This window comes from Zeus faber (genome assembly GCF_960531495.2).
Source record: "Zeus faber genome assembly, chromosome: 4".
Taxonomy (NCBI): Eukaryota; Metazoa; Chordata; class Actinopteri; order Zeiformes; family Zeidae; genus Zeus; species Zeus faber.
Window position 1 is genome coordinate 19,160,639 of NC_137191.1, and position 69,309 is coordinate 19,229,947.

The 69,309-nt window shown below is 45.7% G+C and overlaps 3 protein-coding genes and 1 long non-coding RNA gene across 4 annotated transcripts; 1 reads left to right on the top strand and 3 right to left on the bottom strand.

The window, feature by feature from the left end:
* Positions 1-2,723: 2,723 nt before the first annotated feature.
* Positions 2,724-45,969, top strand: lef1 (lymphoid enhancer-binding factor 1; the record flags this gene model as incomplete). Its single annotated transcript, XM_079998845.1, has 10 exons — positions 2,724-2,933; positions 4,586-4,652; positions 5,952-6,079; positions 28,708-28,840; positions 33,206-33,296; positions 34,284-34,403; positions 35,172-35,334; positions 36,220-36,327; positions 38,144-38,192; positions 45,887-45,969. 10 exons carry the CDS (start codon positions 2,724-2,726, stop codon positions 45,967-45,969), a joined length of 1,152 nt encoding a protein of 383 aa, XP_079854971.1.
* Positions 45,970-48,446: 2,477 nt separating this feature from the next.
* Positions 48,447-52,695, bottom strand: hadh (hydroxyacyl-CoA dehydrogenase). The gene is made up of 8 exons (XM_079998846.1): positions 52,538-52,695; positions 51,525-51,653; positions 51,279-51,436; positions 50,068-50,194; positions 49,419-49,508; positions 49,256-49,328; positions 49,055-49,171; positions 48,447-48,936 (listed from the first exon to the last, which is right to left on the bottom strand). Exons 1-8 carry the CDS (start codon positions 52,652-52,654, stop codon positions 48,818-48,820), a joined length of 930 nt encoding a protein of 309 aa, XP_079854972.1. The 5' UTR covers positions 52,655-52,695; the 3' UTR covers positions 48,447-48,817.
* A 2,738-nt stretch (positions 52,696-55,433) lies between these two features.
* cyp2u1 (cytochrome P450, family 2, subfamily U, polypeptide 1) lies at positions 55,434-60,533 on the bottom strand. The gene is made up of 5 exons (XM_079998843.1): positions 60,064-60,533; positions 58,857-59,507; positions 58,600-58,761; positions 57,575-57,742; positions 55,434-57,346 (listed from the first exon to the last, which is right to left on the bottom strand). Exons 1-5 carry the CDS (start codon positions 60,449-60,451, stop codon positions 57,168-57,170), a joined length of 1,548 nt encoding a protein of 515 aa, XP_079854969.1. The 5' UTR covers positions 60,452-60,533; the 3' UTR covers positions 55,434-57,167.
* Positions 60,534-63,401: 2,868 nt separating this feature from the next.
* On the bottom strand, positions 63,402-66,564 carry LOC307228983. The gene is made up of 5 exons (XR_013844108.1): positions 66,275-66,564; positions 65,913-66,042; positions 65,763-65,810; positions 65,495-65,581; positions 63,402-64,417 (listed from the first exon to the last, which is right to left on the bottom strand). It is a non-coding gene; the product is annotated as an uncharacterized lncRNA (long non-coding RNA).
* Positions 66,565-69,309: the final 2,745 nt, after the last annotated feature.

Consider the following 69,309-nt stretch of genomic DNA (forward strand, 5'->3'; position numbering starts at 1 on the left):
GTCTGTGTGAAATCTTTCTAATTAACTCTCTCTCCGGCGTGTGTGCGGGAGCGCGCGCGCGCGTCCGTGGGCCCGTGCGTGCGTGCATGCGTGCGTGCGTGCGTGCATGCATGCGTGTGCGTGCGTGCGTGCGTGTGTGTGCGTGCGTGTGTGTGTGTGTGTGTGTGTGTGTTTGCCGCTCCACTCTGGAATGCAGCCAGTCTCGGCTCTTTTGAATCCACACTCGGTTCCAAATCCGAAGCCTTTGATCTTTTCCGCTGTCTCCTTACCCGGAAGAGAACCCCACCCCCGCCCCCGCCCCCGCCCCCACCCGCTCCCTCTACCCCCACCCGCTCCCTCTCTCAGCTGGGATGAACGCACACGTGGAAGTGTTGGCCTCGCGCCACACTCCTACCAAATTTAGTCATACAAAGGCGAAGTAGGAGTGAGGGAAAAGGGGTGGGGGTGGGGGGGGTGGGTGGAGGGGGCGGGCGGGGAGGGAGCCGGGGATGAAAGAGCCAGCCGCCAAAAGATCAAAGGCAGCCGCGGCTCCGCCCGCTAACCCCACCTCCGTGCTTTATAAAGATCTGCCCCGCAACCCCCCCCCCCCCCACACACACACACACACCACCCCCACCCCCCGAGTTATTCTCACGCAATCTCCCGCCGCAAACGATCCGCGGACGCGCACGACTCCTCCGTGGATCCAGTCCGCCGCTTTTATTTTTTTGTTTTTGTTTTTGTTTTTGTTTTTGTTTGCCCCCCACTCTCGCGAAAACACTTCCGATTTGGCTCGTTTGCCTGCCTGGCCAATCAGAGGCCGCGGTTGAAAAAGGCGCCAGAATAAAAAAAACAACGACAACAACAACAACAACAACAGAAGATTCAAGATTCAAGATTTTTTATTTGTCACATACATATACATACTTCCATACATATATGCAGTGAAATGTAATCAAACGAAAAAAAAAAAGTAAGAAGGAATGTAAGTAAAAAAAAAATGTAAGAAGGAACGCGTTGTAAAAAAAAACAAACAAAAAACGAACAAAACAAAAAAAAAAAAACGCCACTTCGCCCTTTCTTGTGTTCATTGGCTTATTTCGTCGCACCGCGCTGCTTCTTAATGGCGTCACGGGGCTCTTCCGTAACGCCGCAATTCCCCTCCGCGATGGTGAAGAGAAAGTGTTTCATAACCCGCACCCTTCATGCGCTCGGGGATGCCCCCCCCCCCCCACCCCCACCCCCACCCCCACCCCCACCTCCCCCCACGCCCCTCAAAGCCAAATCACCGAATACAATGATTTCGGTTTTAATTATTGAGTAATGTGGCAGGAATATGCGTGAGCGACGGAGGCTGACCAAAGTGCGACAACGCAGATTGTCACGAATATTTTAACGGGGGGAGGGGGGGGGGGGGAACAAAAAACAAAAACAACAACAACAAAAACAAAATAAAGTAAAATAAAGCCCCCTACACAGTGCACTAATAGGTTTTCATATCGGGTTAGGGTGGCTCGCGTCGGCCACTTTTATTCGTAGCCTAGAGACGCGGGGCCTGCGTTGTTCGCGGAGCGGGCGAAGACCATTTCCACGCGGAATTTGGGTTTTCAGCTGTTGGACCGTGGAGCATGGATGCGATACTTTTTATTTATTCATTTGTTTGTTTGTTTGTTTGTTTATTTATTATTATTATTTTTTTTTTTTTGAGCCACCCAAACTTAATCAGTGAGTTGTTTTCTTTTCACATCACGGCCAAGTCTGAGCGCGTCTCGTCTCTCTCTCTCTGTCTGTCTCTCTCTCTGTCTGTCTGCCTCTCTCTCTCTCTCTCTCTCTCTCTCTGGAGCGTCAATCAGAGCGGCGGCTCGCCTTTCATCTCTCCTCCAGCACGAGAGACGAAGCGAAAGGGAGAGAGAGAGAGAGAGAGAGAGAGAGAGAGAGAGAGAGAGAGAGAGAGAGAGGGAGAGAGAGAGAGAGAGAGGGAGAGAGGGAGGGAGGGGAGAGCTACATTACCAACGCGCACACACACACTCGCCAGGTTATTGGCGTCGGAGCAGCTCTCCGGTGAGGAAGTCGGTGCCGCCTTCCGATCGAGGGGCTTTTTTTTTTCTCCCCCCCCCCCCCCCCTCTCCCATTTCGATCCGTCGCGGGATGCGTCTCGCTTCCTCCGCGGACTCCCGGTCCCGTGTCACCTCCCAGGACCACCCGAACGAGGAACTATCGTGATTTTTTTTTTTCGTTGTTGTTGTTGTTGCTGTTGCTGCTGCTGCTGCGGTTGTTGTTGTTGTTGTTTTTGTCACTTCTCTGAAAACTTTTTGTCTTTTTTTTTTGTTTTTTGTTTTTATTCCGCTGGACCGACGCCGTAGTGATGATATTTTAAGCGCGTGCTGCTCTTCAAAGTGCCGCTGTCCCGGCGTGCACCGGGCGCGCACACACACACGCACACACACGCACACGCACGCACACACGCTTCTTCTTCTTCTTCGTCTTCTTTTTTTTCGTTTGGTTTTATTTATTTTGTTTTAGAATTTTCTGCAAGGTTTACAATTCGTCGTAATTCGACTCCTTGTGGAAACCACGCCAGAGGACAACAACAAACAACAAACAAAACAAAAAGAAAAAATATATATATATCCAACAACAACAACAACAACACACAACCACGTGTGTGAGTGACTGTTTTGGGGGGTATTTCAGGAGTCACGGGACAGTCAGGGGTTGTCGTCGGCGCTACCAGGTCCGACAAAATGCCGCAGTTATCCGGCGGCGGGGGAGGCGGCGGGGACCCGGAGCTCTGCGCCACGGACGAGATGATTCCCTTCAAGGACGAGGGGGACCCGCAGAAGGAGCAGATCTTCGCCGAGCTGAGCCACTCGGAGGAGGAGGGCGATCTGGCCGACATCAAGTCCTCCCTGGTGAACGAGTCGGAGAGCAGCCCCAACAGCAACGGCCACGACGTGAGTGGAGAGGACTACTTGGTGGAGGACCTGAGGGTAAGTTTTTATTTGAGATAAAATATGACAGTGTCAATCCATTGAAAGTGGAGTTCTGAATGTGAGTGGTCATACCACCATAGGTCATTTATGGCGTAGGTGGTATTTGATCTTTTTTCTTTTCTGGCTGTTATTGGAATATTAATTTCGATTATTTGCGGTGAAATACAATAAGCACATTAAATGTCTTAATACTCAAAGCCTTGTGAGTAGAATAGGAGCGATATTTGCTGCTGTTTAGAATAAACATTATCGAATAAATCTAGTGTACAGGCCTAGGTGGCTTAACACGTTTAAAACATGGTGATGCATTTATTTGAAAGGCCCAGAGTCCATTAAATACAAAGTGCACAGGCAGATAATTTATTTTTTTGACTATAATTTGCTGTTCGCATTGGATTATCCACATAATAATTATCAAACAATTTTGATTGTGTGTGTGTGTGTAAAGAATAGGAATTACAATTTTCCCATTTTAAGAATTGAATAATTACAATTTACCTAAAATCAAGGTGAATGTCTTTTCAGAGACACTGTAGAAAAATTGTTTAAATTAATTATTTCAATTTGCAATTTAATCACAATATAAATGTGAATATCTCTAGATCAGATACACTGTTTAAATAGTGATGAATTTATTTGTTTGAATGTCTTTTCAGAAACAGGTTATGAAATGAATTTTCAATTAGCAATATCAAGATACACTGAGAAAGTGTTGTAATAATTCGTTTGGTAATTGCTCATAATAATTTTGATGGAATGAGAATGAGTTGTTTTTTTAGTTTTTTTTTATTTAATTATTAATTCAGTGCCACATCCCCTGTTAAACATCTGCATCTAGAAAGCCAGAATGTCTGAATGTAGGACACACTCCCCCTAAGCGTGCACAATTTATAATATAAAATAATAAAAGCAATTTGATTTAGTAAAATCCATATTTATTTTCTGTCCTGACAGCCTCCACCTATGGAGCGCTGAAGATGTTTATGAGCCGTCACTTTCTACCTTGAGTTTGGTACTTTGTCATTAACCAATGTTAATGGAATTTGGGTGCCTCCTGACTGAGACTGTACACAAACGCTAACAAATGTCATACAGACGTAGGAGACAGCGGCTGAATGTTAATTGGGAATCCAGGGAAGTTCCCAGTCTCAGCTTGAAGCCACCCTGAGGGCTTTCAACTACAAAAGAAGGTCCTCTTACCAATTCTGATTTAAGACCAGAGTGGAAATGGATGTGCAGCATCCAGGAGATGTTTTTTTTTTGGGAGGGGGGGGGGCATTGATTTTTTTCTTCTAAAAGTGGACATGAAAATGAGTGACATTGAATATGCTAATTCACAAGCTACCTAAGGGTGTGTGTGTGTGTGTGTGTGTGTGTGTGTGTGTGTGTGTGTGTGTGTGTGTGTGTGTGTGTGTGTGTGTGTGTGTGTGTGTGTGTGTGTGTGTGTGTGTGTGTGTGTGTGTGTGTGTGTGTCAACTTGTGTGACAGGCAAAGTGATGACATTGCTCCGAGCTGTGTTTGTGGCTGACTGAGACGACAACAATGATTTAAAGTACACAGCTGTAATGTTTAACCCAAAAAATGAATAACCATATATTTTTGTTTTTCCACAGGCAGCTAGACAATCCCAAATGCAGCAAGACTCGTATCATGAAAAACACAGAGAACATCCGGACGACGGTGGGTAGAATTTGAATCTTCCTGCTTCACAAGTACTGCATTAAAAGACAACACAGACACACCAACACCAACACCATCGACTACCTTAGATTTTCGGTGTTAATTTCCAGTGCAGAGTGTGGTGTGGAGAGCCTGACACCCGCCTGTTGCCCCTGCAGAAGTGATCAGTCACACCGATGGCCCCTTTTCCTTATCACACTCCCTGTTTTAGCGGCTCAGACAGATAATCTCCCAAACCCTCGTGTAAGGACATGCCATAACCCTTATTGAGACTGCTTCCTGTTACCTACCTCAAAGCTCCGGGCGCCTGTTAAGGAATCATAAAAAAAAACAAAAAAAAACTTTGGAGATGAAAATATATATATTATAATTAAAGTTGATATTTTGTCTTTATTTTATGCCCCATACCACAGAAATGATATTAATTCAACACAACGTATTTTACTATGGATTGGCAATGATTATTATAACAACATTACATGAATGGTGATTTGACAGGATTTTTGTTGACGTTGGTGTTGTCCAATGCAACACATTGCTGTCGTTCCGGTCTCGCTGGACCCAGTTGGGCTCAGCTGCTCCCAGTTGGGCAGTGTGACCCCGCTGCCGCAGGTCATGATTGAAGCCATGAGTAGAAGTGTGCCTGTTCTTTGTTCCCCATTCAGTCCTACGAAAGACCCCACCCCCCACCCGACCCTTTCCCCAACCACATACAGGCCTGCTCCACACCAGGCTTCGAGCTCCATGTTGCCATCAGGCTACTGTATCTCGTAAACACCCCCACCCCCCCAACACATACACACACACAAGGTCGTATTAACCCGTATACAGCGAGACTGGGGATCGCCGTTGCATTGGGGCCCCCTCTCCGAATAGTTGGGGCGTGTCCTGTTTTGACACAGTCTGTATGTTCTTCTAATTGGTGCTAATTGGCACAGAGGGGCTCCATTGTTCCTCTGCATAATACGACCCTCCTCTCGCGGGTGAGAAGAAAAGGCCACAAACAAAAGGCTGCGGCGACTCGGGCCACAGGTCAAAGCGATCGACAGCGATATCATTGTGGCATCGAGAAACCGGCAGGAGAACTTTTTGTGTCGAGGGGGCCGGCTTTGCTGTGACAAATCTGAAATGAATCACTAAACGAACAATGTCCCACGCCCGTCGCAACTCCCGAAATGCGTCATTATGATCCAGGGGGAAAAAGGCCGTAGTTAATTTTATTTATGGCCCTAATAATATTGAGCACTATAGAAACGAAACAGTGACGTGACACTTTCTTTTTTTCTCGGCTCTTTGCAGGAAAGCATCAGGACATGTACGGGAAAGGCCATCCGTACTCGGGCTACCCAGGCTACATTATGATGACCAACATGAGCAACGACTCCTACATGAACAACGGCTCGTTGTCGCCGCCCATGCCCAGAACGGTCAGTAGAAACTCTCTTTATCTGCTCCATCTACTCTTCTCTATACTAAACCCTGTGTATCACTTTGCCTCTCAACCACAACCCCAAGGAAGTGTTTTGTTTTTGTTGTTTATTAAATTAGTCATTTTATTATCAACATCTACAATAAAGAAATAGGACATGAATAGTTCAAGATGTGGCGTTCTTCAAGGCTTTATTAAATGGGAATTTTATTTTTCCCTGTTGTTTAGCAACAAAGTTTCTAATCTGCCCATTTTTTAATTTTTTAATTTTTTAAATAAAGCTTAGACGCCTGTTGTTGATTTATATTCACATTAATTTCTTAATGAAAACGGCAGAAAGTGTTTGAAAAATGTGTGTTTTTGATTTGTGTATCATGATCTTTAGCAATTAGTTTTTATTACAAAAAAGGAAAAATAACAAACAAGTGAAACAAAGAAACACGTACAATTTGCCCCGGTCAATTTTTTATTTATAAATTTTTTTTTATTTTGTTGATTCGGCATATTCTCTAGGAATTGGCGGTAGAAAGTCATCAAATGTATTTTTTAATTTTTGATTTTTTTAAAGACATTTTCTTCAAAAGTTAAAATCATTATGCTGGTTTTATTTGTGTTTCATCATTACCCAGTCCCAGTTTTAATCTGCCAACTGACAACCAAATTTTGACTTTTGGCAACAGGAAACCTGATTTGATATCATCCATATATATCGTTTGTTCTTGTTGTTTATTGTATTATTTGTTATATCTAAAAGTTCTGCATGTCAACATGCTCGGAGCAAGCCTCCGAAATACAGTAGTACCGCATCCCTGTGCCCTAAAAGCAGCAGAGGACGGTACCAGGCCATCCAGGGTTGCTTTGCGTTGTTGGACTGATGTCCTTGTGACGGTATTAATTTTGGGCGGACTGCAGGTCCCTCACTGGCGGCTTCCTGTGTCTGTTCTGTTTGCAAATTTCCCCCAGCAAGACACACACAAAACGCAGGGTACGCTCGCAGCTGTCCACCCTAATCCTATTGTGTGTGTGTGTGTGTGTGTGTGTGTGTGTGTGTGTGTGTGTGTGTGTGTGTGTGTGTGTGTGTGTGTGTGTGTGTGTGTGTGTGTGTGTGTGTGTGTGTGTGTCACATGGAAGACAGCAGCTTCAGATTGGCTATGGTTCAATGGCTTTAAACGACTGTCCACAAACCTGTGTGTTGTCGGCGTGTGGATGTTCACTCACACTCATTTTGTTGAATAATCAAGAACTGGGCCCGTGTGTGTGTGTGTTGCCGCCGCCGTTCTTCAGGTTGGTTTCATGCGAATAAACCTGTCAAAGTTTTGGGTTTGAGTCTTATGAGAATGAGCGCTTCGGAAACAGATGCCTGATTGTTGGGTGCACAGGCCACATGCTGTGTGCAAAGGATCTTCTTGTACACGCAACTCTATCCCTGAATGATGTTAAAATTGCATTGGTTCCTCTTTGCTGTTCTAGGGGATGAAATGTGACTTTGTGAGGTGGGGAAAAAAACAACTTTGACTGATGGCCCTGTGAGTCACACCCCCCCCGCCACCCTTAACAAATTAATATAATGCTTTATGAAATGTGGGCTCAGATGCTTGTCATACAAATTTTTTTTTATGGCCACTTTCTTTGTGTTTTTATTTTATTTTTTATATAGTCTATCGTATGCAATTTTAAAGCTTTTTAAAGTTAAAGATCTATATGGAAGCAGGGAACTTGAATGAATTAGAGCAGGCAGTTCACTGGCTGCCAGAGCCTCTTAGGGACGCACTTTAATTTCATCCACTATGGCACCCCCCCCTCCTGTTTTCAATAAAACGGTAGTCATTTTTTATACGTCTCTCTCACTGATCTAATAAAAAGAGCTCAGTGAATACGAGTCTCCCCAGCTTTCCTCACTGGATGTCATCCTGCCACCTCCATCGCCGGCCATCGGTGGGGCTCGGTTTTCAAACCAGATCAAAGGCACGTCCTCTTTTATTCGGCTCCATCCCCACCCACTGTTTGCGGAGTCCAAGCAGTTTAGATTGATTCCTATTGACCATGGCGTTTCTGTACATGGTGCTCAGCCATGACTGAGCCGTAAATTGTCAATATGTTTTTTTGCCAGGATTGAAAAGTTACTACGGACAAAGGCCGTTTGTGTAAAGGTCAACAGTTCAATGGCTATTTAACACCGGTACTGCGTACTGGAAATAACCACAGGTGTGTCATGGTTTCAGTGTGCGGACTCTTTTCAGTTCTTGTTTGGAGATAAAAGCATCTGCACGGTTTGGGTTAGGTCTATAGGGTGTCTGGTTAGTTTTCATTTACTTACAATGGTACTGTTTAGTAATTGGGAGCAGTTGAGACTTAACATTATTCCGTCTTTGGCTGGTGTGGTTTCTTCTTTTAAAAAGAACCACATGAAAGGAATCACGCTCGCCTGCTATTGCCTAAGAAGCCAATTGGCTTTTAAAGGGCTTATGGTATTTGTTCAGTTTGGACAAACCTTTTTTTTAATGATTATTGTCCTTTTCACCTGCTTGATTTAGGTCTGTGTGTCGTTGCTGTAGGGAACTGTAAAAACAGCACTTCCGTACCATTACTTTAATGGCCTTAAATTGCTCGTGTGTCTTGCTGTCAATGCCTGAGCGTTGGTGTATAAGGCGCCGCTGGAACATTGGTTTTGATTGAATATTGCATTCACAGTGATTGTCAGAATCATATGAATGGCTCCCTTTTAGTATTAAAATTCGATCTTTAAAACAAACCTACTAGTTTTGATGTAACGATGGGGGGGGAGTGGCTTTTCTTGAATCATGCAAAATAGACATTCATTCACTCATTCTCCCTAACCGCCAAGCGGAGTTCAACACACATGGTGACACACACTTATTTTAACACGATGGTAACATAAAATTAATTCTCAAATCCAAGGGGCTAATTGTATATCTCAGGGTCTGGAGCAACAGCATATGAGCGGCGAGATGGATGGCAGTGCTGTTGTGGTTCGGGGCAGCTCGGAGCAGTCCTTCTCCCCGTGGACCCTTGGCTGCAGATCCCCGAACAAGGAGGCTGCAGTGCAGCGCTTTCCTTTGAAGTAGTGAGAACGTGACGGATCTGCTAGCCAGCGTCTCACAGCGTGGAATCACTAACCCAGGCTTACCTAACGGGATTTGCTGAGACCGCTCCCGTGTCCCCCAGTGCCATGTGTGTCCTCAGCCAATGCCCCCAGCCCTAGCGTGGAAGATCCTTATTAAAGAGAACACTACATTTCCCAGCAGCCTTCCATGTCCACACACCATCTTCCAGATGGCAACTTATTGCACATTGTGCAGATATATTGATCTCTGGCTCTATAGTGGACATGCTGAGTTTCAGTAGAACCATCTAACAAAAGATGTTTTAGGAAGGGAGTAGCAGATGATCGCTCCTCATTTGTTGTTGATGATGATGATGATGATGATGATGGGGAGGAGGCTCCCGCTGCCTCCTGGGGTGACATTTGATGGTGAACCCATGACTGTTCAGCTGTGACTCGCAGAAAATCCGCAACAAAGCCTGGTCAAGATTGGTCGGATTGACGAGGGCTCGGCTCAAATGGGTTAAACGCACACCTGAGGTCAACAGGTCAGGACTCAGGGACTGATTAGCAGTTGGTCTGTAAGCCCCCGAGCCAAAATTGTGCCCCGCTGTGGTATGATTGTGATAAAATGTTTGTTTTTCCATTTGGGGGGGATTGTTTTTCAGAAGACTGCAAGGGCATTTGGAGAAATGCAACAATGTGCTTAGCATTTCGTTTTGTCACACTTAAAGAACCACACAGTGGAATCCAATACAACATGCAATGCATCCAGTGTAAGTTTCATACAACTCCGACAAAAATGACCCATTTTATTCATTAAAAGCATATCTCCACTCGCTGGTTTTTGGTATAGCAGCAATGAGTGAAAATAATGGAATGAATACTGAATAAATGTCACCAATGAAAAGCAATGTAATCTGTGCATTTGACGTTGTTTCATTATGATTACTGTATTTAAATATGGCACAAATTCCTTTCCATATGCAAAATTAGCTTGAAATGGCAAGAGTCATATTTTGCCGAGAGCTGATGAATGATTTAAAGTGGAACTGCAGTTGCAATCACTTATTTTGAGTCATATTCACAACACTTAAAAGCTGCCAATATAAAATAATAATCATTACTTCAAACTGACGGATCAGCAAAGGGGTCAGGAGGCTGTTCCAGAGCTCTCTGAGGCGCATTCAAACAGAAGTTTGATTGGAGAAATTCCTTGTGTGGTGGCTAATCGATTGTGGTGGATTTGGATTGGGTTCCTAAACCAGAACTGATTCTCAATGCAGATCTGGCTCTTGCATTATTTATGGCATCTCTTGTGCAGGTGTGTGTGTGTGTGTGTGTGTGTGTGTGTGTGTGTGTGTGTGTGTGTGTGTGTGTGTGTGTGTGTGTGTGTGTGTGTGTGTGTGTGTGTGTGTGTGTGTGTGTGTGTCCTCACAAAGGCTCAACACTCTCCTCTTGGGCTGTGTTTGAAGTGCCACTTTATAAACAATACTGTTTACCCCATGTTCTCCTCTGGTTCTTTACTGTTTGATGCCAGTTGACACATTTACTCCATATGTTCCCTTCTAACGACTTCATGTGGTTGCAATTGCGTTATCAGTGTATTTGAACTGGTTAACTTGGAGCTCACCGGAATGACTCACTCCCATGTGAGACCCATGTGTTGCGTAACAATAAAACCAAAAACAACACGATGAATTAGGTATTTGGATTATATTGGCAAGATTGATTTTCTCAATATTGTTTGTCAGTGTTCAGTTGAGAGGATATTTTTTGAGATTTGGTTGGTTGAACTTTGTGTTTTAGCATAAAGGGAATACAGGGAAACGCCTATTTTAATGCAGTGCCACTAATACTGCAATTTGAAATCATGACTTTCCTTTGTGAATATCAGCTATGTTGAGTCAAAGACTTTATTTTGCGAGCCCAAATCGACCGTTTCAGCTGTTAGAAACAGAAGCTTGACCAACACCAGAACAGTGAAATTCTAATTTAATACCATAACTCTGTGTGGCTCGTGGCCAATCCTTTCCGTCTTATTTCAGACAGGGAAGAAAAAAAAAACACTGGCTTGCTCCTTTTATCTTCAATATGCATTCATTCCTTCAATTTAAAAATTGTAGTCTTAGACAGTGTCGAGTCCTTCAAAACGTGGACTGGAATCCGTATTTTAAGTGCTGCAGCTCTGCCTGCAAGTTGGCTATAGACTTGCGTTGTATTAAAAGTACATGTGACCAAATCAATTGAATGAGTTTTTGATGAGCACTGCATGTTTGGAACATGGTTGGTGTATATTCTTATCATTTTTGGGCTATATTCATAGTTTTTGTTCTCTTATTCGCTCAAAACAAAATGCACTTCGATTTCCACAATCTACTTCCACCCACTTTCACAACCCACTCCTTCCGCAACTCACTGAACCCAGCATCCCTGATCTGACCCAGTACTCAGTACTTTGCCGCTATAGCCCGCTCTACAAAATGCAGCTTACAGGTCTCAACACCCGCTGAAGGAGCCTCACTCCTCACCTTCAGCCTGACGCTGATCGCCGGGGGTCAGCAGACGACCGAGCCAGGAGGGAGTGTTGTGTCTGGGTGGGATCTTCCTGCAGCAGTGGACCCACAGCAGCTGGAATGAGGGAATATGAACTTTTAGTTTGTTATTTTCTTTAATTGCACAGTTGGTGTCACTCCATCTTGCTGCCTCACCAATGTGTGCATTGATGGTGACCGGGAGTCAAAGTCATGGACCGTTTCTCAGCATGACTCCTTGCTAAAAGTCTGTCAGAACTTCCCTGAACATAAACTCTACTTCTACTGACTCTACTACAGAAAACAAGATGTATTCCATTGCCAGTTTGGATCGGAGTAGCAAAGCATCATTGTTTATCAAAAGCATTGCTTGTTCCTGAATTGGACACGGCGATATGCTCCCTCGGAAAATAAGCGTTACTTTTCCTGGTCATAACTAAATTCTTGCCTGTGGTCCCTAAAAGCTGAACACCGCACCTAACTGTTCATTGATGGGGGTCAGAGGAAACACACCAAAAAAAAATCCATGTACCATCGACGCCAATTGCGCAAACTTTGTCGCTATCTATGGAGCCGAGGTGTTATTAGCCAGTAAACTGCAATGAGGCAATTAACAGTGCCACATGGGTGCAAATCCTGCTGGCTGTGTCCAGACTTCAGAGAGGCTAAAAACAGCCCTCACGTTGTCTAACATGATCAATAGCAGCTCTGTTGTGTGAGGCTGGTCAGTCACTGTCTCCCTCCTTTACTCCCTCCCTTCATCTCTTGCTTTTTCATATTTTTCAGAAGCTCATTATTTCGTTCTGCTGTGGGTGTGCAAGTTAAAGAAGCTTGCATGCAATGTGTATCTGACAGCGCTGAAATATTAATAGCCCCCGATGTAGGAGGTTGGTGTAGGGCCTGCGTAGCTACGGTACAAGGCGTGTCTTCTCGCCACTGGGCTTTATGAGCCAAGTCGTTAAATAAAAAGATGCATATAGCCAGCGCTATTTGTCGGTGATTTCTTTTTTCCTTATGGCAGTGAACATCAAACTGCGAAAAATCTTCCTCAGACAGTGTCCAATATATACAATGAACTGGAGACCTGAGCAAACACAGCGGTTTTTCTGTTCAGCAGAGAAGGAGGGGTTTGCTATCGAGTCATTTTGTGTGGTCTCGGCCATAAAAAAAAAAAAAAAAAAAGAAACACCCTGTTCTTTGACTGTGAAAAAAGCTGTCTTTAATTTTTGGGGAACCCATAAAAGTTTGTCGCTCCTTTCATATCGGCCGCCGAATTGAAAACAAATGCTGCATTCTCCCCTCCTCTCCTTTGAACTATCCAATTATGGAGTTGTGAAAATAAAAATCAGCCTGTAGATCTCGCTCACGCTCTCTCTCTCTCTCTCTCTCTCTCTCTCTCTCTCTCTCTCTCTCTCTCTCTCTCTCTCTCTCACCCCCCCCCCCCTTGTTTTTGAAGAAACCGAGGGGGGGGGGATCACTGATGTCAAAGTCAAAACCAAGAGCATTAAGGAAACTGGTGAAATGCAATACAGCTGCAATCCGACATGACGCTAGAAAATAGGGCTGAGGAGCAGAAAGCCTCTCCCGTATTCCCAGGGCGCGCAACTGCTCCCGGCCTAGGCTTTGATCTCTTCAAAGCCTCCTGCCTCCTACTAGATGGAGAGTCTTGGCTGCCGCTCGCGAACGCTGGAGAGGGGGAGTGGTGGGTTGGGGCTTGGAGAGAGAGGGAGAGGGGGAGAGAGAGAGAGAGAGGGAAAGAGAGAGAGTCCCCCCCTTCCACGGCTGAAATCAATCACGGGGCAGCGGCAATTATGTGTAATCCAACACCGCCCAGATTAGCGACTCCTGTTACCTGAGCGTCCGGGGCTCCTGTAATCTTTGGAGATACACTGGACGCACCCGCCACCAAAGAGGTATATCAGCCAGGTAGAAGCAAGGGCACCGGGGAGGAAACGGGGAATGCAGGGCTGAGAGAGAGAGAGAGAGAGAGAGAGAGAGGTGCTGAAAAGCAGGCTGCCCTGCTTCCGTCCAGCGGAGCAGAAAATCCAAGTAGACTGGAGTGATTACACTTGCAGATGTAGTGTATTTATGACGATTGGCACGGGCAGAGCAAAAAAAAAAAAAAAAGACTCCTGGTTTTTATGGAGCATGTGAGTCTGGTGCTCACGAGCCAGGCCGCCTTTGTGTTGCAGCGTGTGCAAGATGTCACCTCCGTCGTACCCCCCCACCCCCACCCCCACCGCTGCCGCCATCAAGCGTTCCATATCTCTATCCCTCACGCCCTCCGCAGCCGGCTCCGAAATGCTAGCTTGGCCAAGGCTCCTGCCCCAGGCGCCCAATTTGCCATGGCTGGAGAAAAACTCAGTGGCCCCAAGTCACTGAGGGAAAGCAAGCGCCTCTCTTCCCCGGCAGTGTGAGTCGGCCTGATCATGTAAATTTGCGGTGTCTAACATATTGCAATTATCACTCTTCCGCTGTTGTCTGTGTTTAATCCCAATTCTGTTTGCTAGCTGAAAGCGGCTGAAAAGTGGGAATTTGGTTTCAGCACAAAACGTGGAACGGCTAACCCCATGCCACCAGGTTTCAAATATATTAATTAATTTATTTATTATGATTATTATTATTATTAGTAGTATTTATAGAAATATATATCTTTCTTTTTAGATTAAAGGAGTCTCAGTCTTTAGCGCGAACAGATGTCAAATTGCTGAATCTGGTTATTGGAACATATGACTGCATTTAATTGGAAATATTTCTGTTCCTTTGATTTCCCCCAACCCCCGTCTGTGCTCTGTCTTTAGCGCTGATGTCACAGGGAAGTGAAAAGGGCTTTGTTTATCCTCAGTAGTCACTTGATGTTGGATGATGAAATCCACACAGATATCTAGCAAGAACGTGTTTGTTCGTCTGATGGTCTCGCCTCGCTCGTGCTCCCGGCCTCCTTTGATCATCCGGCTACTTCTGTAATGATGGACGGCAGTTATTTCTCTCTCTGAGATGTACACAATAAGGCAATACAGCGTACCGCCCATGTAAGAAAAAAACCCCCCACAATAAAACAAGAAATAGAATTTGTTGATAACCCCAATGATTCAGCGGTTGTTGTGGGTTAGACTGACATTAAAGGCACCAGTGGCTTTAAAAAATTAAAAGGTCACCTGGAATGGATGTATGTGGCATCCGCAGGGGCCACCGCCCGTCTCAGCGGTAGCACTTCACATCCGCCGAGGGCCGTGACCCGCAGCACGGGGGGGGCCCAGGTGAAAGCTTTTCATGTCCTCCGATGGAAATACATCACAGATGCATTCTTTACTTTGAGCTGCCCGTCATCAAACAATGCATCAAAATATCAAATCAATCCATCCGCCTCCCTCCACCGCCCCCCCCCGCCTCGACCTCGTACTCCTATCTTTTTGAGATGAAAGGTAGTGCAATACGAGTACCCAGGCCTGGACTCCCCCGCGCGCACGCACACACGCACGCACGCCTTCCCCTGGATGGCATTCACCCCCATCAAGCACTGAGTCGAGGACAGTGGCGAGGGGGGGGGGGGGAGAGCAGGTTAGAGAGGACCTCCATCACCCTCACCCCTTCCGCCCACCTCTGCCATCTTGCTTTGATAGTCTTTTGTCTTAACTATTAACGTAATTGTAACTCTGAAGATGATCTGATTTGGTCTTTTGACCATTTAAAAAGACTCCTTCCACACTGTAATGTGTTTTTACAATGGGCATTGATTTGTGAGGTGATACTCAAAAAAAGACATTTAACAACGCACATTTTAAACATCTCATGCAGTGCAAAAATCACCCACTGATTGCTTAAAGGCAATATTTTTCTTAAATGTGATCTGACTGAAATATGACTGAATTCAATTGTATTATTGCAATGGTGTATGTAGCATGTTGCGCTTTTCTCTAGAACAGACAGACGCTTCTCAAGTATAGCATCAGGTGCATTGGAGCATCCTATGCTGTTTACGTGGTCATATAGTCGGGAGCTTAAGTAGCACTTTTGCGTTTCAAAAATTTACCCCAAAATTACGGTTTCACGGTATAATCTGATGCACTCCTTGGCCATGTCTTACACGGTCATTGATTTGTTTGCATTAAGCTTAATAAAACCAAGCACAAAAGTAACCCGTGGGGGCGTGGCGTCCTTGTGATGGTTCAGGTCCTTTGAGAGGTTCTTCAAGTGTTCCCTCCTTCCATTGGGTGGAGAAAGCCATTTGTTCAGAGGGGATACCATTTGAATAGCTTTGAGCTTCCATTCAGAAGTAAGGGGCTATGTGTGTGTGTAGCCTGAGGACACCCTCGGAAAATGTGTGGTTTTAATGACTAATTCCAGGCTGAAAGGCAGTTGTTTGCTGTCTTTACCAGTTAATCCCTTTAAAATGTGGACTCGCACCCAAACATTGGGCCGCAAGTATTATTCCATTGTGCATAATGGTAAATGAAAAGATTTGTAATAAGATCCACACAAATGCTTCTTCATACATGACTATGCAGCATGAGCATAATGCACTGTACTATTCATAATATTTACTAATATCAAAAACCTAAAAAAAATAAACCTGACGCTTCAGTGCACATTTCTATTTGTGTTGGTCCTCTCTCGGTAATATGATACCACAAACTGGGGCTTTCACACAAAGGGTCAGAAGTTCAGCTGTCGTGATACTTTTCTAACAAGGACTGTTTTGGGACATGCCTTCTTTTAAAAGTGGTAATCTGTAAAATTATTGTGTTAAAAAAATAAATGTTTTTTTTAATTAGAAAGATATACACTATATTTTATACACTTATTTTTTTTGGGCTTGCAGTTAAAGAAACAGCCATTCAATGTATTTATATTATGCATGTGTTATGCTCAGTGGCTCAGAACGGATGTGAACCCACAAGCACGAGACCGGTTTGCGGTTTGAGTCGCAAGATGTGGAAGGTGGTATGGATGCGGAGACACCAGGGGAGACGCAGATGAACAGCTGCTGGGTTGACGATCTTGGATACGGGAATGGCCCTACAAAGCATGGAGCCAGCTTTCTGGACTCAACCCAGAGGGGTAAGTCCCACCTAGAGAGCCAGACCCTCTTTCCCAGGGTGTAGGCGGCGGCCGGGGTTCAGCGACGGTTGGCTGATCTCTGATAGCGGTCGGAGGTGTGGAGTAGAGTGGCACAGGCCAGTCAGGTGCATTGACACCACCGGATGAAGGCTTGGACAGATGGAATGCTAGCGTCCCGGTTCTGCTCTGGGAAACAGAGGAGGTTGATAGCCGCACGAACACTGGAATGGCGAGAGGCCAGTAGCAGATCTGGGTGTGGTGTTATGGGCATATTCTACCCATAACAGTTGTCTGGACCATGAGGTAGGATTCTGTGAAACCATGCAGCGCGGTCTCATCTCCTGGTTCGTCCTCTCCGTCTGGCCATTGGACTGGGGATGGAATCCAGACGAGAGGCTGACTGTGGCCCCCAGCAGACTGCAAAACTCAGTTCAGAAATGAGAAATTAATTGAGGGGGCCCCCCCCCATTGGAGACAATGTCTTTAGGGTCACAGCCCTCGCTCTGTTTGTGGGCAATTTAGACATCGGAATAAAGTGAGTAGCCTTGGAGAATCTACCACAGTGAGGATAGTAGTGTAACCTTCCGAAGCGAGGAGCCCATTGGAGCCCATTGACAAAGTCCAGAGAGATGCGGGACCACGGACGATGGGGAATGGGCAGAGGCTGGAGGAGACCAGCTGGGGCTTGACGGGAGTTCTTGTTTTGTTAGCATACTGGACATGCAACCACAAACCCCTGAGTGTCCCGATCCTTGTATTCCCACCGTAAAAATTGTCGGAGAAGTTAGAGTCCTGGCTACCCCAAGATGGCAAGCTAACCAGGAGGAGTGTTCTCACTGCAAGAGCATACCTCTGCTGGCACAAAAAGGTGGTTATCAGGGCAACTGGAGCAATTGCTGGTACAGCCCTTACGCCCAAATCCACCTCCACCAAAAACTGACAGAAGGGGCCAGGCAGGTGAAGAATGGGTGAGAAGGTGAACTGATTCTTTAACTCACTGAAGGCCTTGTCCGCTGCAGGTAACCAGAAGAAAGGTGAACTCGCGGAGGTCAACGCAGTGTGTGGCCAGTACCGGCCAGTCGATGACTGCACAAACCTTGGCTGGGTCCATCTGCAATGTTGACATGGCGGACATGCTCCTGCTCCGATCTGGAGAATATAAGGATATCATCCAGGTAGACAATAATCAAATCTCTGAGAACATCATTCACCATGGCCTTGAAGACTGCAGGAGCCATTTTCCATTAGTCGCCCTCCTTGATACGGACCAGATGAAAGGCATTCCGAAGATCCATCTTGGTGAACATGGTTGCCCCCTGCAGGAGTTTGAAAGCAGAAGATATGAGCGGAAGGGGGTACCCGTTTTACACATTTATATTGTTCATACTACGGTAGTCGATGCAGGGTCGCAGTGACTTGTCCTTCTCCCCCAAAGAAGAAGCCAGCTTCAGCTGGAGATGAAGAGGGTCAAATAATACCCGCCACCAACGACTCCTGGATGTAGGTCTACATGGCCTTCATCTCGGGGATAGACCTCTCGGGTATGGAAGCTCAATACTGCAGTCTAGCGTTGTAACGGATCGAGTTGATCCTGGATCCATACGCATCGCCCCCATGGTTCGGCTTGCCCGTGAACCAGATCAATTGTAAAATTTAACCTTCATAGTGAAATACAGTTTTACTGCTGTTACCTTTTTAAAGCAATAATTCCATAAATCTCAATGCAGAGTTGCAGTGAAAATAAGATAGACAAGACAGATGCGTGCTGTGTTTTACTCTGAAGCGCAACGATTGGTTCACGCTACGACACTGCTACTTCACGACATGTTGAGAATGAGCTGCTGTATGTCACCGCTATGCATCTGACCGCCCGTAATATTGGAGTGGTCAAGATCTGCTAGTAAACAAATACGATGTGTATTGAGAGATGCAGACTTCTCTACAAAATCGACTAACTTGCTTAATTCTGAACCGATTTTCATGAAATTAAGTTTGTTATAAATGTGAGAAATTGAACGTGAGACTGGTTTGTTATTGGAACTCAATTCAGTTACTGGGGGGCGGATCTAATATTTTTTCCATTTACTACCATGTTTAAAGGAAGAAGGTATAGTGTGCCTCATATTGCAGTTTAATTTAACAATTCAGTAATGAATTTTTTATATATTTTAAGAATTTATTTAAACATTGGACATCTGGTATGTTTTGTTTTTTTTCATCTAAGACCATGGGCAAATGTTCCTTGCTTTAAGTGTTTTACACAATAAATGGAAACCAGTTATATTTCAAGTTATATTTGTCTCCTTGTTTTTTTTTTTTTTTTTGCTGATCCTAAAACCCCAGAGGGGTTAGGGAATTCTGCGGGAGGAGGAGAACTAGGGACACAAGACCGAGCAGATCTGAGGCATACTGAGTTTCAATATGAACTCCATTGTAGAGTGGAACCCGTTCCCCAGTTCATCTGTGGATTATGTGTCAGGAGCCAAGGAAAACCCAAGATTGCTGTTAGTTGAGAATGTATCGGATGGAATGTAAGCGTTTCATGGTGTTACCCGATATGCCAAGATGTACAGGAACAGTACGATGAGTGACGTAGCAGAGAAGGTGACCATCGAGAGCTGTGGTGTCAAGTGGTTTCGACAGTGGTCCGCCTGGAATGCCCAGTTGCTCTGGCAGGAGGGAGTCCAAAATATTGGCATCAGCTCCAGAGTCAATGAGAACTGACACCATGTGAGGTGGTTTGGTCGATCCCAGCTGAGCAAGTAGCGGGGGACGCAAGGGGTCTTTCGGAGCGGCTAGCACGGCTCACCAGCGCCTTCTGATTTACTGAGCTCCTCCATTTACCGGACAGTTGGACATGTAATGGAAAAAGTCCACGAGCAGCCTCACGGCCAGGTGTAGCGTGGTTGAAAAGCTTTCCGAGACCGTCGGAAGGCTGTCATGTCACTGAAGAGCAGAGGGGCGACTGCCTCCCACTCAGTGGTACCCTAATCCTGAGCCTGTCTTATGAGCTGGGTGACCATGAAAGCTACTCGTGACCTCTTGGTGGGATACATGAGGGATTGTAGTTCAAAAGATAACGAGCAGAGAGTGAGGAAGGACCGGCAGCTACCTCGAGCTCCGGAGAAGCGTTCCCGAGCGGAGAGGTGAGGTTCCGGATTGGAGACGGCAAGAACAGGAGAACGAGTAGGTGATGTAGCAGCTGTTGTTTGACTGACCAGAGTGAGCTGCTGGATCTTGTCGCAGAGAGCCCCCGAACGTTCATCATGGCATGCAGAGGTTTCCTGGAGAACCCCCCGCAAGGGCCTGAGTTGTTGCTCGTGTTGCTGTCGAGCACTAGCCTGTGCCGCCATCTCTTTAAACCAGGAGAACAGTCAGAAGGCAAACTTATCTGGCAGGGAACAGGCAGAAAATTAGAGTCCAGGAAATTTCCAATCAGGCAGCGGTTCGGACAGTAATCAAGAAGTAGTGTGGGAAAGCTCTGCGTAATGCAAAAGACAATCTGGCAGGGAACAAATGATATTTAACTTGAGCAATTAACGAGGGAATGAGCTGCAGGCATGGGAAACCAAGTGAAGGAAGGGACCGACAGCAAAACAAAGGGAAGTGGGCCGATCTGAAGTTACATGGAGGTTAGTGACATGGCATGTGGAACTGACCAGATGAAAATAAAACATGAAAACAAATATAAATACCGGGTGATCTGGGAGGCTACATGACAGCATGTATATCTCTATATACAGGTTCCATTGTTTGTGGTGGGGGCCGCCTTTCCTCGCAAGAATGCGAAGCTTGGACAAACTGTCGACGTGGATGAACATTCAAAAAAAGGAACAGCACGCTTGGATAAAAAAATATCTCCACCACTTCAAGTGACCAAGAAAAACAAATCAATTGATTAGAAGAACGCATACTTTCAAGAAAATAAAGTGATGTCGGGGAAAAAAACCATTGCAGTTTTGAATGGCATTCTGGGACTTGACTCCACCCAACACAGGCAATCTCACTGATTGCCACCCAAAGTTTGCACCATTTACAAAAATACACAGAGCGTGGATGAGATTTTCAGTGGTGATGTTTAATTTTCATGGGCACACTGTAGCGGACACTGAAATATTGTTACAAAGTCCTCCAACTGACACAATTTTCAGTCCCGTGCGTGCTTTGATTGTGCAGAAGAAATGCATGGTGAAAATCTAGGTCAGCACACTCCACAGCCCAGGCAGAAGCAGCCTCTCGTTCAAATCACCTCCCTGTACGCCTTCCTCTGGCACGTGCCATCGAAAAAACCTCTCCGCTAAACACAGCGGTGCCTCTTCTGCCGTCTACCTCCATCCATCTGCCATCCATCGTGCTCGCTTGCCGCGCTCATATTTCCACCTTTTCCTTCAGCGGAGGCAGTGCGTAAACGTTTGCATCGGATCCACGGTAGTTGGGGCTTAGTATGAGGAGCACTGTCTCTAGCTCTCATCTCTACAGGTAGAGGGACACAAAGACCCCCACCAGACTCTATTTTCCTCCTCAACGCTGAGCTCCCAAATCCAAACTGACAGCCATTCATGCCCAGAATACCTGGGCGAAAGCTCATTGGATGGGTGGGGGGGGAGTTGGGGACACTATCTAGGTGTAGCAGGCAAATCCTCTCTTGTTCGACAGCCTATGAAGCTTCTGCATCAGGCCTCTCCTCAGCACTTTTTCTCCCCTGTTTTTGTGCCTGCTTTTTCTCTTCTCTTCCTCTTCCTCCCAGTTTTCTGTTATTGTGTTTGGGTTTTAGCTCGCAAGCTACGCGCACGTTAGCTTGTGCTGCATCTTTATTTGTGTTAGTCTCCCAGGACCCTCTCCAGTGTTGTTGTAAATACGGCGGTTGGCATGAATGTGGTGCCTGGCATGAATGCAGCTACTCAGCAGTCCAAAGCTGGGTTCTAATGATAAATCATGCAGTGTATTCATGCAGTGGGCTGGCTATTAATAGCTCTGGAGAGGGGATGCCGTTTGAAATCTTCTGCTCGTGGTCAGTTTGAGAGGATGCAAATTTGAGTTGAAGGGTCCTGTCGAAATTAAGGTTGACTTCTGTTGACGGTGTTCGGCGCTCGCAGGTCTGAGATAAAGTCCAAATGAACTGAATACTACTACTCCAGTTGAATACTAGATGCTCAATGTTTTTTTATAAAAGTGTGTGTGTGTGTGTGTGTGTGTGTGTGTGTGTGTGTGTGTGTGTGTGTGTGTGTGTGTGTGTGTGTGTGTGTGTGTGTGTGTGTGTGTGTGTGTGTGTGTGTTCGTTCTTTTCGGGCCTGCTGACAGTGGCTCTTCGGCAGAATGTTTGCCCTTTCCTCGGTCCTTTGATGTGACCATGTCCTGCGGTGATAATGAGCCCTGTGTCCCGCCGTAAGGTGGAGATCCCGCAGTGTGCTGTGGGCTCTGCCAGAGCAAGAGCCCCACGCAGGCTGCCATACGACGCTCACTAGACCTCACCTCCACCAGGCGTTATCCAACTCACTGAGCGCGGGACTAGCAGTCATCTGCCATACAATCAGCATTGAAGCGGGTTGAAAATACCTTGCATGTCCAGCTTTTACGCTAAAATCCCGATGCCGTTCCCACACGGGTCCATAATAAAATGGGCGTAACACTAGCCCTGATCTTGTATCGCATATCTTTGGCTAAATCGGAGTTTCCCGTTAGAAAGAATTGGTGCCGTTAACGTGTCCTGGAAGATTTCAATGTCCCGGACAAATGGGAGACATTCCGGTCAAATATTATCTGTGTTTATTGAGCTTAAAAACAATTAATAGGCAGGTTATATAGAGAATCATCAAGGCATGTAGATGAATAATATATTTTTTTATTGAATATTAAGTTAATGCCATGTTAAAAATAAATAAATGAAAATTACAATTATTACTACTACTTACTTACTACTACTTGAAATCAAATAATTTCCGTTCGTGAACAACAAGTGCAGCCGCTTTAATTAACATCTCACTAAAATTACATTTTGATCAAATCAAAAACAAAATAAACATGGCAAGTAGGTCTAAACAAATAAAATTTGTTGTGTTGTCCGTTTTTGTCGGCACGTGCCGTCGACATATTTTACACAATGAATATTCACCGTCTGCTTTGTGTTGGAGCTTAAAATTAAAACTTAAAAAAAACCCCGCCAAACTATGGATGTTTGTGTCCCAGCGACACATCATCTTTCTGCTTCCGTTCTGTCTCTGCTCCGTGTGTGTGTGTGTGTGTGTGTGTGTGTGTGTGTGTGTGTGTGTGTGTGTGTGTGTGTGTGTGTGTGTGTGTGTGTGTGTGTGTGTGTGTGTGTGTGTGTGTGTGTGTGTGTGTGTTTACAAACACAGCCTGGCCACGGGGGAGGGGGCGGGGCTTAGTTCTATATCGACAAACGGGATTGGTCAGAAGTGAAGCTTTCAGATCAGCTTTAGATCGTCCAAACTGATTGGCTTCCTGTTGCAACTTGCTGAGCGTGGAAATGAACAGATCTGCAGACTTTTTTTTTTATGGAAATGATCCACCCAGCACTTATTCAAATTGTGCTTGGAGAGAATTATTTTCACCAGACATTATGACCGGAGAGATTTAAATATGTCGGACAGATTTTCCCGATCAAAAACTGGCCATTACCGGATAACGGAAACTCTGGGCTAAATATAACCTTTGACATTCTGCATATGACCAGTTCTCATTCAGTTTTCTCTCTCCCTTTCCTCAACCCCAGTTTTACATTATATCTAACATATTGACATTTTGTTCAAAGTGGGTACTTTTGTTCAACAATGGGGTCTTATTTTATCCAGATGAGGCCTATTTCATATGGGTTTCAAATACTAATCTTTCAGTATGAACGCTACCATGTCACTACCATGTTATGCAACTATTCAAATTCAGTGGGGTCACCAGGTCGGGTAACCCACTTCAAGTGCACTGTGGGAATATTTGAACATCTTGAAGCATATCAAAATTATCTTAAAATACAATTTATATGTAGCCGCATTTGGAAGCGCGCCCTTTTTTTCGAGCAACCGTGGTTATTTTGAGCACATGTGTACCATGGTGATTTTGACTTATTATTTTAAGCACATCTGCTCCCGGCTCTTCAGATTAGATGGGTAATGCTTATGCACCACGGTGCCAAAGATTGTTAGTGGTTGGAGATCAGGACTTTTGCTGTGGACTTCCACTGTAGGACATTCACCCTTTTAGTTTTCATCCACTCCTGTGACTTGTGATTTGGAAGTTGTTCTGCCCAAATGTGGACTTTGTTTTAAGGTTCAGGGGGTTTTTTTTATTCAGTGTTGTTTGTTTGTGTGTGTGTGTGTGTGTGTGTGTGTGTGTGTGTGTGTGTGTGTGTGTGTGTGTGTGTGTGTGTGTGTGTGTGTGTGTGTGTGTGTGTGTGTGTGTGTGTGTGAACTCTTGACCATTAACCAGGAACATATTTTAAATTTGTATGTTTTGTGGAAAGTGTGTGTGTGTGTGTGCGGTGCCATGTTATGAGTCATCTGTGAAATGAGGACAACCACCATGATGGTGCCCATGGAAATTTGTGCTGATAAGTAGAAATCGTCACCATAAAGCTGAATATAAGGTACATTTATGTATATTTAAAAAAAAAAAGTCCTGAATAAAACACAGTCCTTGGTGTCATTGGTTTACATCAAGTACCAGACTTTGGTGAGGATACAGGATTTGGGATTGAATTGATAGTGAGTGTGGGGGGGTGAGAGGATGGAGGAGGAGGGCATAGAGGGGATTTGGGAGCTTCATAGATGTAAATTTATCTTCAGGGCAGGCTTTTCCTGCGATCCGGAGCCTCCTCCACTCTTGTCCCCGTGGTTGGCTCTGCTCGTTCCTCTCATTACCCCAGGCTTGTAGCGCTCCTTAGTTTGCTAGCGGCTTGGCTTTCTTCTCCATTAATTGGGTTTCGTTACATTAAACCCCTTGGCCAAGGGGCCATCCTGCCAATAAAACATTCAGTTTTTAGCACTCCGCAGAAAGCTGGTGGGGTTCAACCCACTCTGTGAATGGTAATTGGTTATTTATTTAAGCCTCCCCAGTGAGGGTCTCCACTGGTTTTGGTGAAGAGCAGCAGTCGTGTGTGTGTGTGTGTGTGTGTGTGTGTGTGTGTGTGTGTGTGTGTGTGTGTGTGTGTGTGTGTGTGTGTGTGTGTGTGTGTGTGTGTGTGTGTGTGTGTGTGTGTGTGTGTGTGTGTGTGTGTGTGTGTGTGTGTGACCTTTACCCAACAAAGGTGAACAAACATTTCACCACACACACCTGAGACTGAACACCTGGTCTGACGGTGGCTCTAAAGATTGATCCTACTGGGGCACACCCTATTTTTCTTTCTTTATCCCCCAGAAAGAATGCTAGTAGTGACCAAGTGTTTTTGTTTTTGTAGGACAGAAGGTCAGAACTTTGCAAAATGAAGCAGCACTGCAATCCATATGTAGTTCATGAGCTTCCGCATCCCTGGCTGTTTGTGAAACACCTCACATGGTTTACATACACTTGATTGTAGCTGCAGGCGCGAAGAGTCCTCATTGCATATAATTTCCCGGTTAGCCCTTTTTTTCCCCACTCTGCAGAAGTGGGATAATTGAGTGGAGTACAAAAGCCATGCTGTGAGCAGAGAGGAGGGGGAGAAGTGCTAAAAAGGCAATACGAACAGAGAGCCATCTCATATGCTCCACACGCAACGACATCAACACCCACACATGTAAAACAAGGCATCGTGGGCCAAAACGTAGTCAACTTGGGATCCGGGGAGTACGATTTGTCGATACAATCCCACAGTCATCTTAAAAAAACAACAACAAAAAAAAAAACCATAACCACCCATATGAAATATGTTATTTCCCCCTCTCTGTCCGTTAAGAGACGGTGTGCCAAGGCGCTGGCTGCCTCTGCTAAAATGCACTGGAGTGTCTCCTCGGTGCACGGCTCCCTGCCAGCTCCAGTTCCGCACAATGAATTTCTCTTAAAACCACATCTGAGGGGTTCTTTAAAAGGGCTGGCCAAGCCTGGTTATAAAATTCCAAATGGAACATTTTCCTTTCAATCCGTGCCGCCTCTCCCTCCCTCTCCCTCTCTCTCACTCTGTCCCTCTCTTTCTGTCTCACTCTCTCCCTCTCTGTCTCTCTCTCTTTGGAAAAAAAAAAAATATGAATAGAAATATCCTAAGCCTATTATTTCTCCTTGACAATAAAAGGGACCTCCAATATGGCTGTCCTCCATTGCGATACTTTGGCTGCAGAGAGCTTTTTGAAACAGCAAAGGGATGAAGACTGGATCAAATCGCTGTGACGTTGCATGACCCGCTCTGTACGCGTTGGTCAGTCAAGGCTATCAAATTACTTCCTCCAGAAACTTGGTGTGTTGGGTTGTTATTTGTGTGTGTGTGTGTGTGTGTGTGTGTGTGTGTGTGTGTGTGTGTGTGTGTGTGTGTGTGTGTGTGTGTGTGTGTGTGTGTGTGTGTGTGTGTGTGTGTGTGTGTGTGTGTGTGTGTGTGTGTGTGTGTGTAAAAGAAAATATCCAATAATGATCATTTTTGTTTTGGGGCCATATGAATTCATTCACGGATAACAAACCTTTCACCTTTTTTTTTTTTTTCTCCTGGAAGTGTCCTCTCATAAAGGCTTCCAGAACCAAATTTTCACACATTCTGTGTTTTTTTTTTTTTTTGTTTTTTTTTTCCCTCCAGAGGACGGCAGCTTTTCTTTGGATTTGATCACAATAGTCAGGTTATTCAGTAGCTGGGGAAAAAAAAAAAAAGTCTTTGACAGCTGTAACTGAGTAAGCCCAAAAGCGGCCTCACCAGTAATACAAATCAGAGCATTTGAAAGCCCTTGGCTATCATAGATGCTCTTGGGCTACCACCTTGGCATAATGCCAGATCATATTTTGTTTTTATGTTAAGTATTCGCCATCAACGTTTTCTATTTCCGCCGCCACAAGTTGCAGAGGAAGACAACAGGGTACCTCAATGACAATTTCACTGGTTCTTATCTCATTCCCACAGGGAAACATATATGGGAGTGGACAGGTGTAAAATAATAGGGGCCGTGGATGCTCTCATTTACCCTCCAGTATAGGCATGTCTGGGCTGCATCGGCCCGAGGTTAACTCTTCATTAGGGTTCGCAACCCTGCTATTAAGCAACCCCTGCGAAGGATAATGGTCAGCGTCTCTGGTCCTCAGATTATCCCCCGACCTTTGACTTTGCCTGATCATGGTCAAAAAACCCACGTCACCAGGGCTAGAGTTTAAAGCCTCTTTTGCTGCTTAATTAGTTGATCATTATGGGGTCACTAGGTCTTTCAGGACAGATTTGTCATGTTTTTTTTTTTTTTTTGCCAAAAAAAGAATCACTGGTGCACTTTCCGCAGTCTGCGTTATATTTTCAACTAAATTGTCCGGACGGCGGACTGATCACACTTCAAAGACCATATTTAAGGTCCGCATTTAAAGCAGAAACTGAGGTGAAAAGCCGGCAAAAAGGGATGATATTCTCATTAAGAGCAAAAGTCACATTTAGACAGACTGAGAAATAAGGTCCTGAGCCGTGATGCACATCGTTGTGTAAACACACAGACACCGTCATAACACGAAGGGCGTGCTATGTTCCTGGTAAGGTTGTTCTGCAAAAGGCGGGGTGGGGGTGGGGTGGTGCACAGAAAGACTTAAGTTGATGTTGGTGCCAGTCTGCGAGAGGGCTGGGGAAATACAGACATTCCAGCAACTCATGTCTCAGTGGCGGGGGTTCTTCAAGCCACGAATGACCAATTAGCGCTGCAGGAATGCCTCCCGAGGCTCACCCCTCCCCAGAGAAGGAGAGCTTATTTGGAACAGTCACCTCACTGTATTACCAGTTCATAAATATTCACAATGTATACAATGAAGGAGATCAAGATCACAATCATTAAGAACAATATTGCTTGTTCCGCGTGTTGAGAATTTATTTTCCACTTAGGTCTTTGAATTAACGCCGGTGAAATTCCTTTCCCCGCTAAAGCTGTTTTTTAGAGGTGACTCGACCAACACTGGACTGATGTGTTTCGGATTAGTCATATATCCTTTGGAGGCGATGTTTTGACTCCAGCTGAGTTCTGGGCTTAGATTGAATAGTATATTTAGCATGGCTAAGCAGTACCATGTGTTTGGGGCTGTTGAAGCATGGACGCGCTAGTGACTGGGCGGGTGGGGGCGGGGTCCGGCCAGTTTTCGGGTCCGTCAGGGTCTATTTTGGTGGTGAGGGAGCGGGTCCGCCCGAGCTAGCCCACGGGGAGGGGAGGCCACTGTTGACGTGATGAGCCCTGCATTTGGTGGCACTGCAGACGTCTCTCTCTCGCTCTCTCGCTCTCCCCATAATCACCCTCCCCTGTCCTCCTCCTCCATCCCTCATCCCTCCTTCCCCTGGCTCTGTAATGAACTCCTCTTATTCACCGGCTAATGACTGCCTTTGATCTCCCGCATAAGACCTCTGCTCTAACTACCCTGTGGGTCTCTCCCATGCACTTGCTCTATCGCTCCTGCCTTCTCTCGTTCCTGCTCTGTTGGTGCTTCTCTTTTTCTCTCCCTTATGCTGTCTTAAACACTCTCACACTTTTTCTTTGACTTGTTTTGCTCTTTGCTTCAGGGAACGGGACTCGATCTTGCTGACGTAGACTAAACAAAGTTTTTAAGGTGTTGGATGTGAGGGCTTTTTTTTTTCTTTTCTTTTGCATTTTGGGCCATGCCATTAATCTTCACCCACATCTATCAGGGGGCTCTGTACCGCACGGCGGACCACCCGCATCACATTTTGCTTCACAGACAACCCGTGTCTTGTGACATGGGAGGAGTCACATATAGACCTCAAGTCACTGGAAATAAACCGTATAAATGTGATTGTTTCACTGTTGTTTTTTAAAGATCCTTTTTCTCTCTCTTTTTTTTTTTTTTTTTCTTTTTTCTCTGCAGTCCAACAAAGTTCCCGTGGTGCAGCCTTCCCACGCCGTCCACCCACTCACTCCGCTGATCACTTACAGTGACGAGCACTTTGCTCCGGGGCCGCACTCGGGACATCACCCCCAGGATGCCAACAACAAGCAAGGTAGTTGTCACAACTGTAGTCCCTTTTCCACAGCAGGAACCATTTCACAAACCGGGAACTTGGTTTGCGGTGCTTATGGAACTTCTGAAATTGGTTCCATTTGGGTAGTTTCGAGTTCCAAAAAGTTCTCTGCGCGTAAGGTCATCCTTTCCGGGCAAACGGGAACCGCTAGGTCGGAGTTTGTAGTGCTGGACATCGCCGATTGGTGAAACTCAAGCTGTGCAAGCCATGATCAAGCAACAAGCACAAGTCAACAGCTGATTGAACACTCGCTGCTTGTTCGGACTACTTACTTCTGTTCAGGAAGTCAGATCCTAAATTCAGCGACCTATGCCACCAGTGGGTGCTGAAATGACATATCGAACCAGTCGCATGTTTCGCGTCCCCTTCTGATCGCCATGGTTTACAGGTGTGGTGGGAAAGCAAGAAACAACTATATAAAGGGACATTTTTGGTCCCCATTTCAGAAGGTCTAAATGGTAGTTAGTCCCTGGACCTTGGTGGAAAAGTGGCTTGTGGCAGTCTGCTGAAGTGTCCTTGAGCCAGGAGCCGAATACCTACCAACCCCACGGACCTTGTTCTGGGCCAAAGCCCGGGATTTAAATTCCCCCGTAAAGAGGGTGCGAATGAGTGGAGTTTTTTTTCTGTCTTTCAGGACCAATTCAATATTACAGAGACTAGGGATGGAGGCGATATGGCTCGGATGTGATATCACAATATGGGGTTTTTTAGATCAAATTGTATGATAGCGATAATATTTATGAGATTATAAGACGGTGCCTGTTTGGGCAGCTGTTTAACATTGATAGTGATCAAAAAATAATCTTTCTCTATGGTGTATATTGGGACGTTATACAGTATTTTGCAAGATGGTCAGCCACTGCAGCAGTTATCTTCTTTTACTGCGAGAGGGAAGCGACGCTGTTTAGCATGGGCTTATTTTGTAGATAGTGGGACACGGGCACTGTTTTGGAATGGCAGCTGCCTTGCATAGTTTGATGCACTCCTCATGCTCAACAGCGTGGGATGAACAGGAAACACCAGGAGAAGAGCTGATGGATAAATACTTACGTGTAATATTTATTATTATGTTGTTAAAATTGTCCTCGACTGTATGGTACAATTGTACCAAAAATACATTTCTTCATTTAGCTGAAGCTTTTGTCAGTACATTTTGTCAGTAGTATCAAACATACTGTATATAATGGTCAGCTAGCATTAGTAGAGTTAGAGATTTTTTTGTGCATTTATTTTTATACGTATATTTATGGGAATGTAAGTGAAAGGGAAAGACATCCTCATGAGATGGACAGGTCGGTGCAAGTGGGGTCCAGGTGTAGTCCGAAGAGGTTGAACCTCTCTGTCTGACGGAAGACTTTATTGACTTTTTGAAATATTGTTCATATTGTAAAACTGAATATATTGCCCAGTCCTAGCAGAAGCTATCCAGGATGTATTGACGCTCGAGTCTCCAAATATAACTTTTCCCCAAAGGTGCCAGTATACCTACTGTGAAGCAGGCCATTTTGAGCTAAAGGACACATTTCGGGAGAGTAGGCTACCCTCCTCACTGTGCTGTCACGAAGACACTTGCTATTGAGCACTGACTGACATTGGTGTCCGGGGAATGTTTTCCGTGTTTGTAGTATACCTACTTAAATTTAACTCACTAGAAAGAATCTCTGGGACAGCTCGCGAGCTCTGGTGCCCTTTTCCATTTTCCCCACGCGCCTTATTCCTCAGTGGCAGCGTGGGGCTGGAGCTCTGACAGCTTCGCACCTTGGCAGGATGAACATCGTCTTGGGCTCGGCGCAGCTGGAGACTTGGGCAGCCTTCCACCGATGTGAAACGCGCTGGGTCCTATGTAGCGCTCACCTCCACCTTTTTCCCCTTCTTCTGTCTTTCTCTTTCTTCTTCTGTGGCAGCCGGCTTGACGAGCAGAGGGCCTTGACAGGAGGCTGCCGTGATGATGATGACGATGAGGCAGGGAGGTTCTTAGGGACGAACTATAAATAACAATGTGGAGTGGAAGACGAGCGTACATAGGAGAGTTGGATCAAGGGAGCGAGACACATAAAGGAACCGCGCTCCGTATATGACGGAGACTATAATGCAATCAGTCATGTTTTGATGAATACCTGGCCAGTGAACGCGGGAGAGGAGACAAGAATGCCAAAACTAAACTGTAAAGCGCACACGCACACGCAGTCTCGCAGTGATGTGACAGCTAAGATTTCTAAAGGCTATTTCTGAACTGTTTTCTATTTCAAAACCGTTAACATAATGTTCTCTCCAGTTTTATTTTAATGCTCGCGTCGGCCTCGCAATTCCCACGGGATCCAGCAGGCGAATTGGTGACAAACGATAAAACATTTGAGTAACAGTTTAGGATGGAGGGAGGGAGGGAGGAGGGCGAGGGTTCATTCTTTATATAGTCCTTGCGCTCAAAGTCGATTGAATGGAAACTCCATGTCGAAGGGACCCGCTCAAAGAATTTATTTGCCCTTTTTATACCTGTGAAGCTTAGCTAATGTCTCCGTCTCTCTCTCTCTTGCTCTCTCACTGACCAATCACTGTACTTCCTTCCTCCGCGGGATCAGGACTTTGATCTCCTCATTAATTATGAAAAACAACCATGGATTTTCTCATTATGAGCTGTAATATGTGCAAGGCCCCCATGTGGGACAGAAGGTCGAGTGGGGGTCCTTTGAACAATTTGCATTTCAACCCTGCATTCTAATTTCTTGAAGGGAAAAGCAGGAAGTGGAATGTGGTCGCGTTAAGTCATAAGATGTATTCCTCCCTAGTTTTTGTGTCGAGCAGCGTGGTCGATCGGCCGGATCCGGCTCGTTCAGAGGAGGGCCGTGGTGTTGGGTGTCGGAGGGAACGTGTGAATGCGGAGTGGGTAATTACGCACCTTTAGGGGTATGAGTGACAAGGTTAACACTCCTGAGCTCCCTCCAGTCCTTGCCTCCCCACTCCCTCCTCCATGCCCCCAGTCCTCCCTCCCTCCCTCCTGCCCTCAGGAGGGCCCTGAGGAGTGCGAGGTAGTGGATTAGCGGGTAGGGGGTAGCTCTGTGCACACTAGGAATCCTGCGCTGCAACACTGGCTTTGGAGATATAAGCCCCCTGCTCGCCATGCCTCTCCGAGGAAGAAGGCCCCTTTAGACCGCAGCCCGGAGAGAAAGAAAGAGAGAGGAAAAGAAATGGAGGCAGGGAGAGGAGGAGAAAAGCCTGGCTCCAGCAGGGATTAGAAGATGGTGCTAATCTGGATGCATTTGGTGTGTGTGTGTGTGTGTGTGTGTATGTGTGTGTGTGCATGCCCACATCCATGTATTCCATATTATGTTCACGGGATGCTGCAGTGCATGCTGGTAGTGTTCTAGTTTGTCAAAAAAATATTTCCTGCGCCCTTAGAGAAAGGTTTGCATGACTTTGTAAAGAAGACGTTACACATTTCATTCAGATTAAATGGCACCACCACACCACAAGTTACTTTTGTACTAAAATGTTCTACACTTTCCTTTGCTTGCGTTTATTTCTTACAGGAAAAAGTATTCATCAATTTATATATAAATATTGAGCAGTTGTGGAAACAATTCCAAAGACAATGAAAGCAAAGCATTTCTGTGGTTATGCTTAAAATATGAAACCTTCTCTCCACGTGGGTGTGCGTGCAAAAATGACCAATGCAGAGCTCATCGCTGCTCGTTACAATCCTAAAGATAAGAATCCGTGGCCTCATTTATCATCACTCTTTGGCCTGAAATACATCAAAGTCAAGATGGGTGTCAACAGCTGTCAAATGTGCAATGTTTTGTCAAAAACATTTTTTTTTTCCACAAGTCATACATAGTGTTTTATTTATTGGGTTCATTAATTCATGTTGCTTGTATTTATTTATTAATGGGTTATAGCCTATGTCACTGTGAAAAGATTGTTTTCCCATCACATTCACTACTCCTTCCTCCTCTGTGAATCACCGTTGATTCACTGCGGTGGAAAGGTGGATATCGAGGTGGATGTTGCGTAGACAAAGATATCGACCTTGAAGCCCGTCTGTGCGAGGCTGGGATGGGGTCGGCGGAGCTTAGTGCTGAAGATGCACAGACGGTCGCTCCCGTCTCTACAGGGACAGCACCAGCCTCTGCCACAACGAGACAGCCTTAATTAAACAGTGATCGGTTTTGAGACTCGGGGACCGCTGGAGGGACCGGTTGATGTGCTCTATGATCTTGATGCATGCTCCAGCACCAAAAATGCAGCAACGTTTCCTGGAAGCCCATAAAGAAACGTGAGAGTAAAAATATCTCATTACAAGTATAAATGAGACATTTGCGCTATGTCTCATTTGTCTGCCTGTAGGGATGCCAAGGCATCACCATGGACCTGACATGCCAAACTTCTACTCCCTGTCTCCCGGGGGAGTTGGCCAGATCACCCCGCCGCTCGGATGGTGAGTCAGTGGAATGATTCACGGCAACGTGGAGCATTCGCTTCCGTTTCTCCTCAGCAGATACACACTCATTCACCGACACTCTATCAGCCATGTGCGTTGAATGGAGGAATGCAGTCCTATGCCACAGGCGGCTCCAGCTCCACTCCCCTGTGTGGAGCACATGTCAAACACATCGCTCTAAAGCGTGCCCCTGCAGAGCCATATGCTTTTGAAGATATTTGGAAGTAATTCTCATCCATCCTCACAGTATGTAAAATATTTTTTGTCCCAATACTTGGTTCTTGTACATTTTAAACCCCCCCAGTTCTTGTCCCTCTGTAACTGTTGCCCTCGCCATGGTATCTCTTCTCTTTCCTGTCAGAGGGCTGCTGGTATAGACAACGCTTTAGGCACACTGTGAGTGCAGCCAGATGTTTGCTGCAGGATCAGATGGCGATTCAAGACCAGATGCTGGCCTTCTGTGCTCACATCATTATAAAAACCCCCCCCAAAAAAAAAGAAACCCACTTTCCCTTGAGAAAGTCCTACCTGTACATCTTCACAGAAATCATCTAAATTCCGACGTAATCATTTATTTATTTATTGCCATTTGGAAATGCCATTTATTGCCGTCTCCGGTATTTGTAGGAAAGGGTTAATTAGGGTTAATTCAATTAGCTAGTCACCGTTCAGCACAGAACTGCAGAGAGACTTGCTTGCCCTAAAGGCTTTCACATGGAGCCACAGCGAACGGCACTATCTTAAGTATCATCTGTTATGTATGTTGTTGGGGTTGAAGATTCATTTTGAAGATGCTAGAAGAAAAGTAAAAACAAACTGCACCAATGCAGATTGATTATTCTTTTCACATAGTTTGTATTAAGTATGGCTGCGATATGTCATGTTTAGCGTTGCCTCCTTATGTTCGGTGAGGATAATCATATGTCTTTTTTTATATTTTATTATGTTCTATCATTAATTCAAGTCTAACTTTGTGTGCTACAGGTTTTCGCACCACATGGTTCCAGGCCCCCCGGGACCCCACGCGACAGGGATTCCCCACCCGGCTATTGTCAATCCACAGGTCAAACATGAGCCCCAGCATGAAACAGACCTCATGCATATGTGAGTCCCAAACTCAAAATGCCATAGGCATACGTTTTCTTTTTCCTAAAATTAAGTATTTAGCCCTTAGATAACCTTCACGTCGGCCTCCAAAGTCGGCCTTTTGCTGAAAAGTAGGAATTGGGTTTGGCTTTGGTTTTTTCCTGTTACCTTGATGTGATCAGAGACTGTGCTCTACTGATAGCGGGACCTGTGCTTCGTTTGGCCCCGGGGATGACAGCGCAGATACAGGTCCTGGGTTGGCGCTCGGGATGGAGGGAATCCGTCGCCAGATTTAGCGGGCCCAGCTTCTTGAACTGGTTATCGTTGATATTTTCATTATTCATGGGCATGCTCTCGTTAAAACCCGTATTCATATCAAATAGTGATCACAAAATCGGTCACGAGTAGGGGAACCCAGTGGGTGTGTGAACTTTAGCGTTTTTTGGGTTGGTTTTTTTTTTTTTTGTTTTTTTAAACGATTGCCAATGTGTTGTGGAGGGAAAGGGGGTGGTTAGTTGCCATTAATGGTGAAGTAATCTCTCCGCTTGAAAGGCTGTGACTGTACAACTGCAGATGATTAAAGCCCGGGGTGGGGGCTCACGCTGCTGCAGCCCCCCTCACGCAGCCTCACCATCCGCTAAGGACAACCAGACCCTCGCTGCCTCCGTCGCCATCGCGCCACCACAGCCCATCTCGCGTCTTGCTTTGTTTCGTTGTGCCGCCGCTCCTTTTCTTCCCCCTCTTTACCTCCATCCCTGTTGTTTTTTGCTACTATTGTTTTGACAGGAAGCCCCAGCACGAACAAAGAAAGGAGCAGGAGCCCAAAAGACCGCACATCAAGAAGCCGCTGAATGCCTTCATGCTCTACATGAAAGAGATGCGCGCCAACGTGGTCGCCGAGTGCACGCTGAAGGAGAGCGCCGCCATCAACCAGATCCTCGGACGAAGGGTAAGTCGTGTTTCCGGCACTTATCCCCCAGTCTCCCAGGTGCACGTGCCGCCGGACACGTGTTGGGTGGCCATAAAGGACCGGTTAAGGATGACCTAAAAGTTTGGAGGGGCCGCAGTGGTTCCCTCTTGTGACCCAATTAGTCTAGAAACGATCCCAAAGAAAAACCCTGTCCCGCTGCTGTTAGCAGTGAGAGTGTTTTTAATGGACCAGTTGTGATTATGGTCATAATGATTGCCCAAAACTATGCGGTCCCCCCTCTACGGTAGAGATAGAGCCCGACTCTGCATAAACATCTAACTGACGTTTAATCAAATTGGTTCTAATAAAATATGCCTCAGTAATGGCATGGTTGGAAACAACAAAATTTGTTCCTTTTGAGGATTGGGAAAAGAGTGGAACCGCAGAGCCATGTTAAAAGCCCTAACGAATCGGCCTGGTGGTTGAGGCAGCCAGCCACAGCAAAGCCTACTCTGTGGCCCTACGTAGGGTAATTGCTCGCTGACATAGTACGAATAAAAAGGGCTGCTAAATTAGAACCAGTGTTTTGATATGAAATCAAAGTTTTTTTGTTTTTTTCCCCCTTTCTCCCCCTTGCGATTTTCCCTCTCGCTGACTCTCGCGCATTTTAATCTATTCATCATGTTCCTCCATCATTTTTTGTCTCTGTTCTTCTCCCTGCCTTTTTAAAGATATTTTTTCTAATGTATAATTATTATTTTGGTCAGACCGGGCCAAACATTTGGAAGTTGAACAATTTTTTTCGTTCATGTTTTTTTTTCACCCTTCATGGACAAACACTCATCTACTCAGCGATGACATGTAATCGCATGCTATTTATTCACTTTGTGCTCCTTTTTTTTCCCCCCCTGGTATTGAAAACAGTGGCATGCGTTATCGCGGGAAGAGCAAGCTAAGTATTATGAGTTAGCTCGCAAGGAACGACAGCTCCACATGCAGCTCTACCCGGGCTGGTCCGCCCGAGACAATTATGTAAGTACCAACAGAACAGATCGGCAGTGGGAGAGGTGCGTGTACCTGAACGTGTGCGTGTTGCTTTTACTTCTAGACTGTGGAAGTCATGTTCTAATTTAAATGGTACCATCCCTATTGCATACTGTGCAGTAATGCATATAAATTACACATCTGTTCCACGCTAATGCTGTCCATTTTTAGCACTTTGTCTTGGCTGTGATGTGTGTTTCGGAGCACACTGAGATATATATATATATATATATTTGTTTTTCCTCTCACTATGATGCATTGTAGCACCGTGCATATTATTATTATTATTATTATTATTATTATTGTGACAGTGAGAGGAAAGTGCCTGGTAATGGATCACGAGTCTTTGATGTTCCATACCAGTGTGGCACATCAGATATGCACAAACTGTTTCATCGGCCAGGGTTTTTTACTCGCCAAGGTCTTTTCGGTATTTTGGGATGGTAGTATAACACATACAGCAGCATACAACGATATTAACCTTCGCCCCTGGAGAGATTTGTGTTGCATTTTCCATGTATACCGCACAGCGAGGTGCATGCAAATAGCCAAATCTGTGAGAGTGTGGTGTGTAAGACGTTGTGAGAGTGTCTGCCTTTTTATTAAAAGTGTGGCTCCAGCACTCACATTCACTCCACCACCAAGGCGCTTTGTGGTGTTTCTCTGCCTCCCCTCGGACACCAGCAGCATCCCTCCCCTTCAGCCTCCACAGCTCCCAATGCCAAAGCACCTCACTGAGGGGGACCCACAGCGTAAAAGGGAATGTAAAGGGACATTTAGCCGGGTTGGGATTGAGTTAGAAATTGGATAACATTGAAGTCCAACAACAGGAAATATTAAATCAGACTAGCGTCCTTGGTTCCCGGGTAATGGACTTTAGCTACTACTACTACTCTGCTGCAAACTACAACCGTTTATTTTACCCAGACAACGCAGCGTATGTGGGAAGCCTCAAAATAGGTTCCCACTGGCGCAGAGAGTCGTATTCATGGTGGCTGAGCTCTGCGTCCCTCCACGTCTCTCGCTCTTCTTCCTCACTCTCTCACTTGCTCTCCTCTGCCTCCTTTCGCTGTCTGCCACAGCAGTGGAAGGCAGATTAGCTCATGAATAAGTGGATTAGCAGACTTTGTAGCAGGAAACCAAAGTGCTGCTCATATTTGACTAGGACGAGTCTGCGCTGCTATCTATACCTATAGTCACCCCCCTGGGGATTTGGCATAAGCTATAAATCCATATACACTTCTCACCAGAAATAGTGACGCTCTTCACAGTCATCAAGCTTGACTGCTCTCAATACCTTGGGCAATTTTAATTGCACTTCATATTAATGTTTCCATTAGAAAGGACTTCAAAGCTTTACATGACGGGTTTGGGGTGGTGGGGGGGGGATCAACACAAAAAGGCCCAGCGTTTTGGTTAAAGAGCACACATTAAAGGCAACTTCACTTTTACTGCCAGACTTCACATTACTACCAGTGCCACGTGTCTTCGTTTGGCCTGTTGACAAACTGAAACCCAAAATGGCCCCCTAAGTTTTTATTTCTGTTTTCTTTACAATCGTAATTGAAGACCACACATCCGAGCCATGCGAGATGGCGCGGAACACACAGGGTTAGGTTATAGGTTGGTTTACGCCCTCCCCCCCTCAGTGCGGTGATTTACAATGGGCCGGAGTCCAGGCGATGCTGGTTGGATGCCCAGCAGGGGATGAGTGAACATGGCAATCAGCAGCAGGACATGAGCGTGGTCTAGTGAGGGTGAGTGCTGGAGCCACACTTTAAGCGTTCACCTGGATATTTTATAGGGAAAGAAGAAGAAGCGGAAGAGGGAGAAGATCCAGGAACCCGCCGCGGGTAAGAACCTCCATTTAAAAAAAAAAATAAAAATAAATAATAATAATAATAAAAAAAAAAAAAAAGTTTTGTTTTTTTTCAGCCATCCTTCTTAATCGCATTTGAGATTGGGAGAATCACTAGATGTTTTTTTATTGTGTGCGGCGTTACCTTTTGAACCATTAAGATGCTTTCTAAACATCTGCAATGCTTTCATATCAATAACAAGAAAGTGTCCATTTGACAGAACCCCACATGAACCTCGATCAGTGATATGCACAACAAAGTGACCAGCAAGGCTTATTCAGCCCTGGCTGCTCCTTTGTTGACAGTATTAGTACTTAATATGCTCTTTCACTGCATATCCCTCCATCCATTTCTCCCCCGACTCTGCCATCCGTCTTTTCACACATTAAACCTACTTTGGGATTAGTCTGTCTATTCCAGTCCCTTTCTGCTGACCTTGTCTAGCTGTGATTTTAGCCCCAACCAACAACTGTTATCCACTGAGAATTATATACAGCATATGAGAATATTCATTGGGATAAAAAAAAAGAAAAAGTATTGGGATTGTGCTATCTATCTACACTGCATAGGCCATATGGACGGTTGAGTACTATGCCGCTCCATATTCCTGGAACTTTTAAAAAAAGCATGCAATTTCCTACAGGTACAGGCCAGAGAATGAAAACGGCGTACATCTGAGCAAATGGTAAGACAAACCCTCCACTCCCTCCACCCCACCCCTCGTCTGCTCCTGTCCAGTACATGTCAAGTATTATACGACTGCTTAGCACTAACTTGAGAGCGTGTACCCACAGACTAATCCTAAAAAGGTCCACCCTAACCCCGCCATAGTCATTGTGTCCTTGGTGTTACGGCCTGAAGAGGGATTGTGTGAATCGTTGTGTGAATAGACTTCCATGGTGTTTAGCACAAGTGTGTGTGTGTGTGTGTGTGTGTGTGTGTGTGTGTGTGTGTGTGTGTGTGTGTGTGTGTGTGTGTGTGTGTGTGTGTGTGTGTGTGTGTGTGTGTGTGTGTGTGTGGCCATGGCACATATGGATGCTGAATCTCCATCAAACTGATTGATCCACTGTTTTTCGTGTGATTTGTCTCAAAAGTCAGCTGCTCCCATCAGTAGTGTGTGATTTCAGGCCCTCCAATTTTTTATTTTTATCTTTTTAAGTAATGTCAAAAAAGGTGATTGTGATATGAGTGGATTTAAAAAAAAGTAGATTATTTAAAATCGGGGCTGAAAAATGAAGTCCACATTCGTGTCATCTGACAAAATATGGATCCGCCCCCTCTTCTCACTCGCTCTCTTTCTTTTCTTACATGTTATTGCTTGAAGTCACGTGTCAGGTCTCACTCGTGTCCTAAAGGTTATAAACCAGGTCGCAGATTCCGTAAATGTTTTCCCTATTTTTAAATTGCTTCCCCTCTCTCTGACTCCCTTCTTTCTTTCCCGCCCTGTCTGTGACTCTGCGGCCGAGTCCGGCAGCATCCTGTTATTCCGCTTCTTTTGAGCAGAAGTAAAAAAAAAAAAAAAATTAATAAATAAAAAGCCAGGCAGATGTGACAAATCTGGTCTCATGACAAAATCGCCCCCATACAGACAAAGGTTTTCCGCCCGATCGATTCCTGACCCGGCGGCTCGCTCCGAAACCCCAAATTGAACGGCTTTCCTTCTCCGCCAGGGCCCGGCTCTCAAAGCGCGGAGCGCGAGCGCTAAAAAGCACTTTATCTCTGATCCAATAATTAGCAGCGCCTAGCCGCAGCGGGATGGACACCCTTGCTGATTCTCAGTGACAGCCTTATACTAATATGCATAATACAGAGGATACTGCCGCTGCTCCCCGAGCCCTCAATTTATGCAGATCCCAGAGAGCTGGATTGAGCCGAGCTCGGCGGAGATGCCAGAAAACATCTTTAAATGAACTTGTTTGTCTCTTTCTTTCCATTTGCCCTGCTCTCCGTCCTATCTATTACTGCCCCAGAGGAATCTGGGCAAGAATACTGTCATGCGTTTGGGGTTATTTTGTACCTTTTTTTTATTTTTATTTTTTTGCGCAATCAGAAAAATGTATATCTTTATTAGTCTATAAAAATATTTGCATTATTGCGTTATTTTAAGATTTTTTTTTTTTTTTTTTTTTTTTGCGTATACATTTGGATTAAAGATCGTTCAATGTAGCACGAGAACCACGGCAGGAAAAATTAATAAAAAAATAAAAAAAAGGAAGCTGAAATGACGGCGATAAACGCACCAATGCATTTACATGATATCCATTTTCCTGCCCTGTGCTGGAGTTTTTCTGTTTGCGAAGCGAAGCAGCGGTGGAGTCGCCGGGCGGCGCTTCATGGCTCAGAGTTGATGCTTTGTTTTCCTTCGCACGTCAAACACTGGGTCTGCCGCACAGCTGGTTCTCACCACAGCCCGACGGCGCTCCGAGAAGCCATTACTCTGACATTGTGAAATTAGCGTTTCCAGCTCTTCCCTTCCCTTCTTTCCCTGCATTCCCCTCGCTCGTTCCCTCCCTCCCTCCCTCCCTCCCTCGCTCGCCCGCTACCTACCTCCCTCCCTCCCTCCCTCCCTCCGCCTAACCCTGACACTCGTATATGTGTATCTTCTTTCAGTCGTCCTTGCTGTTTCTGAATCATGCTCTTCTTTATTTTGTTTCTTTTCCTTTTTTTTTTTTTACTCCCTCCCTCCCTCCCTCCCTCCCTCCCTCCCTCCCTCGCTGTTAGCCTTTTGTCCGACTAAGCCCTCTGATTCACAGCCTTTGAGATGGTTATCTGGCCGAGACACACACATGCCCTCCAGGCGTGCAGTCCCCCCCCCCCCCCCCCCCCAGCCGCTGCACATTTCTCTCACAGGGAGGAGACGCCGTAACAAAGGTGGCTTTTTAATCCGGGCCACAGGAGTCCCAAACTGTCACAAACCAACGTATGAAAAAGAAAAACTGACGCTCGCTCAAGTCATCACGGGCCAACTTTTTTTACGAGGCGGCTTTTCTGTCGGCCGTGTTGAAATCGGATACGAGTGACTTGAGTTTCCCGTAAGTGTGGCGTTCCACGCGGATCGGTGGGTTTGTCGTACACGCTGGTGGGTTTTGCAGTGTGTTGGCGCGTACCACTCTGGAGAGACGGGGGGGAGAGAGAGAGAGACTTCCAAGTTTCTCCAATCTCTCTCTGCCCATCATCCTTCACATTTCCATTTCTTAGATATTTTTTTTTCGTTCTCCCGCATCACCCTCTGTAGTTTCCTCCCTCTTTTTTTTTTTTTTTTTCCTCCTCTTCAACCAACCACAATCTCCAGCTGCAATTAGGCAAGGTTCCGCATCTGCTTCCATTTCCCGAGCCGTTTCAATTTGGCGCCTTCCCTCTAGGCCATGGTGGCACAGACCAGTGCCTCCACACCCGCCTTGTTAGTGACCTGGGATAATTGGGGATGGAGTCCGGATCACAAACTAGTCTTGGTCTCGCTCTGAGCAGCTCACAGAAGATGAGAAGATGGTTTGTAAACCATACTCTATTAAACAAAAAAAAAAAAAAAAAAAAGGAAAGTTAAAAATCCCCCCCCCCCAAAAAAAAAAGAAGAAGCAAAGAGAGTGAAGGGGAATTTTGACATTAATCAGAGCGACGCCCTGGCTCATGTTACTGTGGCTGGGAAATGGAAGCGGAAATGTTCTCCCTCTCGCTCCTCTCGCCCTCCCACGCCCACTTGCCCCCACAAAGCCTGCTCTGTGAAGAAAAATGGCCCTCTCAGCACGTCGTGCGAGGACCTCCACCAAGCGGAGGAGTGTGGAGCGCGCAGGTGTGCCGGTGCTTAAAGGGGCCATCTGTCAATGTTTGGGGGAGGGGGGGAGGGATCTTGAGTTGCGAACATTTTGGAGAAATCCCATAAAAGTGGGGGGACCCCCGTAGACGCCCGTGCACAGATGAGACGATGCACCTTCGCTCCCTTTGTTTAGGCTGCGGCCCGAGATGTGTTTTGATTGACCCACGGGGCCTATTGTGTTGTCAGCTGCACAACAGTATGAGGGTCCAGTCTCCCTGCGTTCTGTGATGTCTTCTCCACTTCCTCCCTCTCTCTCTCTCTCTCTCTCTCTCTCTCTCTCTCTCTCTCTCTCTCTCTCTCTCTCTCTCTCTCTCTCTCCCTCTCTCCCTCTCTCCCTCTCTTCCACTGCTTTACCCCTTTGGTTCCTTGAGGCGCTGTAGCTTTTTCGGAGGCGGCGGAGATGTGACTCCATGAAGCGTTTTCTCTCCTCGGATGCTTATCTCTGAATGGAAGCGCTCCCCGGGTAACATGGGGCACCGGCAGGAAGCGGGCGGAGAGGCTGCAGGAAGTCCTTTTTTTTTTTTCCTCTCCCGTTTCTTCGATACCATTCGTGAATCCGTTGTTTCTTTTTTTATTTCGCCATTCTTCTTCTCCTCCTCTCACCTTCCTTCGCTTCCTCTCCCTCTTCCCCTCTCTTTTTTTCCTCCCCTCCCTCCCTTTCCCCTTGGCTCCTCCTCCCATTTCCGCTCCTTCCTGCTTCTCTCCTCCGTCCTGATGGTGAATGTGAGTGACGGAGGAGGTCTTTGAAGCGAGACCGCAGCGCAGAGAGCAGTCATTGTGCAGGCTCTTTGAACATGCCCCCCCCCCCCTCCCCTTTCCCGTCCCCCTCCCATCCTCCCACCCTGTCGACTTCCACCCCGTGGCCTGCAGCAGCCCGGGCTGTGTTGCTGTGCGGGGGCACGGGGCTCTTGGCCAGACTTCAGCTGCCCGGGCCCCCAGCGACGCCGCCTCTGATGTGGGCAAACACCCCCCACCCACCACCACCACCACCACCACCCACTCTTCTCCCCCCTTGCCCCCAGACCCCTTCTTGTCTCACCCACACATGCCTGAGGTTTGGGGGTTTTGGTGAGCCAACCCCCCCCCCACCCCCTTCCCGTTTCCACCACAGCCAGACCCCACCCTTCCCCGCTCTCCAAACCTTCCTTCCCCTGCATGGTTCCTTTCTCCCATCTGGTTCTTTGCGACTCCCCCGTGTCTTGACTTTTCGGGTCGGGGGAGGTTGTTTGATAGCCGCCCGTAGAATAGATACATATTCCCCCGGCCTGGCTCGTAGCGGGACAAAAAAAGCAGTTTGGAGTACTTTTGACTACTTTCTTTTTTAACGGCTCGGGTGAGAAAGGGTCCCCGAAAAGATGAAAGTGCTGACATACCAAAGCTGTTTCTTTTAAAGCCTTGCTTTTGCTCCCAGGTACGGCTTTCATCGCTCCTAATCATTTTTTCCCGCCGGCTGTGTCATCGCGTTGTGAAGGTGTCTGCAAAAGCCGGCTGCGCTTTCCGGGGCAAGGTCACTTCAGTCCAGACTACTGCGCTGGCCCCTCATCTGAAGGACGCGATGGATCCTTTGCCGCCAACCAAGATCTAGTTTATTATCGAAGCTGAAACAAATAAAAGGCCACTAACCGATTTTAACGGGGATCACCCCTTTCAGTACTCACCCATATACTGTAAAAAAAAAAAAGAAGATAAACAATGCTGGTAATTCCCTCCTTTACCCCCAAATATTCCATCACTGCAGATGCTTTTCTAAGCGACTGTGACCTGGAAACCTTCCTTTATTGCAACAGGATAGTTTTTGCACCTTGACGTTGCATTAACTGTTGTGACACACTGTTGTGATCCGCCGTGACATTTTGGCACCTCCTTTCAACTACTACTGCTTTTTGTTTCTCCAAACCCCTTCCCTTCTTTAATCCCCACCTCCCCCCGCCTCCCCCTGCCACGCTCAAGTCTACACCTCAGCCTGCGCCGTAGTCACCTCTCTCCACTTGGCTTATTTTTAGAGTAATTTGTCGGCGGTGTTTTCCTTTTAATGGCACCAAAAGAAACCTCAGCTCTCTGGTGGGGGTGGGGGGTTGGTGGGCTCGGAGGGCAAGAGGGCGGGCGGGGCCCAGCTGCGGGCGCTTTGATTTGGCTGGGGAGGTGAAAGCGGCGATTGAGACGCGAGGCTGCGCCAGTTATCTTAACCTCCCACACTTCAAACGCCGGGCGAGGAGCTCCGTCCCTCCTCCACCGAAGGGAGGGAGGGAGGGAGGGAGGGAGGGGGACGTGGGGAGAGTTCATGTTTTCTGGAACCTCTGAACAGAGGAGCATTTCATTTCCTGCAAAAAAGTCCAGCCAGCATTCCTGAGTACGAGTGCGGAGGCAAGAGAGAGAGCGAGAGAGAACAGAGGGAGGAGGAGGAGGAGGGAGGTGAGGAAGGGGGGGGGGGGGGGGTCAAGCCGCTCCTGAATCCCAGTGTTTGTGTGTCGACTTCACCTTGTGAAGTCGTCGCCCCCCCCCCCGCACACACAAACACACACACACACACACACACACACACCCAAAACCATGCAGCATTCACCCCTGCTGCTACCACGCATTCCCTTTGAATGTCAACCTTGCGCACACACACAGACACACACACACACACACACACACACACACACACACACACACATAGAGTCTGGAGACGGCGCTCACCCGTAGTGCCCCGGGCCTCGTCCCCGGGCAGGAAGGGTCGGTGCTTTTCATGTCTGTGGCAGGGGAAGAAGGGGAAAAAGAAAAAAAAAAAAAGAAAACCTCCCCAGGAAAAGGGGGCGCAGTGCCGGTGTGCGGCCCGGCTTTGAGACGACGGATTTAAACAAAAAAAAAAAAAAAAGGTGGAAGGTGGCGGAGGCAAATAAAAGCGACAGTCTCTCTCTCCTCCCTCCTCTCTCTCTCTCTCTCTCTGTCCACAGCTTTCCTAGGCGTCCGACTCGTCCACTTTTAACTGTGTTAAAACAGTGGGGCGGGGGGTATTTATGGGATGTTAGAGCGAGTGCAGAAGAAGCAGGGCTCCCCTTCCTTTCTCCTTCCATTCATCCACTTCACACCTTTTCGGTTCTTCTCTCTTCCTTCCTCCACACGTCGTCCCCGGGGGGGTTCCCAGGAGGCTCCCGTCCGTCCGTCCGTCCCTCCGCTCCGGTGCCACGCTCCGTCCCATGAGCCCCGTCGAACCAGGAGCCACTTTTACCAGAGCGGGGAGGAAAAAAGCACTTTTGGTAGTTTGACAAACAGTTCCGCTATGAGTAGGAAGAAGCACGGTTCCACGAGGGCCTCTCACCGCCCGAGCCTCAATATGCATCCTTCCTTTGTTTTCCACCATTTTTATTTTTTATTTTTTCCCTCCCCTCTCCCCCCTTGAACTGCGGTGGTGCGACCAGGTCGGTCCCGGCTGCAGGGAGGGAGGGAGGGAGAGGGAGAGAGAGAGAGAGAGAGGGGGAGAGAGAGAGATTCTGAGCGCTGCCAGCTGGGTCACACTAACCCACGGGTAGAACCAGATCAAAGCCAGGCCGGCCCACATCCTGCCGTTGACCTTTGACCCGCCCCCCGGTATTGTACAGTGCTGCTCTGTCCGCTCACGTTGTCGCGTCTCTCCCAAATGTTTCGGTTCCCTTCACCAAAGCTCCAAACTGATACTCCCTCCCCGCGCCCGGCTACACCGTTATTATTTCTCCATTCGGACGACGCCCCCGTTGTTTTGTCGGGTGGCTCTAATTTCGCCGTTTTGTTTTTCTCTCTTTTTTTTTTTTTTTTTTTTTTTTTTTGGTGAACGCCACGTGTTCGTTCGTCGTGAGGTTTTTTCCCCCCTTTCCTCAAGTTGTTTTCTTTTCTGTCTTTGTTTTTCCGTCAGGAGGGAAGCGGAACGCGTCTTTCTCCACGTGCAAAGCCAAGGCAGCAGCTACCGGCCCTCTGCTGGAGATGGAGGCCTGCTAAACTCCCTGAAGACCCCCCCCACCCCCCTAAACCTGAGCCTACAGTTCTCAGAGGACCCCGACCCCACCCCCACCGACCCCCCCCACTGCCCTCACCTCCTACACACACACACACACACACACACACACACACACACACACACACACACACACACACACACACGCACATGAAAAAACACCAGGAACACCTCACTGTGTTTGACTCCCGTTCTGCTGGCACCTGCTGTAAAGACAATGAACTGAACTGAACTGAACTGAACAAGACAATCATTTTACCTGGGGAAAAAAACAACCCCCACCACCCCACGCACCACCCAATTCTACTCAAACCCCCACCCGAAATGACGGGGAGGCGGGGGGGAGGGGGGGACACGCGAATTTGAAGCCTGTGTTTTTGTCAGTTTCCACAAGTCAGCTTTATTGCAACCCACCCTCGGCACTGCACTGAAAAAACAAGCAGCGATTTTTGACCTCACACAAGTGGAGAAACCCTCTGAAACACCTGCACCGCCCCCAAAAAAACCACCCGCAAAACACCACCACCTAAGTTATATTAAGTTATTTGTCACAACGGGTCCTTTGTACAGTCCACTGCTACTCCTACTACGCCCTCCACCCCACCCCACCCTTTAACATCTTGACCTTTGACTCATCTCACTGGATCTGAGACCATGTTTGGGGTTTGGCCCCAGCACACACCTCTATTTGAGACTGCACTAAAGAAGATGGAGGATTCTCATCTTGTCCAATCAAAACGTCCGCAAGACGCCATTTGAGTTCTTTTGACCAGTCGGTGCAAAAAACAAAAAACAAAAAAAAAAAGGATCAATTTTGATTTGCTTATCATTTCTGACAGTTTCATTTTGAATGCTTTTTTTTTTTTTTTTTTTTGTATCTTGAATTCCTTGTTTTAATTTCTCGGTGTATATTTTCTGATTGTTTTTTTTTTATTTTAATTTTATAATTTGTTTTATTTGGGTTTTTTTTATATAGTGGTATATATGAAAATAAGCTTTGGACACAGGAAAGCCATTTTTCTTGTTGAAGCGTCTTGCAGAAAAATGAAAATTTAAAAGCTTCTTTTGATAACTATTTGTAACAAATAGTGACCTCGAGTCTTGCTCAGTTGTAAAATAATGCTCAGTACGTGTACTTTTTAAACTGTCAGGATATGTCAATTTTCTTGGTATTTTTGCAGGCAACATTAGGACAAAGGCAAGAGTGATCGCTCAGAGGCCTATATTTTATTGTTCTAAAAACATGACAAATGAAGCAGATATATATATTTACCCCAGCACTTGGCAGTCTTTCTTTTATTGCGTTGGACCTTTGTCTTTCCTCTCTGGTAGCTAATAGTGTGGTCTATAGCCATGTTGTTTATTCCATGCAAGCATATCTGTACCATTTTGATTTTAATGCTCTATTTTTAGTATTACTTGATGAATTCCTTTTTTTATTCATTGTTATATTTTGGGTCACTGTCATCTTGGTCTAGCACTTTGCTTCCCAAGTGGTCATATTTGAACTGTTTCAACCTGTTTTTTGTTTTTTTAAAGAAAAATTAAAAAGGCATCTTTGGCTTTATTTAATCACCCGCTGCTCTGTGCAAAGTTCTGATATTCCGTGGCGCCGCCGCACGCAGCTCTAGTTTGGTGCTGCCACCTGTCGGCCGCCCGAGGGACCGCACGCCGCATGAGACGCATTGTACATAACAGGTTTTAATCTCCAGGGAAACTTCAAAAGGTTTTTGGGGGAAAATGGACCAGTAATTAAAACCCAAACCACCACCACTGCCTGGGGCTACATGCATGCGGAATAACTGCAATGATAATGAAAAAGAAACCAACGTCATATTTGGGCGTACAAACCCAGCAATTGGCAAACAATTAATCCTAGGGAGGGGGGAGGGGGAGGGTTGCATCTTTTCCCCCAAGATCCCCTAAAAAATATAAAATAAAAGTCAAATCTCTCAAACTGCTCAACGGTCGCTGTTAAAACGTCAGCGCTGAACGTGACGTAACGTTAACGTAACGTCTCGTTTGACAGATTTTGAAACGCAAGTTTATTTGCCGGAGAGCAGCGCCCCCTCCTGGCATTTAGTGGGAAATGTGTATCTGTCCTTATCTGCGCTTGACGGTTTTATCACAAATGAATAATGCCAAGTTTCCACTTGTGACAAATTTAGTTCGTTTGGGGTTTTAAGATATTTACCTATCTCCCCATTGTATCAATCATTGGCTGTGTTCCTTCTGTCATCGTTGTAGGTCACATCGCACCATGGATGTCCATATTTCATTTGGGGGTGGATGAAGCTACAAATATAAAAATAACGAATTTCAATAAAGTATCAGAAGGACTAGTTCCATTATTTTGTCCACCCCCTCTGCATGCAAATACAGTAAAAATATCAAAAAATGGGTTCAATGACAAATTCGTAAAATTGCCACCGTGTGTTAAATAATGGACTTTATGCATTGATTTCATTTTTGAACTTCCTTTTAATTTAAACAACAAAATAGATTTTTTTTTTTTCCCAATGCACTTTATTGAACAAAATCCAATTCAACCCGCCCCCCTCATGTGATATCTAACGACATAAGTTTACATTCAGACTGCTCCCCCGCATGAAGGCACACGAGTGAAGCGCTACGTGGACAATGGTAGTGTGGTGGTCCAGTGAGCGATGGCTTTTCTTCCCAAGTTGGAGCGAGTCTGAAGCGCCGCCGTCAGATTTCGTGTCGGAGCTCGAGTGACGCGTCTTTCCTCCTTCCCCGCGTTCCGAAAGTATTCTCGGGTTGTGATCGCCACAACGGCACCGCGACGTTTTTCAGACCGCGCGATCAGAAAACTCATTTGTATTTGTAGAATCCCTCGCCAGTCTTTTTGCCAAACTTGCCTTCTGCCACCAACTTGTTTAGCATCTCACTCTGGAGGAAAAGTGGGTTTCCTGGGTCCATTGCACTCCAGCCTGAAACAAACAAACAAAAAAAAAAAAAAAAAAAAGGTCAGGTAAATATCAAACAATAACGCCATAAAGAATTACTCCAAATAATTCCGAGGCTTTGGGACGTGAGGTCTTTCCTCACCGTCCATGATGAACTTGGCGGTGTCCAGCCCCACGTAGTCCAGGAGTTCGAAGGGGCCCATGGGATACCCAGCACCCAGCTTCATGGCAACATCAATGTCTTCTTTAGATCCGTGACCTAAGAGGAGAACATTCATCACTATTCCTTCGATGGCATCATAGCTGGTTTAGGACCGCCACCGCCGGACAAACGTCGCCGTACCTCTCTCGTGCAGCCGGATGGCCTCCATCATGTAGGGAACCAGCAGGCGGTTGACGATGAATCCAGGAGTGTCCTAAAGGAAACACAATAAAGATCCATACAGAGCAGGGAAGGAAGGCCTCTGAAGCCGCCCCCCCCGACACCGAAACATCTCAAGTCTTACTTTGCAGGACACGGGCGTCTTCCCCAGCGCTTTGCTGAAGTTCAGCAGGGAATCGAAAGTGTCCTGGCTGGTTGCCGAGGTTCCGATCACCTGCGGAAAGAATGAACCTTCAATGGTGACTTTGAATACAAACAACTGGAAGCAGTGCTAGCTTTATTTTGGTGGTATTTTAAGCTATTAACAGCTGTGCAAATGCTATGAGATGACAATACATGCAAATAATGAATATAATTCCATGGGGAATGTTGTTTTTTTTTTTTTTTACACTTCTGTCAATAGACAGGATAGAATAGGCTTTTTTGTGAAAAGTAAAAAAAAATATATATATATATTTTTAAGTGATTTTCTTATAAATCATGGCAATCCTAACTTTTTACATTACAGTTTCTTTAATCTCTGACTTTTGTTTGGTGGCTTCATAAAAACAATGAAAACTGCTTCCCCGAAACTATCTAGCTGAAGAGATTTAAACACGGCTACAAGATCATTATAAATGTTTTTTTTATTTTTTAACTCAAATCAATTTTACCATTTGTTCCTGTGGAAAACTCCACTGATGAACCATTACATGTGGGGTAAATAACCTCGTTGTTTACAAGTTGGCGTGACCCTGACGCAGTAAAGCCTCGTTCAAACCCTCCGGTTCTACCTCTACGAGCTTCATCACGGGCACTGGGTTGAAGAAGTGGAGCCCCCCGAAGCGGTCCAGCCTCTGGGTGGCACTGGCGATGTCAGCGATCGGAAGCGACGACGTGTTGCTGGCGAAGATGGTGTGTCTGGAGGGAAAAACCAAAAAAAAAAAAACGGCAGAAAGGGTTCGTACAGATTTTAAACATGTTCATGGAAATCTGCACAACCACCTCCTTTTGTCAAAATGTCGTTGAGGTTTATCATCTTTTTAGGTTTATTGCATATTGCCATTTGTTTCCTAGTTTTTATTCTTCTTACTTTATTCTTATTGCAATTATCCTCTTGTTCCGATGTGTGCAGCTGTAACACCACAATCTCTCTCCGGTGATGAGATGAAGTTCTTACCTTATCTATCTCTCAATGGAAAATATAAGATCTAGCTATTTTTCAATGAGTTCATCTGTGCAAAAGAAATGGATAAAATGACAAAAAAACTACTAAACTACTCTAATTAATTGTAGTATGTGCAATATGTACAGGCGTTGGAAAAATCCCTTTTTTTGTTTTTGAGATTACAACCATTATCAATGATAGTTACATCACAAGAAATAAAATGATATTACAAGTTACAGCACAAGTGATGGACACTTTAGGCTGCAGGTCTCACTATTTAGCAACCTGACCGAAAGCTATTCAGGGCATAGTCTCGCGTAGCCAGACATATCTCCACAGACATAAACATATCTCCTCTTGTATAGGGGGAAAAATACTTCTATAATTCTTGTTTGTATTTTATTTTTTTTTTTTTTTTAAAACAATCGCAATCACCTTGGGCGACGCTAAGCGCAGAATGCAGGGACAGCGCCCCTGCAAAATAGTGTCAGGTGGGAACTTGTTTTGGTGGAACCTTTGCACATTGGGGAGGCGAGGCCTGGCATTAAAATGGCAAAATCCCCGCAAGAAAACACCACATAAAACAGCGAAAAACGTTTGTCTACTTAGTACGACTTCATACGAGCAAAATAGACAAACATAACTTGATCAACGATGACGTAGTCGGGCGCAGCCACACATTCCGGCGCTGGAGCTGTTTCACGTAGCGACAGGGACTTTGAAAACCGTAACACGCGGAAGGGGAGGAGAACGCCGACTTAAATAGCCGCCCAGCGGCAGGCTTCACACCAACAACCCACATCCTGCGAGCCAAGACTACTCAGGGCTGTGACTCACTGCGGCGCCACCTTGTCCAGCCCACCGAACAGACCCTGCTTGATCGGGAGGTTTTCCACGATGGCCTCCAGGACCAGATCCGTCCCCTGGACGGTGGACGAGGCGTCCGACGAGGTGGAGACGTTCTTCATCACGCTCTGGATGAACTCCGCACCTGCCTGGAATAAACGGACAGGTCATCCACCCTTTCCTACTTCTAGTGCTTTGCTTCAAAACATAATAAAAAAAAAAAAAAAGGGGTGTCACCTCTGGCTTGTCAGCAAACTTCTTCTTGACCACACGTTTCAAGCTGCCTTCGATTCCTTTCAGAGACTTCTCCAGGATTTGATCCGACGTGTCGACCAGCGTGACGGCGTGGCCGGTGGATGCAGCCACCTGCCCCAAAGAGGAGCGTGCAGCGTCACAACAAACAACAACAACAACACCCTAACACCACCACCACCACCACCACAGTGGAGATGGTTACCATACTTTAAAACGCCTTCTCAGCGCCATCCCGAGGATTCTGGCAAATAAACAGTGGAGACGAAAACACGTCGAGGTGAATACAGGTCACATTATACACATAAAACATAATAATACAGGTCACATTATACACATGATAAAACATAATAATACAGGTCACATTATACACATAAAACATAATAATACAGGTCACATTATACACATGATAAAACATAATAATCCAGGTCACATTATAGTACAGGTCACAAAATAAAACGGGTCACTTTGAGGAGTTGATAAGCACCAAAACACACCTTTCAAGCCATTATCATTGACTTTATGCACTTCATTTACACACTACTTTGCCAGCGGAGTATAGATTATAAGCGACATTATCTAAATTCTACCCTAGGCAGACAGATATAAAGAACAATGACAATAAACAAGGTGCTGGCACAATAATACAAACGTAATTTTTAATGCGTATTTGAGTAAAATATCTACATAAACGGGAGTTCACATGTAGTAGTACTTGTACACCTGTGTTGACTTCATTATATTATTAGTTATTGTTATGTCTATAAATTATACGAAGTTTATATGAATCCCTTAACTCCCTCATTATAAACTAATATACATGTAAATATATATGAACTGCTGGCACGTTTTCAACAAACATTCTACTCGCTTCCATGTCATGCGCTCCAACTAACGCCAGTAGCGCGTTGACCTGCATCGGCGACGCTAACGTCCAAGCTAAGTGTTAGCCAAGTTTCGGGCGGCCAAGTAGCGACAACACACGGCCGCAACATTACCTGCGCTATCCCCGCACCCATCTGCCCACCCCCGATGATGGTGACGTGCTTGATAGCGACGCTTCTGGCCGCCGACGAGGCCAGTCCCCGGGCGACCTGGTGGGTGAAGAACGCCATGGCTGCCGGTGGTGCTAGCGCTGAGCCGGAGCCGCTGGAGGCAGGAAGGTCGGCGGTCACGTGGTCACCGCCCGCAACCTTTCCCCCAGTTTCAGCGGCTGTGTGGGTTAAAGGTGAAATGAATAAACATATAAATACAATTATTTTGGGGGACTTTCATATTATAATATAACATTTTTTTTTAAATTTCCTTTTCCCTCATGGAGTGGTGAGGTGTTTTTTAAGGCCAACAACGAGTTTATTATACTGACATGTTTCGCCCAGAGAGACAATCTCCATGAACGTAAACCACTTTCATGTTTTCCGAAGCGTTAAACGCCATCGGCAGGTGTGAAAAGCGGACGTGAGGCGCTAAAGGAACGACACCGCGGCCGCATGACGTCAGCGTCCGAGGCGATAAGGTGAGAGGCTTCCGACTGGGGAAGCCTCCAACTTCTCCATTTGGTTTGGCGCTGACCTCTTCTTCAAAAGCCCGGAATGTTGGAGGGAGGATAGCGTGCAAGAGCGCGATAAACACAACTAGAGGCTTGACTTTCCCTGTTGGGCTGTGATGACGTTTCACGGCCTCGACAGCCTCCGTAGTCCCGTTGCTTGTGAGCGGCCGCCTTTCGGAAGACACGTGAAAGCTTCAAAGTCTCACCAGTGACGTGTTTTATGTCGTAGAACAAAACGTGAAAATGTCTTAAGCTCGTGTTGAGCACGGGCCTTATTTCAGGCCTCGAACCAAAAAACCCACTGAAAAAACCCATTGACTTTGGGACAAGGGAAGCGGAGGCGCTCATTCCTGCAGCGTGGTTATTCAGAGCCGGCGGACAACGGGGGGACAACGCTCTGCCGTTGTGGTGGTCGCTCCTGGGTTGGAGCCGGTCGCGGTGGAGGGGCCACCGCCCCGTTCTGCTTGACCAGCCGCGCCCTGAGCACCGCGCCCGAGTGTGCGAGTTTGAGCAAATGCTTCGACAATGAACCGCTGGCTCGCTCACCGACTCGGGGGCCGCACAAAATCACTCCTCCTTTCGCCGTAGCGAATCGGTGGCCCGGTCGCGTGAGTCACTGGAGACTTTGGAGTGGGCGGAGCTCGTCGGTTCAGCGGGTGAGACGGAGTCACCGGAGGACTCGACGCTCGGCTGTCAACTCCAGTCCAGCGGTTCGTGAGGCGTGATTCAGTGAAAGTAGCTCTGCCGGTTTGAGCGCCTCGCCTGACCCCGGGAACAGCGCCGGGCTTTGAAGCCAATTTCACGTAGTGGTCGAACCGTGGAATTGCAACCGGGTCCGACAGGGCCCCCAAAAAAACATGTTTTCCCCGCACACAGTCACGGGGCAAGGGGCGCTTGTAAAACGGTGGATGATGCTGGTGGTCACAACTACCGCCGAACGACTCGTTTGAACTGAACTCGTTTGAAAATTTGGAAAGTCGCATGTTCTATGGGAACGGGAGCCGGTGGTGGGTTGCCCAAGCTCTGGGTGACTGACCTAGTGACTGGAGTGAATAAAAAAATAAAAAACGGACTGAGTGATTTAAAAATGTACCTTTCTGAGACACACAGTGGACTTTTGGATTTATTATTTCTGGATTGTAATTGAATTACAAATACCAGTTGAATGAACCCTTTTTTAGTGTTATCCGACCCGCTTTGATCTTCATCACATATTTATTTAGCCGACACTTTATGAGAAATATATTTTTAAATGAATGTGCGTTATCCATGTGCTCCTCTATATGCCGTTTCCATTGTTGGTGGCGGGGTCCACCTTTCCCTTTTTCAAGAACGCACTGATCAGGCAGGCTTATGAAGCTAAAGGCGGCCGCGGTGTATTTGACAAAGCACCATAGCGAGTTGCAGTCAGTAAGCTTTCAAAATGAATGAACATTCACAAAAAAGAACAGCACCCTCGGACGAAAAAAATATCCCCAACACCTCAAGTGACTGGGGAAATAAACCAAACTAATTGATAAGAAAAAATAAAAAATAAAAAGAAAGTGACCGACGGAGAGAAGACAAGGGTAAATGCTGAACGTCGGAAAAAAACAACCCATTATAGTTTTGAAAGGAATCCTGGGATTTGACGTGTAATCCACCCAACACAGGCAATCGTATGGGTGACCACTTTAAGGGCACAAAAAAAAAAGAAAATCCTGGAATCGGTGGAAGAGGGAAGAGGTCAAACTTACAGACAATAAAAGCAAAAAGAATTTGACACATTCCAAAAATACTACTATAACAACGCAATTCAAATGAATAGTCTGAAGTTACCCAACCACTGGACGGAAGCAGGGAAGCAAGAGTCTGGCTCATCAATTAAGAAGAAGAAGAAGAAGAAGAACAACAACAATCTTTAATCGTCACACAGCACACCACACTACAACACATGCACGCACACACACACACACACACACACACACACGCACATGCTTTGGATGGTGGCCGGTGAAATGAGACCTCTGGGTTTAACCCATCCTGGCTTGTCCTTCCCCTGGGGGCACAGCCAGGAGCAGCATTCGTGGACCCGCCCGGGGACCTGGTGATGAGTGTCCATCGCTGGTCAGATGATGATGTGTGCATGTTTTTGGTGGGGGTCCTTACTGACGTTAGGTGGAGTAAACCCCATGTGAGCACGGGGAGAACATGCAAACTCCACACAGAAAGGCTCCTATTAGGGAGATAACCCGCCGGAGCACGGTGCCGACAGCAATTAAGCAATTCACTTCCCAAGGAAACCATGCAATAAGGAAAGGAACTCTAGGAAACAATCTTTAACATGTTTATTGCTTGTGGTAGGGAATTCAGCTTCTAGTGTCAGCAAAGTACTATTACAACATGTTCTTCAAGTTCAAAGTAAACCCCAGCAGCATATTGCTCCATCAAACAGGCTCCAGTACAGAGTGGGGTCTGGGACTAATCAGGGAAGGGGTTCCAGACTCTTTTGAGTAAGGTCGATATGAATATAAAAATTTGATTCTTTTTCATATGGCCTTGAAATTCAAAATAAACTAAACCAACAATATTTTGATATTTAAATATTAAACTAAAAGCCGCTCCCCAACTACCACAGGGTTGTTTGAAGTATTTTAATGATGTTGCATGTTAATCACAGCGGCTCTAGTTTGTATATTACGTCATACTAATAACACCAAAGACCTAACAAGACCCTGTTTAGGATGAAAATAAACATACAATTAAAAAAATATTGAAATGACCTATTTGTTTCACTGACAGGCTATAACGTACCTATTCTGCCAATGGATAGTTTTAAAGGGACAATCACTCCGATGCGACACATAGCGACCTCTAAAGGAAGCCATGGGAACTACACCAACGTTGCCAAAGTAGCAGCAGAGAGGTCTTGCAATGTCGGTCGTTTGGTCGCTGAATGGTCATCCCTGCTTGTGCAAACGTAAAATGAAACCAGCTCGGGGATTAAAGTGCCGTAGCTCACGGGGCGGAGACTGAGTGGAGATTGACAGGTCTGGGGGTGAGGGGCGGGTCGTCCAAAGTAGAGAGGCCGGTGTTTGAAATCTCAACAGCAGACTGACTGGCATTGATCCACAACATTTGCGAACCTCTGCTGATATGTCGTGCTCAATTAACACAACCAGCAAATTAAACATTATTAATTGCGCCTTAACATGTTCACTTAAAAACTTCCGTTATCTGATAAAACATTTAGTACATAGGTACGCCTCACTTAATGACCGAGTTCCATTCCTAGGACCAGGTCATTAAGCAAATTGGTCAGTAAGCGAGGACCCTTGTTATTTCACGGTAAGGGGGCGTGGCCATTGCGAATGCTAGTGTAGTAAATACTGACAGACTGCGGGAACGAGACTGAGAACGGTGATGAGGTGAGATGTATACAGTATATATAATGTATAAAGTTAGTGTATATATAGTATAAACAGTGTATATACTATATATAGTATATATAATATATGGTGTAGTGAATACTGACAGACTATATATACTGTATACAGTATATATAGTGTATACAGTATAAACAGTATAGTGTATATAGTGTATATAGTATATACACTGTATAGTATATAGAGTGTATTGAATACTAACAGACTGAGAATGGTGATGCGCGATGAAATGTATACAGTGTATATAGTATATATATTGTATATGGTGTATATAGTATATATAGTGTATATAGTATATAAAGTGTGATGTGCAATGAGATGCTTGATGCTGAGACGCCGCGGTATTGTACGCAGCGAACAATGCAGACTGGTCAGAGAGCTGGTTGTATGAACGGTCGTTCCACAGGTAGGTCTTTAAGTGAGGAGTACCTGTACAATGAGGTTAAAACTTGTTGCACATAGTGAATTAAATAAATGACAGAAATGAACAATAACACAATATCCAATGCAGATGCTACGATTTATCCATCTTCTATCAAAGCAATTGGCATGTGCAAATACTAGACTGAAAATAATCATTTGAAAACCGTTTTGATATATTCCCATTTACCATATCTCTGTTGAGCCTCTGTTGAAAATGTCTTTGAATTTCAGTCACCGGGGGTCCACGCAGACGGTGTACGCAGTGGGTGCGAGTGTGAGGCCGAAGCGACCGTGCAACGTGGGAGGAGGCGCTCCCTCCGGAAGCCGAAATTTGAAGGCCTGCATCAGGTTGGTGAACATCAGGAACAGCTCCATCTTGGCTAGTTGTTCACCCATGCAAACTCGTGGACCTTAAATATACAGGGAGGAATAGTTAAACAATATAAATATCTATCTACCTGTCTTTCTTTCTTTCTTTCTTTCTTTCTTTCTTTCTATCTTATTATCTATCTATCTATCTATCTATCTATCTATCTATCTATCTATCTAGTTTGTACTTGTGTTTCACACTCTTAACGACATGGCAACATGCTGGATTTTGGATGGACCCAGTGATGAATAGGGGAAGTGTGGCTCACCAATCCCAAACGGAATGAAGCCCTCTTTCCTCAGCAAATTTCCATCATCGTCCAAGAAGCGCTCTGGCTTGAAGTCGTCCGGGGCGTTCCACACGGTCGGATCCCTATGGACAGACCACAAGTTGGGGACGATGACCGTCCCTTTGGGAATAGTAAAGCCCCTGAACTCTGCAGAAAACCAAAAACAAAGCAATTAAACGATGGTGATAGCATTGTTTCCATTAATAATATACCAAGTGGAGAAAGTTAGTATGGTGGGCCTTTGTCCCAAATCACAGCTGACTGATCAAAATAACTTACTCACTTATGGCACCGGTGAGGCCTTGTTTACCATACATTTGTAATTCTCGACCTGTGTAAAATACTGACATGTCACTGTGATAACTCCTTGTTCAAACTATCGAAATTAAACTTTGGAATGGAGGTGACACCAAAGGATCGGAAATTCCTAATTGTGCTTTCTCTGGAACGATCGCACACTTGACAGGACAAAGATTTCACGCAACTAAGGCGCTAAGGTGATATGTCAGTTGTTGATGCTCCATGATGGCAGCTGTTGCTTTGCCTGATTTTACCTTCCTCTCTTCCCCCCCTGTCTCGTAAACCATCACAAAGGCTCTAAGGCTCTCCTGGAGCTCAATAATGTCATGTACAATGCGGGGGAGGAGAAAAATTACAAAACCGGTGCGGAGGATATTCTCAAAATTTGCATTTGCAGCATATGCGCCTCGTCAGCCAGACACAAAATCCAGCTGAGTAGCTCTGAAAATCACTGAAAAGGGGAAGGAAATAAACTGAGGGTTGTGAGAAATGTGGTTTTATCAGCTGCTTTATAGCTGGCATGCAGGCTCTATTTCTCGTCATTATACTCATTTATGCACCATCCAGAACCACCCTGACCTCCACTGGGTACCACATTATGTTTGTTATGGTGTGTTTAGATTGAGAAAAAAAACCCATTATAACATTGTTTATAATGTGACCAACTGCTTCCTTTAACCACACAAACGATGGTTCTCTTTTACCTGTGGTCTTCGAGGTCATGTGAGGAATGGCCAGCGGAACGACCACGCTCATCCGCTGCACCTCCATGATGGTGGCTTCTGTGAAGGGCAACCTTCCCTTTTCGGTCATAGATGGGACTCGATCTCTTCCCACCACCTTATCAATCTCGGCCTGGACCTTCTCTGGAATGAGTAATGTGGTAATGAAGAATGGGAAATGTAGATTGAATACTGTGCGGGACTGTGGCCGGTGCCAACGGAGCCGTTTCTACCATTACCTTGGACATCGGGGTACAAGGCCATGTACAGCATGATCCAAAGCATCGAGTTGGTGGTGGTGTCCGTTCCAGCGATGAAAAGGTCCGATATAATATAAAAGAGATAATCTTCGGAAAAGCTGCCGTCCTCCTCGCCAGCGGATTGCCGATCCATCACCTTCGTCAGGTACATGTCTATGAAGTCTCTCGGATTATCGCGGTCTAACGTCGCCCTGTGCCCTGCGATGATCTTCTTCAGGAACGACGTGATGTCCCTCTCCACCCGCCGCAACTTCTTGAAGGCCCCGCAAGGGAGGTAATACAGCGAGGGAAAGATGTTGATGAGGACCGCAGGACTGTTGACGCTGATTTCCAGCCCGCACGCCATCAGGTCCAGCAGGGCGTGGAACTCCCGGTCGTCGTGGTGAAAGCGCTGACCCAGGCTCATGGAGCAGATGACGTTGGACACCGCGTGGCTGATGAGAGGCGCCAGGTCCACGCCGGCCTCGCCGCGCTCCTCGCGGCGCCGCAGCAGCTCAGCCCGGACCGTCGCCAGGCCGTCCAGGATGCAGGGCTCCAAGCTCAGCTTCCCCAGGCCGAACGTCCGCAGAGTGCTGTGGCAGAACTTGCGCTGCATCCTCCACACAGGGCCGTATGGTGCGAAGACTATTCCTAATCGGGTTGAGTTTAAAGAGAATTTAAAACATCATTCGCCAGACATGCACTCAATTCTAACAGTTGGGGGGAAGAAGTACTCAGAGCTTTTAATTTAATTAAAAAATAAAATACTCCGGCACAGAATGTATCTATTAATTGTGAAAGTACTACCTTGACAGTTAAGTAAAAGTATAAGTACTTGCTCTTAGAAATACTTCAAATATTAAAATAGATTTTCATATTTTCCAGTGTCCTAACTGTCTATAATGCGGCATAAAATGCCTATAGTACCTTTTTCCTGCCGATGCTGCTCATGCATCTCCCCATTACAAACCTCTGGAACTAAATATACTTCATTAAGTGCAGTACTTTAAACGTGAACTTAACTTTCCACTGTGTCCTTTCCACCACTGCATTCTGACTGCTATTAATCAACAAGACTAATAATAATAATAATAATAATAATAACAATAATAATAATAATACAGGTCTGAACGTCAGAAATTCCTTTACAGATCTATACATAGCAAAACAAATTATCCAACAGAAGTAAAATATTAGAGTTTCTTACCTTTGCGTTTGGTCATGATGGTGATGGAGGGGAAGTCGGGTCGGTCGGAGAACACGTCGGCACGGTTGGAGAGGGCGTCCCTGATCACCTCGTACCCATTCAGCACCACCACCAGCTGGCTGCCGACGAACATGCTGTACAGGTTGCCGTATAATTCAGCTCGCTGCATCATGAAGACTTGGGGAGACACCGCTTTACTGTCGGCGTTTCCCCGTTGTCCGAGCAACCTGCGGACGAACGCCGGGACGAGGAAGACACCGAAGTTGCCAACGACGGGCATTGGTTTCGGACCGGGGGGGATATTGGACAGGTCCCATCGTTTCGTGTGGAGGTAAACTAAACAACTTAGCACGGAAAGCACCAGCGCTAGAACGTAGAAGCCGCACATCGCGCTCAGCGCGACGCCAAAAGCATGCTACCGTCTGGCTGCGGGGGCTGTGCGCTGCACCGAGCGAAGGCCGTGCGAGCCGCGGTCCCGAACCCGGAGAACGACGCGCTCGCTGGGTGAGACGAAAACGATCACGCGTGACATTGTTGTCGTTGACAAAGGGGGCGTGCCTCGCCCGCCCGGAAGAGGGTTAAGTGGTGCATTCGGCTTCAAGCCGGAACTCGGAAAAAGCCAACCTCCTCTTGGGGTCAGCGTAAAGGAGCGTCCACTTCCGTCGAGAAGGCTCCGGCTGCGGCCTCGCGGACACCGTAAACCGCGCCCCCTGAAAACCCGCTTCCCCTGCAAAACCCACGCCCTCTGCAAAACCCGCGCCCCCTGCAAAACCCACGCCCCCTGCAAAACCCACGCCCCCTGAAAACCCGCGACCCCTGCAAAACCCACGTCACCTGAAAACCCACGCCCCCTGAAAACCCACGCCCCCTGAAAACCCGCGCCCACTGAAAACCCACGTCCCCTGAAAACCCACGTCACCTGAAAACCCGCGCCCCCTGAAAACCCGCGCCCCTGAAAACCCACGTCCCCTGAAAACCCACGCCCCCTGCAAAACCCACGCCCCCTGAAAACCCGCGTCCCCTGAAAACCCGCGCCCCCTGAAAACCCGCGTCCCCTGAAAACCCGCGCCCCCTGAAAACCCGCGCCCCCTGAAAACCCACGCCCCCTGAAAACCCACGTCACCTGAAAACCCACGTCCCCTGAAAACCCGCGCCCCCTGAAAACCCGCGCCCCCTGAAAACCCACGTCCCCTGAAAACCCACGCCCCCTGCAAAACCCACGGCCCCTGAAAACCCACGTCACCTGAAAACCCGCGCCCCCTGAAAACCCGCGCCCCCTGAAAACCCGCGTCCCCTGAAAACCCGCGCCCCCTGAAAACCCGCGTCCCCTGAAAACCCGCGTCCCCTGAAAACCCACGCCCCCTGAAAACCCACGCCCCCTGAAAACCCACGTCCCCCTGAAAACCCACGTCCCCTGCAAAACCCACGCCCCCTGAAAACCCGCGTCCCCTGAAAACCCACGTCCCCTGGAAACCTGCGCCCACTGAAAACCCACGTCCCCTGAAAACCCATGTCACCTGAAAACCCACGTCCCCTGAAAACCCACGTCCCCTGAAAACCCATGTCACCTGAAAACCCACGTCCCCTGAAAACCCACGCCCCCCCCGTAAACCACGCCCCCTGAAAAAACCCACGGCCCTCGTAAACCACGCCCCCCGTAAACCACGCCCCCTACCCAACCACGGACGTTGTCGTGATTTGTTCGCGGGTGCAAACGGCGCCTCCTCCAAAACACGCCCACTCGTAGACCGAACTACGGCGACCGTAGGCTTAGAAAACGTTTTTGAAGGTAGGACTTTGAGCGATGTCAACGTCCAAGCGAAGACACAAACGATCACCGAGATAATGCGTTTGAGCCACAACAATAAAAAAAAAAAACCTGCACATCTTGTGATGTGCATGTGAATGAATGCAAACAAAAAGTGGCTGGGGAAAATCAAATCATTTGAAAAAACAAGTATAAATTGAGGTATTTTAGCAACTATTAAGCAGCAATAATGAGGCTGAACTACGAATTGTGCTAGCCTGACGGCTAAAAATATATATTTATACATCAAATTTGATCTTTATGAACGTCAAACTGTAATTTGAATACGTTTAATGTCAATAATTGAATAACTTCTGCAAGCCTCACATCATGGGATCGTTAAAGTTTCATATTTAACAATAACTTGAAAACAATGATTTTTTTTTCTCCTTTCTGAATCTCTCATCAGCCTATGTAGTTTGGTATGTTATTGATATAACATAACCACATATCACCCTTCCGCAATGATTATAATTAATAAATGTCAAGGGTTTTTTTACACCATATTAGGGTGCCCACTAATGAGATAAATCATTCATATTTATCATTTTATTTTATCTATATCAACAGCACCAGGGGTCCTGTGTGGATGTGTTATTTACTTTCCACACGGCCGTCACCGCTCACGATCCTGCTCTTGTTTACGATGATTCTTGCTTATTTGTGAAACAAACATCCAAATTTACTCTTCAAAACTGAAACAACTATATAGGCATTGTTCAAAAAAGCATGGCCGGTCTAAAGCCCCCTGCCGGTGACTTCACCCCCCTCTCCACATTGTGCCGTGCTTTCAATGCTGTATTTAAAATGTATAATTTAGAATAATGTCATCAATCAAGCTGCAGGAGATGCCCGGGAAATCCAGACGAGCTTTTTATTTATAACACCCGTTGTACAACATAAATATAATAAATCTATTCCAACTAGTTGCTGTTTTAAATGTGGACATAAATTTGATGTGGATGGTGTGCATAGCCCTCTCCAGTTTTGAGGGCGTTGTGGGATCATGTTGTTAAGATAATGGAATCCATATACAAGTGTCGACATTTCATAAATCCAGCATAACCCCCTCTGTTCCCCCCACCCAGTGAGGCATCTAGATATACATATATTTAGAATACTTAAAATTTGTGCTACAAACACCAGAAATAAATAGATGGAAAGAAACAGTTTGAGGTATACCAAATGGAATTAAAGCTCTCTCTTTGAGGTGAGATTGGAGAGGGTCGAACAAAATGGGTCTTTTGTAGTTTTAAAAGTAATAAACATACAGTTACCATCTATGGCAAAGTGGGAAAACACCCATCAGAACCCGGCAATCTATCCCACTAGGTATACACATGTGTAACTATGAATATGCTTTTGAAATTGGACAATAAATCTCAAATATTACAAAAGAAACACTGAAGATTATTCTACTATTTTTTTAATAGTGAAACTCCTGGCCAGCTGAGCCAGGTATATTTTTATTCCATCAAACAACCTTTACAATGGAAAAGATAACATTAAGATTTTAAGCATTTAAAGGACATAAACATTTTAACTGCACATATTGCACACACTATAAAATACAACTTGAAATATAATGAATATCTTTTACACAGAGTTACAAAACATTTCCAATACCCAAATCTTAAAATAAAATATTTGCCTTCAAATAAAAGTAACAGAAAAGTCAACAAGGTTTGTAAGAAAATTCCAACAGTAGGACGAAACAGCCAGGATGATGTGCGATACAGCAGCACAGAGGAGGTGGAGAGACTGAGCAAGTCAGTGAGGTTAAAGCCTTTTTAAAAACTCCTTTGACTCCTGTGCTTCTTCACTCAAATTCTTGCTCAGGTAATGGGCAAATAGTTGTTTCTCACTGATAAGAGACTAGGTATAAAAAAAAGTGATTAATAAGTAATTTAAGAAATTCACATGCATCGGGGGTTGTAAAGTTTTGTGGAAATTGTATGAGCACTCTCCTCTTGTTTCCTATTCCACCCCCAGTCATACTCTGGACCATCCAGGCTTTCCCCATATTTACCCACTGTAACATCACTTCCCTAAATGGATACACACATAGTGGATACACACAAAAGCATGACTGTGAGTGTACAGCCCTGAATAGTGGATAGTATGTATACTTGTATGCAATAAACTTCATTCACACTAACCAACTCTTAAGGAGGAAAGCTGCAGCCCTCTTGCTGTATGTGGGTCCTGGTCAGTGTCCAGTGGCATCTGGAGCCAGTCCACCATTATTGTGCCAGTATGTTTTACACACGAAGGTTAACCACTTCAAAAAGAGATCCAGGCTGGATTCACAGACACGGTACCACACTAAAAATAATGCATGTGCCATAAAGTTCCATGTGGTATGTGTTTTTGGAGTAGTAACCCATTCTAAATCATGCACACGGGGACAAAGATACTTTGTGAGAGATGCACTGACCATAGTGCTGCTTGCATGTGTCCTTTTACGACTAATCCTGAATATAGGTGGGGCACTGTCGAAGGGTCGCTCTGCCTTCCTCACTAAAGTGAGCAAACTTCCTCCCATACCTGCAATTAACACACATTTTCACCGGAAGGTTGAATTTTAGGGCGAGGTGTTACCCCAAAGTCCTCGCGATAATACATTTACAAATATAATTATTATTTTTCTAGCACTGCAGCACACCGTTCCAGCCCAAGGTTTTCCACCAGGATAACACACCACCACCTTCTCAGGAGAGACACTTCAGTCCACTTCAGCTCTCAGGAAGCCAATCTTTTCTGACTCTAGAACAATCCTTCAGTACATGATGCATGTATTGCCACAGTGCCTCCTGATTGAAATGAGGTCGAAATGGTCGTAACATTAGGCAGGTCAGGGTAACATGAATGCCGGAAAACACATCCTTGGGTAACCTTAATAGAATGCTGTAGGGGCGCACTGGCGAAACCCCCTGTTCTTCTGAAATATTTGGAATCCAGAAAGAAATATTCTTTCTGGATGTGTGGAAGTGGCCTCATTACCTCATGACCTAGAGGGAACATTCAGTCTGGACAATGAGCAAAAAGGACCCCTTGGGGGTAATGAAATAGCCACAACAAACCGACAAGCAAATGGCACGAGAAAAGAAGGTTCAAGCTGAGAAATTCACAACCATGTCGTATGCCTTTACAATGTACTACTGTGGATGTCATATGCTGCATGGAAAGTTATGCTCTGTATATTTTGAATTAGTATAATGAACTTACACACAGGAGAAGATACCCTGGAACCCACAGTGAAATGATTAGGGCTTCCTTCTGATCAGCATCTTTCTGTTAAAAATTATGTACTGCATTTAACATCATTTGAATCCAACGCTTACAAACTGGGGTGTGCATAATAAGGAATTACATTACTTAATTTGATAATGTCATTTCTCATACATGCGATGTTGCAAGGTCGAAATGATTTGTTGGCTTAGAGTTTGGAAACCATTTAATTAGCTTTGATGTGTAGTATTTGGGACCAACAAAGCCAATGTGCTCATATCCCATGACAGTGCCATCTGCATGCCAATTGTAAAATGATGGATAAAATGTTGTCTACAAAGCTGTTTATCTTGTTTAATATTAGACAAATAACTGCTCAATTGTTTGACTTACTGGGACTTAATGGAGCAGAGGATCACAGTTGGAGGAAGAGAGCCACGTTGCGGGTAGATGAAGGTATGCAATGAAAACGTCCTTTCCCTGTAGAATTCAAGCGTACCTAAAATGAGTCAATGCTAGAAAATGGTACATAAAAATATGACTAAGTACCAGCCATGTTTTGGTCACAATAATGCATGTAAGCCATGACATTAAGTTTTCATCCAGTCACTTAATCCCTGTCAGTATAAAAATGTCTTGCATAAATAAATAAAAAACACACCTGCATATTAGCCATGTCTTGGACCAGTCGGAAGGACCCATTTTCTACCTGTTGATGTAGTTTGCAGACAGCGTCGGACAATGAATTCCTGACAGATGAATGATAAAATATTAAGGACAATAATGACAGAATGCAGAAACAACAGTTTACCAGCTGCTCCTGAAGGCGATGATGACCCTTTAGGGTCCATGAGGCTCTGCGGGGCTTGAGCGACGACGTGGTTTTTAAGGCATCACAAGTCTTTCTGAACGTTGGTCCATGTTCTGCGGTTCCATTTGTACTGTAGTAAAAGGTAGAACGTCATCATGCCTTGATCCATACACATCTTTGTTCACCGAAACCAGTTATACAGATGATATTCCATAACGGGCTGTCACCTAACCTTTGTGGTGTGCTGTAGTTGAAGTGCCAATTGAAAACAGTGTAGATGCTATAAAATATAAACAATAATACAAATAGCAATGAAGACAATATCATTTAAATTAAAGTATTTCACATAAAGGCTTACCCACCCATTACAGCCTTTCCAGTTGGATCAAGAGTGATGTCCTCTGACGATATTTACCTAAGGTCTGTCAGGATCTTCTCATTTACCATTATGTTATGATGATGAATAGTGCATTGCAGTAGAAGGACATGGCTTCCTGGAGACATCGTGTTGAGAAAGTATTTTCTTCCTCATTTTGGAGAAAAACTGCTCAGCCGTTTGAGAGTTCACACAGCCCCGGAGTTCTGGGACATGGCCAATTTTCTTAGGCAGTCTTTAGGCCCTTTTTTTGTTTGCCTCGTGGAAAGTGTAATAGAGTGCGTAGCGATCTGCAGATCCTGTACTAGGGTGTGCTGTGCGTTTGTGTCCGCGGGCTCCTTTTTCAACTTTAACCAGGGCAAGTTTATTTTTAGCTCACCTTTCTCAGTGGACTTCAGATATCCTGGTGTGGCTTCAGCCAGTTTGGCCTGAAGGGCATTTTTTCCCTGGCTTGGTTGGCGTGAGTAACCAAACCTCTGGCAAAGTCATATGTCACTACATTTGGCAGGCACTTAAAAGAGAGCAGCATGTCTGCAAAATTTCATGGACTTTCGGCTTTTCCATTGAATGCATTCGCGATGATTCAACAAGGACACATCAGCACTGCCCAGCCACCTTAACAGGGAAATAAATTGAAAGTACATTGACAATAAAAAGTGTTTAATTTGAACTTTTAGCACCTTACGGACAGTGTTCAAAATACCGTCAGTTGAATACATTTGATTTTCTCTAAGAAAGATATCTCATAAATTCTGATAATTGCGTTTTGCCAAACTTTCCAGATGCACCCCAGACCTTTCGGAACACCTTGTCTTAAGAACTGCCGCTTTTCGTTTCACTCCCTCAAGCCGATGAGGAGATCCATTTTTGATCGAGTTAAGTCAAGGCCACAGTGCTTCTGCATCAACCTGTGAAAACATGGGCAAGTACATTAACAACCAGATAATCTGTTACGGCCAGACTTCAGCTAAATCCTATTCAACGTGTTGCTCACACCTGAGCCTGTTATATTATGCATGGTCGTCTAACCACAATTACAGTTTAAGGGAAAAATCTATACAAGCTAATCTCACCTTTGAGTTTGTTATTTCATTTGTCAATCTCTCCTCCGTGCTATCCATACTTGGCACAGAGTATTCTTTAAATCCTTCCCATTCAATTCCCCCGAGTTGAAATTCTTCACCTACTCTTCACAAAGCCTTGACAAAGGATCTCTTGGCTAACGGAAGGCCAGAAGTCTTCAATGTCGACCTGGCCATGGAATTCAGGTGGTGGCTCTTGGAGGTCACTCACTGAAAGACAAACAGTTGTCAAAATAACAGTGGTCTTTGTAACTGACCCCATAAGAAACGTAAAGAAATTAGCACTCACCTCGCATGCTGAAGACTCCCTTCTTGTGCAAATCCATGATCACAACGGGAGCATGATCCCCACAGTTTCTCCACAAGATAAATTATACTTCTATGATGAAAGGGTTTCAAAATGAACATACCCCGTGAAATATGGAATCATGGTTTGTATATTTTGGATCATTTGTGGCTTGTGAAAGCCTCCACAACTCTTTCCACTGCTGTATGGATCTACAAAAGGATGTTGAGGAAAAACTGTCAGGACGATATCAAATGGTAAGGAACCCAAGCTAACACATGCAAAAATATCAAACTTGTTTTACCCATATAGAGTTTCTGAGAAATAGGCAGAAATTATGTGTCAACATGACATGATCGTTAAAATCAAGCGGCCGCTCTGCCCACTCCTGATAGCGGTAAAATGTGCCACATGCAGCACATTTTTTACAATACAGTGGTACCTCGACTTACGACTGTAATTCGTTCTATAAGAACGGTCGTATGTTAAAACAGTCGTATGTCGAAGCAATTTTCCCATATAAATTAGGAAAACATGAAGGGTAAAAATAAACAAAATACACAGCACAAACACAGTAAATATGAAAGAAATATGGATAAGCCTCCAACTTCGTGCACACACGATGAAGGTCCCCCGCTGACTGACTGCTTACTGGCCGCCGACGCACCAACTGCAAATTTCCACGATCCTATCTTGGAGCAGTCGGTCGCAAGTCGATACAAATTTTCGCGACTGTCGCTGCTCGCATCTTGGATTAGTTGTAAGTAGATGCAGTCGTCGAGGTACTACTGTATATTGTTGTACCTGTAAAAAAAGGATTTTGAAGTCTAGCAAGGGCAATGCCATGTGTTTTTGGGATCATCATAATGGACCATGACCCTCCCCGGTCTAGAATAGGAGGAGATGTGTGGTTCCAACACAGAAAAATAAATGTCCGCAAGTGTAATGTGTGATGTTTATGATGAGTGGTGCCTTTGCATGTGCATTTTGAGGTTCTTCTTTTGTACTTGTGAGTTACAAGAACAACACGTTTTTTTGAGCTTCAACATCAATATTTTGGGGGTTTTGGTAATATGACGGCCTGTTGCTGGAGCCGTCGTCATTGCTGTAGTTGGCATAACCTGTCGCCACCTCCGTCATCGCTGTCGAAGCAGTCGCTGGAGCAGTCCCCAAAGCAACCGCCGCCGTAGTTGCCGTAACCATCAGAGACGTAGCCGCTGTCGGAGTCGCAGTAGCTGTAGTTGCTGGAGCCATTGCTGGAGCCAACTTCGAGACCGTTCAAAGTTCCAACAATGAAATATATGATAATAATGTGTGTAATAAATAATAGATAATAAAGTATGATAACGTGACATTCCCCAAGGTTCCATTGGGGAATGTCGTGTTGTTTGTTGGTCTACAGGACAATAAAATATAATTGAAATCGTAGCGAGTTTGATATTGGAAATACTTAACTCCTCAAACAAGCGGCTATGGACCGGACTGTAATAGCCTATGGGACGAAGCTGATCATACTTTTATAAAAACCCAGAAATGAGTTTGCATTTGTGGGGACGGTTGCGAGTCCCCGGGTCGATGGGTTTTTTGAATGGGTTTTTTTGGTTCGATGCCTGAAATAAGGCCTGTGGTTAACACAAGCTTCAGACGTGTTGT

Coding starts and splice junctions, on each gene's coding strand:
- hadh (XM_079998846.1), bottom strand. CDS start 52,654: ATGGCGTTCTTCACCCACCAGGTCGCCCGGGGACTGGCCTCGTCGGCG. Junction 51,437..51,524: donor AGTTTGCTGACAAGCCAGAG/GTGACACCCCTT, acceptor CGTTTATTCCAG/GCAGGTGCGGAGTTCATCCA. Junction 48,937..49,054: donor CGCCAAGTTCATCATGGACG/GTGAGGAAAGAC, acceptor TGTTTGTTTCAG/GCTGGAGTGCAATGGACCCA.
- cyp2u1 (XM_079998843.1), bottom strand. CDS start 60,451: ATGTGCGGCTTCTACGTTCTAGCGCTGGTGCTTTCCGTGCTAAGTTGT. Junction 58,762..58,856: donor CTTGTACCCCGATGTCCAAG/GTAATGGTAGAA, acceptor TACTCATTCCAG/AGAAGGTCCAGGCCGAGATT. Junction 57,347..57,574: donor CTTCATTCCGTTTGGGATTG/GTGAGCCACACT, acceptor TGTATATTTAAG/GTCCACGAGTTTGCATGGGT.